At 31.8% G+C, this 61,046-nt stretch overlaps 5 protein-coding genes and 1 non-coding gene across 6 annotated transcripts; 2 read left to right on the top strand and 4 right to left on the bottom strand.

The window, feature by feature from the left end:
- Positions 1-2,646: 2,646 nt before the first annotated feature.
- LOC148176652 (uncharacterized) lies at positions 2,647-15,521 on the bottom strand. Its single transcript, XM_088034233.1, has 5 exons — positions 15,397-15,521; positions 15,232-15,340; positions 3,366-7,993; positions 3,175-3,317; positions 2,647-3,125 (listed from the first exon to the last, which is right to left on the bottom strand). Exons 1-5 carry the CDS (start codon positions 15,489-15,491, stop codon positions 3,025-3,027), a joined length of 5,076 nt encoding a protein of 1,691 aa, XP_087890359.1. The 5' UTR covers positions 15,492-15,521; the 3' UTR covers positions 2,647-3,024.
- Positions 15,522-15,659: 138 nt separating this feature from the next.
- Positions 15,660-18,050, bottom strand: LOC148176651 (uncharacterized). Its single transcript, XM_088034252.1, has 5 exons — positions 17,935-18,050; positions 17,465-17,597; positions 15,995-17,415; positions 15,843-15,949; positions 15,660-15,792 (listed from the first exon to the last, which is right to left on the bottom strand). Exons 1-5 carry the CDS (start codon positions 18,018-18,020, stop codon positions 15,749-15,751), a joined length of 1,791 nt encoding a protein of 596 aa, XP_087890378.1. The 5' UTR covers positions 18,021-18,050; the 3' UTR covers positions 15,660-15,748.
- A 4,345-nt stretch (positions 18,051-22,395) lies between these two features.
- On the top strand, positions 22,396-23,890 carry NimB3 (Nimrod B3). The gene is made up of 5 exons (XM_088034251.1): positions 22,396-22,503; positions 22,849-22,978; positions 23,027-23,277; positions 23,327-23,439; positions 23,495-23,890. The coding sequence occupies exons 1-5, from the start codon at positions 22,418-22,420 to the stop codon at positions 23,512-23,514; spliced, it is 600 nt and encodes a 199-aa protein (XP_087890377.1). The 5' UTR covers positions 22,396-22,417; the 3' UTR covers positions 23,515-23,890.
- A 3,079-nt stretch (positions 23,891-26,969) lies between these two features.
- Positions 26,970-31,404, top strand: LOC148176649 (uncharacterized). Its single transcript, XM_088034243.1, has 4 exons — positions 26,970-27,159; positions 27,385-27,445; positions 30,422-30,771; positions 30,818-31,404. Exons 1-4 carry the CDS (start codon positions 27,014-27,016, stop codon positions 31,320-31,322), a joined length of 1,062 nt encoding a protein of 353 aa, XP_087890369.1. The 5' UTR covers positions 26,970-27,013; the 3' UTR covers positions 31,323-31,404.
- Positions 31,405-32,267: 863 nt separating this feature from the next.
- On the bottom strand, positions 32,268-60,743 carry NimA (Nimrod A). Its single transcript, XM_088034237.1, has 8 exons — positions 60,588-60,743; positions 55,739-55,843; positions 49,105-49,231; positions 45,204-45,366; positions 42,159-42,276; positions 37,864-38,393; positions 32,929-33,051; positions 32,268-32,601 (listed from the first exon to the last, which is right to left on the bottom strand). Exons 2-8 carry the CDS (start codon positions 55,822-55,824, stop codon positions 32,393-32,395), a joined length of 1,356 nt encoding a protein of 451 aa, XP_087890363.1. The 5' UTR covers positions 55,825-55,843; positions 60,588-60,743; the 3' UTR covers positions 32,268-32,392.
- On the bottom strand, positions 33,117-33,188 carry TRNAW-CCA (transfer RNA tryptophan (anticodon CCA)). Its single transcript has one exon. It is a non-coding gene; the product is annotated as a tRNA-Trp (tRNA).
- Positions 60,744-61,046: the final 303 nt, after the last annotated feature.

Raw genomic sequence — 61,046 nt, 5'->3', positions numbered from 1 at the left:
ATGTACTTGATGGCGCGTCTGAAGGGCGAGATCTTAATCTTTTTAGTGACGACACATTACAATGTACAAATTCTTGAGTTGTATGTAAAATTTCAAACGAACATCACTAAGAACAGATTTTTTGGGATACGAGATCACTTTTTTCAAAAGTTTCTTTGAAAGTACGAATTCTAGCAATGCGTTTTATAGGTCGTTGAAGAAGACAAATGTTTATACAGTAGCACTAATGAGTAAAGAAGGGTAAACTGAGTATCGACTATTGCATCTGACGTCGCGTTTTTCTGTACAATCTTGTACTGATCGACTGGAAGGCGGGACTTTGCTAGTCTGAACCGCTTTCTAGCAGTGAGGTGACATATAGAGAGTGTATCAAAAATGGCGGATATGCTCTTCAGTACGTTGCTGAGAATTGTTTAGAGAGCACGGAAAAAATAGTAAAAAAAATCTCTGCCTCATTTTCATAATGTTATAGCATCTCAAAGGTAACCCATTCAAGGGGATGTAGCTTCTAGCATATGCATGCATGACTGTGGTAACTCGTTGTAACAGTATGGAGCGAAAATTGAACCAATAGCACTTTAAACAAAAGAATTTGAAATCTGCAAGACTCGAAAACTTTAATGGAGTTTCTTCACAACATTTTCGGTAAATCAACTGTAGGCTCTTTAACAAGGTCACAAGCATAACTAAAAGGCATTTAAAAATTGTTAAAACTATTGAAAAAATAAATTCGCAAAATATTCAGCACTTTAAACAAAAGGATATGAGAATTTTTTTTCCATTTTTTTTAGACTCTGTCAAGGTATTTTAACAATGTACTGTAGAGCATTTTCGCCATTTTTGATACACCCTGTATAACTAGAGGCAGAAAACTTAGTGGAAGGGGTAAAACTTTTGAGCCATATGTGAAACCTTGAAATGCGGGTTGTCTACCAACACAAAACACGTATACAGGTGTCCCAGAACACATGACCCAGAGAAAACAGGCACATGCAGACAGCCGTACGAAACCAAAAATTTAAAAAAAAATCTTTAGGGCAAAAGATAATCGAGTTAAGACGAAAATACGGGAGCCAATCACGATTGCTGAACAATACCTAAAATAGAGAGTACTGTTGTCTATTTGTCAGGCTGACATTACGGTCCTGTTGCCTGGGAAATTGAAAGTCTTTTATTTTTCCGTCATTCTACCTATGCAAAAGCTTTCGGGATTGGCTGTCAGTTTTTCGTCCTTGTTTGAATACTATTAAGCTTAGACTAATTTAGTTTTTGAATTCGCAGCCTGTATTGATGTCGGCATCTTCCCTTATTCTCTGGGACATGAGTTCTGGGACATTTAGTATACAACTCAATAAACAAAACGGGGGTGTACCACAAAACAGCTCCAAATTTCAAAAATCGACGAAAGTTCCCTTCCACAGTCAAAAACGGTAAATGCATTTTCTAAAAAACTTAATAAAGCAACCTAGCATATACAAGATCCATTCTGGTTTGTCAGAAAAAAAACTGTTTACTTTTTTAAACAATCTCAACTTTACCATCCGACAATTCGTAAAGGTAAACCGGATATTAGTGATTAACCCCGCCGTGCTACATTATCATTTTTACAAAATTCACTGAATGACGAACGTCGCTGAAGTTGGCGTCATTTTACCGGATTCATATTCTTAATGCCGCAGTCATTTGCCTCCAATAACGCACGGTCATGCATGCCGGTCGCACTTTTCACATGCGAATTTCCACCGATCGTCGTCTTTTTTTCACACAATTTTCGACAAAATGACACCGTAATGACCTTCTGCCCCATCTTCAATCAAAATTCTTCTTCTACATGAGAACAAAGTGGTAAAACTCAACCCTTAACCTAACTAGAAAATTATTGTTCATTTCAACCTTCAATAGTAATGTAGATTCATGAATATAACATCGAAAAATTATAAATAAATCACTTAGTAATCCCCCATATCGCTTGTACTCCCACCACCCGTCAGAGGGTGGCAATCTCAACCCCTCAAACACCGCCTCTGACTGTTTGGAAAAATCAGCAATGTAGCCTCTTGAATTTGACATTGAAAAATCACAAATAAATCACTTAGTCATCCCACATATTGCGTATACTCCTACTACTTTTGAGAGGGTGGCAATCATAACCCCCTTTTTACAGTATCCGGCATTTTTCGAAACACCTTAATGTTTAAAATTTTCGAAAAAAACGCTGTTTTATCAGGTTGGTTTTCAAAATTATGATAGCGCAGTGACAACCTACGTTTACACCGAAATTTCACAAGTCACTTCATTCACTGTTATAAAGGTCAATTTTGATTAACACGGGCATGTTGCACTTTATGGACACCAAAAATCGTTAATTAACATCGACAAAGCGACAATTTTACCAAGTTAGACTTTTGTTACAATCTAAAGCGAACCAAAGGATAGATGTCATTTGTGACACAAGACGTTGACAGATGGGTGTAAACGTAGTTCCCAATTTTGACATAATAAAATTGGAAACTAACTTGATAAAAGAGCATTTTTTTCTCAAATTTTGAAGACAATTTGCATTGAATCTAAAATGACAACTGAGATATTTTTAACACATTTATATTGAAAAAACATATAACTAAAAATTACATTTTTAAGGCGCCAAAAAGTCATAAAAAACAAATTTTTGCGTCAGCTTCTAGAGCTTTGTCAACTGCGAGCGTATGCAAATTTTCAAAATTTTATCTTTAAAATTAAAGACGAGTTTGGGGGTGGACACAAGTGTTGCCGAACCCTGTATAGAGAAAAAAATTAAAAAAATTTTTCCACGATCGAAGAGCAAGAAGCAATTTTTCCCGAAGTTTTCTTTTTAGTCGTGTAAATTGTCAAATTTGGATTTCAAAAATTAAAATTTTGGGAATTTTATAATCAGTTTAAGACACTAAAATACAAAACTGTAACCGCACAAGAAGAATAACAAAAGATACAAAGATTACAACATCTGACTCGAAATAAGCAAGAATTTTAATTCATATAACTTTTTTATTCAAAATTACTATTCGATTCGACATTTTTGGTCCCCCGAAGACTACTAATTCCCCCATGGAACTCCGCAATGAAAACCGGATTTCGAATCACATTTTCTAGAACAAACCAACACTTTTCTCTTGAATTTCAAAACTAATTACGTACCATAGAAAGGAAACTCGATCCCGTTTTCCTGCTCCTGACTTCGCTTCCGAAGAACCACCAACACCGTAACACTTGCGGTTACAAGAAGTAACACCGTCGCACCCACAGAAGCAATAATAGTGAGATGCGCATCAAGAATTGCCCTGAAATGTCTTTGATTTAACACACTTGAGAAAATTCGACAGTCTTACCTAAGTACATTTTTTTTGGCTTCACAGTCTTCCACTTTGCAGTTACCTAAACAGTCCGTTTCGTTACAACGAACTGCGCTCAAAATGCAGTTACCGTTTTCGAATTGGTACCCCAAAGGGCATTGGCACGGTACCTCTTTAAATTGGAGACAAATTGGCACACAACTTCCGTTTCCGTTTTCATGGTAACCGTCGTTACACTTGCACGTGTTCGTAGCGTTACAAACGCCATTGTTACAGTTACTTTGACAGATCGGCACACAGGTTCCGGTGGCGTTTTTCCGGAAGTTCTCGTTGCAGGTGCACGTTTCCGGTGCTGTGCATTTGCCGTTGATGCAGGTTTTACTGCACTCCGGAGTGCATAAATATGTGTTTTTGGGGTCCTTCGTGTAACCGGAGTCGCAGGAACATGTTTCCGGAGCGGAACACTCACCGTTGATACATGTGTGACTGCACACCGGAGTGCAATCAAAATTGTTCTTGGAGTCTTTGGTATAACCGGAATTACAAGAACACGTTTCTGGAGCCGTACAAACGCTGTTGACACAGGTTCCGATACAGAGTGGATTACACAGATGTTTGTTCTTCAGGTCGTTCGTGTAACCGGAATTGCAAGAACACGTTTCCGGACCCGAACATTTACCGTTTACACACGCCGTATTACATACGGGATTACAAAGATAATTGTTCTTCGGATCTTTAGTGTAACCGGAATTGCAAGAACACGTGTCCGGAGCGAAACATTTTCCATTAACACACGTTTTATTACAAACTGGATTACAAAGAAATTTATTTTTGAAATCTTTAATGTAGCCGTTATTACAGGAACACGTTTCCGGAGCGGAACAATTACCATTGATACATTTACTACCACATACCGGATTGCACAAATATTTGTTCTTTAAATCCTTTATGTAACCGGAATTGCAAGAACACGTGTCCGGAGCTGAACATTTACTTTTGACACATGTTTTACTACAGATCGGATCACAAAGGAAATTGTTCTTAAGATTTTTGATGTAACCAGAATTACACGAACACGTTTCTGGAGCGGAACATTTACCATTGACACATGTTCTACTACAGACCGGATTACAAACAAAGCTGTTCTTGACATCTTTCGTGTATCCGGAATTACAAGAACACGTTTCCGGAGCAGAACATTTACTATTAACACACGTTTTACTACAAACCGGATTACAAACAAACTTGTTTTTGACATCCTTCATGTAACCGGAATTACAAGAACACGTGTCAGGAGCGGAACATTTACCATTTACACATGTTCCTCTACAAACCGGATTACACATAAACTTGTTTTTGACATCCTTCGTGTAACCGGAATTACAAGAACACGTTTCCGGAGCCGTACATTTACTATTAACACACGCTTTACTACAAACCGGATTACAAACAAACTTGCTCTTGACATCTTTTGTAAAACCGGAATTACAAGAACACGTGTCCGGAGCGGAACATTTACCATTTACACATGTTCTACCACATACCGCATTACAAACAAACTTGTTTTTTAAATCCTTCGTGTAACCGGAATTACAAGAACACATGTCGGGAGCGGAACATTTACCATTGACACATGTTCCACCACAAACCGGGTTACACAGAAAATTGGTTTTTGGATCTTTGGTGTAACCGGAATTACAAGAACACGTGTCAGGAGCGGAACATTTACCATTTACACATGTTCTACTACAAAGTGGATTACAGAGAAACTTGTTTTTCAAATCCTTTGTGTAACCGGAATTACAAGAACACGTGTTCGGGGCAGAACATTTACCATTGATGCATGTTTTACCACACACCGGATTACAAACAAACTTGTTATTAACATCTTTCGTGTAACCAGAATTACAAGAACACGTGTCAGGAGCGAAACATTTAGCATTGACACATGTTTCTCTGCAAACCGGATTACACAGAAACTTGTTTTTTGAATCCTTCGTGTAACCGGAATTACAAGAACACGTGTCCGGGGCAGAACATTTACCATTGACGCATGTTCCACCACAAACTGGATTACAGAGAGACTTGTTTTTTAGATCCTTCGTGTAACCGGAATTACAAGAACACGTGTCAGGAGCGGAACACTTACCATTGACACATGTTCTACTACAGAGTGGATTACAAAGAAATTTGTTTTTCAAATCCTTTGTGTAACCGGAATTACAAACACACGTTTCCGGAGCCGTACATTTACTATTAACACACGTCTTACTACAAACCGGATTGCAAACAAACTTGTTTTTTAAATCTTTTGTGTAACCGGAATTACAAGAACACGTGTCCGGAGCAGAACACTTACCATTGACACATGTTCCACCACAGACTGAGTTACACACAAAATTGTTCTTTGGATCCTTCGTGTAACCGGAATTACAAGAACACGTGTCAGGAGCGGAACACTGACCGTTGACACATGTTCTACTACAAAGTGGATTACAGAGAAACTTGTTCTTCAAATCCTTTGTGTAACCGGAATTACAAGAACACATGTTCGGAGCGGAACATTTACTGTTGACACATGTTCCACCACAAACTGGATTACAGAGAAACTTGTTTTTTATATCCTTCGTGTAACCGGAATTACAAGAACACGTGTCTGGAGCGGAACATTTACTATTAACACACGTTTTACTACAAACCGGATTACAAACAAACTTGTTCTTGACATCCTTCATGTAACCGGAATTACATGAACACGTGTCCGGAGCGGAACATTTACTATTAACACACGTTTTACTACAAACCGGATTACAAACAAATTTGTTCTTGACATCCTTCGTGTAACCGGAATTACAAGAACACGTGTCTGGAGCGGAACATTTACTATTGACACATGTTCTACTACAAAGTGGATTACAGAGAAACTTGTTCTTCAAATCCTTCGTATAACCGGAATTACAAGAACATGTGTCAGGAGCGGAACATTTACTATTGACACATGTTCCTTTACAAACCGGATTACACAGAAACTTGTTTTGTATATCCTTCGTGTAACCGGAATTACAAGAACATGTTTCCGGAGCCGTACATTTACTATTAACACACGTTTTACTACAAACCGGATTGCAAACAAACTTGTTCTTGACATCTATTGTGAAACCGGAATTACAAGAACACGTGTCTGGAGCGGAACATTTACTGTTCACACACGTTTTACTACAAACCGGGTTGCAAACAAACTTGTTCTTGACATCTTTCGTGTAACCGGAATTACAAGAACACGTGTTCGGAGCGGAACATTTACTGTTGACACATGTTCCACCACAAACCGGATTACACAGAAACTTGTTTTTTATATCCTTTGTGTAACCGGAATTACAAGAACACGTGTCCGGAGCGGAACATTTACTATTAACACACGTTTTACTACAAACCGGATTGCAAATAAACTTGTTCTTGACATCTTTTGTAAAACCGGAATTACAAGAACACGTGTCCGGAGCGGAACATTTACTATTTACACACGTTTTACTACAAACCGGATTGCAAACAAACTTGTTCTTGACATCCTTCGTGAAACCAGAATTACAAGAACACGTGTCGGGAGCGGAACATTTACTATTAACACACGTTTTACTACAAACCGGATAACAAACAAACTTGTTCTTGACATCTTTTGTGAAACCGGAATTACAAGAACACGTGTTCGGAGCGGAACATTTACTATTAACACACGTTCCACCACAAACTGGATTACACAGAAACTTGTTTTTTATATCCTTCGTGTAACCGGAATTACAAGAACACGTTTCCGGAGCGGAACATTTACTATTAACACACGTTTTACTACAAACCGGATTGCAAACAAACTTGTTCTTGACATCTTTTGTGAAACCGGAATTACAAGAACACGTGTCCGGAGCGGAACATTTACTATTAACACACGTTTTACTACAAACCGGATTACAAACAAACTTGTTCTTGACATCTTTTGTGAAACCGGAATTACAAGAACACGTGTCCGGAGCGGAACATTTACTATTAACACACGTTTTACTACAAACCGGATTGCAAACAAACTTGTTCTTGACATTTTTTGTGAAACCGGAATTACAAGAACACGTGTCAGGAGCGGAACATTTAGCATTGACACATGTTCCTCTACAAACCGGATTACACAGAAACTTGTTCTTAACATCCTTCGTGTAACCGGAATTACAAGAACACGTGTCCGGAGCAGAACACTTTCCATTGATGCAAGTTTGAGAACACATTTTCCTACACTGATACCGGTCCTTGGGATTAAGAGTAAAGCCTGGATTACACCCACAAACTTCCGGTTTGACGCATTTTCCGTTGACACAAGGTCTGCTACATTTTGGTCTACATTCGTACTTGTTTTTGGGGTCTTTTATGTACTTGAAAGTGCAAGAACACGTTTCCGGTCTGATGCACATACCGTGGACGCAAGGTTGGCTGCATTTGGGAACACATAAGTACTTGTTGAAAGAGTGTTTGGTGTAGCCGGAATTGCAAGTGCAGATGTCAGGGGCGGTGCATTTGCTGTTGGAACACTTTTTGGAACATTTGGGGATGCAGAGAGTGGGAGAGATTCTGGAGTAGCCTGGACAGCAGTCGTTTGTGGTTAGTCTGTCGGTGTAGAACTAGAATTAATTTAATTAGGAACTTATTAAATTGGTAATTAAGATTTTTTTTCTGAAAATTTTGTTTTTTGAATTCCAAAATTTTGGAATTTAACACAGCTGATAATCACGAGAAGAGTAAAACCTACAAGTTTCACTGTTTTAGGATTAAAACTTTCAAAGTTAGAGAAAATAAAAAAAAAATTAAAAAGTTTTCGCTCGTTCTACTCAAAATTTTCTAAAACTTCAATTTTTTTTTAAACAAAATTTTTATAATTTGGCACAATTAATAATCATATTAAAAGTAAAACCTGAAAATTTTACAGTTTTGGGATTAAGACTACAATAATTACAGAGATTTGTAACAATTTTGAACATTTTTAGTTCGTTTTGAAGTAAAGTGATCTAAAAATTCTGTTTTATGTTCTAAAATTTTGAAATTTAGCACAGTTGATACTCGGAGTAAAAAGAATAAGCACTGCAAATTTCACTGTTGTGGGTAAAATCTTGTCATAATTAAAGAAATTCGTAATAAATTTCAAAATGAAATATTAAAAAAAATCTGTTTTTTGCTCTAAAATTTTGAAATTCAACAAAATTGATAAATTAGTTAAATATAGTTTAAGCTGAAAATTTGACAGATTTTCAATTAAAACTGCCAAAGTTACGGATTTTGATAGAAAGCGGTGACAAATTTTAGTTAATTTTTTTTTAAATCAATTTTTATTCGAAAATTTTGAAATTTTGCAATCTTGATAATAAAGACAAAAGTAGTAAAATTTGCAAATTTTAGACTTTCGGGATTAAAACTACAAAAATTACAGAGATTTTAAACAATTTTGAAAATTTTTATTTGTTCAAAATAAAGTGATCTAAAAATTCTGTTTTTTGGTCTACAATTCTGACATTTGGCACATATAATAATCAGGCTAAAACCAGGAAAATCTGTAACTTTCACTTTTTTGGAATTCAAACTGTGGAAATTGTAGAACTTTATAAAAACTTGTTTAAAGTTTTGGTTCATTCCAAAGTAAAATTTTTTAAAAATCTTGTTTTTTTATTCTTAAATTTTGAAATTTAGCACAGTTAACAAAATTAAAAGTAGCAAAACCTGCAAATTTCGCTGTATTGAGTCTAGAATTACGGAAATTTATAAAAAAATGAGGAAATTTTTGCTTCGTTTTAAAGTTAAAAATTTTGCTTTTTGGTATAAAATTTTGACAATTTAGCACAGTTAATAAACAAGTCAAAGATAATAAAACCGCAAAGTTTTACTGTCTTATGATTAAAACTGCCAAAATTACGGCATTTAATAAAAAGAGGTAGTTTTTTGTTCGATTCAAAATTAAAAAATTTCTAAAATTTTGATTTTATATTTCCAAATTTTTGTAATGTAGTACAGTTGATAATTAAGTCTAAAATTCTAAAACCTCAAAATTTTACTGTTTTATGATTAAAACTGTCAAAATTACTGATTTTAATAGAAGTAGTAAAAATTAGTGCAATTTAGCACAGTTGATAATCAAGTCAAATTTAGTAAAGATTCTAAATTTAACTAATTTTCGATTGAAATTGACAAAGTTGCACAATTTAATAGAAAGAGGTGGAAATCTCGGTTCCTCAAAATGAAAATTTCCAAAAACTCAATTTTTTGTTTTAAAATTTTTGACTTGGGCACAGTTGATAATCGGGTCAGGAGGAACAAAACCTACAAATTTCACTGTTTTGGAATTAAAATTACAAAAAATACAGAAATTTAAAACTATTTTGAACAGTTTGGGTGGTTTTGAAGTGAAGTGATCTAAAAATTCTGTTTTTTGGTACAAAATTTTGGAAATTAGCTTAATTGATGAATAAGTCAAATTTAGTCAAACTTGAAAATTTGACTGATTTGGGAGTAAAACTGCTAAGGTTACGGAATTTAATATAAAGTGGTGTCAAACTATAGTTTGCTTTCAAAATAAAAAATTCTAAGAAATCATATTTTTATTCCAAAATTTTGAAAGTTAGCATCGTTGATAATCAACTTCACACTTTTAGGATTAAAATTACAAAAATTACAGAAATTTTAAACAATTTAGAAAATTTTTAGTTTTTTTCAAAGTGAAGTGATCTAAAAATTCTGTTTGTTTTGTCTAAAATTTTGAAAAACAGAGTGATAATCATGTCAAAAGCAGTAAAATTTGCAAATTTCACTGCATTGGGATTAGAACTGTGAAAATTATAGAAATTTATAAAAAATTGTGAAAACCTTTGGTTCGTTTCAAAGTAAAAATTTGTTTTTGGTTCAAAAGTTTTGCAAATTAGCACAGTTGTTAACAAGGTCAAAAGTAGCAAATTTCTTGGCTTGGGATTAAAACTACAAAAATTACAGAGATTTTATACAATTTTGAAAATTTTTTGTTAGCTTCAAAGTGAAAGGTTCTAAAAATTTTGATTTTTAAAATAAAATTTTGGAATTCAGCACAGTTAATAAACAATTCAAAGTTAATAAAACCACAAAGTTTTACTGTTTTATGATTAAAACTGCCAAAATCACCGCATTTAATCTAAAGAGGTGGAAGTTTTTGGTTGGTCTTCAAAATAAAAATATCTAAAATTTTAATTTTTTATTTCCAAATTTTGAAATTTAGTACATTTGATTAATAAGTCTAAAAGTGTAAAAACTCAAAATTTTACTGTTTTATGATTAAAACTGTCAAAATTACTCATTTTAATAGATGCGGTGAAAATTTTTGGTATGACTTCTTATAAACATTTCTAAAAATTCCAATTTTGATGCTAAATTATTGCAATTTACCACAGTTAATAATCAAGTTAAACGTAGTAAAATTTCTAAATTTTATTGATTTTCGATTGAAATTGACAAAATTGCACAATTTAATAGAAAGAGGTGGAAATTTCGGTCCCTGTCTAAAATAATTATTATTAATAATTAATAAAACTTAAATTTCTATTCAAAAATTTTGGAATTTATTACAGTTGATAAATAATATATTAAACTTGAAAATTTGAATAATTTGGGATTAAAAGTGGTGTCAAACTTTAGTTCGTCTTAAAAATAAAAATTTGTAAAAAAGTAGGTTTTTATTCCAAAATTTTGAAATTTTACACTGTTGATAATCAAGTCGAAAGTAGAAAAACCTGCTAATTTCACAGTTTTGGGACTAAAACTTCAAAAATAACAGAGATTTTAAACAATTTTGAAAATTTTGAGTTGGTGTCAAACTGAAGTGATCTAAAAATTTAGTTGTTTGGTCTAAAATTTTGAAATTTAACACAGTTGATAATCAAGTTGAAAGTAGAAAAACCTGCAAAATTTCACAGTTTTGGGACTAAAACTACAAAAATAAGAGAGATTTTAAACAATTTTGAAAATTTTGAGTTGGTGTCAAACTGAAGTGATCTAAAAATTCAGTTGTTTGGTCTAAAATTTTGAAATTTCGCACAGTTGATAATCAAGTTGAAAGTAGAAAAACCTGCAAAATTTCACAGTTTTGGGACTAAAACTTCAAAAATAACAGAGATTTTAAACAATTTTGAAAATTTTGAGTTGGTGTCAAACTGAAGTGATCTAAAAATTTAGTTGTTTGGTCTAAAATTTTGAAATTTCGCACAGTTGATAATCAAGTTGAAAGTAGAAAAACCTGCAAAATTTCACAGTTTTGGGACTAAAACTACAAAAATAAGAGAGATTTTAAACAATTTTGAAAATTTTGAGTTGGTGTCAAACTGAAGTTATCTAAAAATTCAGTTGTTTGGTCTAAAATTTTGAAATTTAACACAGTTGATAATCAAGTTGAAAGTAGAAAAACCTGCAAAATTTCACAGTTTTGGGACTAAAACTTCAAAAATAACAGAGATTTTAAACAATTTTGAAAATTTTGAGTTGGTGTCAAACTGAAGTGATCTAAAAATTTAGTTGTTTGGTCTAAAATTTTGAAATTTCGCACAGTTGATAATCAAGTTGAAAGTAGAAAAACCTGCAAAATTTCACAGTTTTGGGACTAAAACTACAAAAATAAGAGAGATTTTAAACAATTTTGAAAATTTTGAGTTGGTGTCAAACTGAAGTTATCTAAAAATTCAGTTGTTTGGTCTAAAATTTTGAAATTTAACACAGTTGATAATCAAGTTGAAAGTAGAAAAACCTGCAAAATTTCACAGTTTTGGGACTAAAACTTCAAAAATAACAGAGATTTTAAACAATTTTGAAAATTTTGAGTTGGTGTCAAACTGAAGTGATCTAAAAATTTAGTTGTTTGGTCTAAAATTTTGAAATTTCGCACAGTTGATAATCAAGTTGAAAGTAGAAAAACCTGCAAAATTTCACAGTTTTGGGACTAAAACTACAAAAATAACAGAGATTTTCAACAATTTTGAAAATTTTGAGTTGGTGTCAAACTGAAGTTATCTAAAAATTTAGTTGTTTGGTCTAAAATTTTGAAATTTAACACAGTTGATAATCAAGTTGAAAGTAGAAAAACCTGCAAAATTTCACAGTTTTGGGACTAAAACTACAAAAATAAGAGAGATTTTAAACAATTTTGAAAATTTTGAGTTGGTGTCAAACTGAAGTGATCTAAAAATTGAGTTGTTTGGTCTAAAATTTTGAAATTTCGCACAGTTGATAATCAAGTTGAAAGTAGAAAAACCTGCAAAATTTCACAGTTTTGGGACTAAAACTACAAAAATAACAGAGATTTTAAACAATTTTGAAAATTTTGAGTTGGTGCCAAACTGAAGTGATCTAAAAATTCAGTTGTTTGGTCTAAAATTTTGAAATTTTGCACAGTTGATAATCAAGTTGAAAGTAGAAAAACCTGCAAAATTTCACAGTTTTGGGACTAAAACTACAAAAATATGAGAGATTTTAAACAATTTTGAAAATTTTGAGTTGGTGTCAAACTGAAGTGATCTAAAAATTCAGTTGTTTGGTCTAAAATTTTGAAATTTCGCACAGTTGATAATCAAGTTGAAAGTAGAAAAACCTGCAAAATTTCACAGTTTTGAGACTAAAACTACAAAAATATGAGATTTTAAACAATTTTGAAAATTTTGGGTTGGTGTCAAACTGAAGTGATCTAAAAATTCAGTTGTTTGGTCTAAAATTTTGAAATTTCGCACAGTTGATAATCAAGTTGAAAGTAGAAAAACCTGCAAAATTTCACAGTTTTGGGACTAAAACTACAAAAATAAGAGAGATTTTAAACAATTTTGAAAATTTTGAGTTGGTGTCAAACTGAAGTGATCTAAAAATTGAGTTGTTTGGTCTAAAATTTTGAAATTTCGCACAGTTGATAATCAAGTTGAAAGTAGAAAAACCTGCAAAATTTCACAGTTTTGGGACTAAAACTACAAAAATAACAGAGATTTTAAACAATTTTGAAAATTTTGAGTTGGTGCCAAACTGAAGTGATCTAAAAATTCAGTTGTTTGGTCTAAAATTTTGAAATTTTGCACAGTTGATAATCAAGTTGAAAGTAGAAAAACCTGCAAAATTTCACAGTTTTGGGACTAAAACTACAAAAATATGAGAGATTTTAAACAATTTTGAAAATTTTGAGTTGGTGTCAAACTGAAGTGATCTAAAAATTCAGTTGTTTGGTCTAAAATTTTGAAATTTTGCACAGTTGATAATCAAGTTGAAAGTAGAAAAACCTGCAAAATTTCACAGTTTTGGGACTAAAACTACAAAAATATGAGAGATTTTAAACAATTTTGAAAATTTTGAGTTGGTGTCAAACTGAAGTGATCTAAAAATTCAGTTGTTTGGTCTAAAATTTTGAAATTTCGCACAGTTGATAATCAAGTTGAAAGTAGAAAAACCTGCAAAATTTCACAGTTTTGAGACTAAAACTACAAAAATATGAGATTTTAAACAATTTTGAAAATTTTGGGTTGGTGTCAAACTGAAGTGATCTAAAAATTCAGTTGTTTGGTCTAAAATTTTGAAATTTCGCACAGTTGATAATCAAGTTGAAAGTAGAAAAACCTGCAAAATTTCACAGTTTTGGGACTAAAACTACAAAAATAAGAGAGATTTTAAACAATTTTGAAAATTTTGAGTTGGTGTCAAACTGAAGTGATCTAAAAATTGAGTTGTTTGGTCTAAAATTTTGAAATTTCGCACAGTTGATAATCAAGTTGAAAGTAGAAAAACCTGCAAAATTTCACAGTTTTGGGACTAAAACTACAAAAATAACAGAGATTTTAAACAATTTTGAAAATTTTGAGTTGGTGCCAAACTGAAGTGATCTAAAAATTCAGTTGTTTGGTCTAAAATTTTGAAATTTTGCACAGTTGATAATCAAGTTGAAAGTAGAAAAACCTGCAAAATTTCACAGTTTTGGGACTAAAACTACAAAAATATGAGAGATTTTAAACAATTTTGAAAATTTTGAGTTGGTGTCAAACTGAAGTGATCTAAAAATTCAGTTGTTTGGTCTAAAATTTTGAAATTTCGCACAGTTGATAATCAAGTTGAAAGTAGAAAAACCTGCAAAATTTCACAGTTTTGAGACTAAAACTACAAAAATATGAGAGATTTTAAACAATTTTGAAAATTTTGGGTTGGTGTCAAACTGAAGTGATCTAAAAATTCAGTTGTTTGGTCTAAAATTTTGAAATTTCGCACAGTTGATAATCAAGTTGAAAGTAGAAAAACCTGCAAAATTTCACAGTTTTGGGACTAAAACTACAAAAATAACAGAGATTTTAAACAATTTTGAAAATTTTAAGTTGGTGCCAAACTGAAGTGATCTAAAAATTCAGTTGTTTGGTCTAAAATTTTGAAATTTTGCACAGTTGATAATCAAGTTGAAAGTAGAAAAACCTGCAAAATTTCACAGTTTTGGGACTAAAACTACAAAAATATGAGAGATTTTAAACAATTTTGAAAATTGTGAGTTGGTGTCAGACTGAAGTGATCTAAAAATTCAGTTGTTTGGTCTAAAATTTTGAAATTTAACACAGTTGATAATCAAGTCGAAAGTAAAAAAACCTGCAAATTTCACACTTTTGGGATTAAAACTACAAAAATAACAGAGATTTTAAATAATTTTGAAAATTTTTAGTTGGTGTCAAACTGAAGTGATCTAAAAATTCAGTGGTTTGGTCTAAAATTTTGAAATTTCGCACAGTTGATAATCAAGTCAAAAGTAATAGAACCTGCAAATTTCACAGTTTTAAAAATAAAAAATAAGCCAAAAATTAAATTTTTTGCCCAAAATTTTAAAACGTATTCTATTCCTACTTACTTCAGATTTGAACTTAGTGAGACGTTTCAAAGGGCACGAATTTTTAAGCCGATTCCCACAAGGCATTGGAACCATCACAGTATACGGCACCGTTCTCTTTTTTTGCCTCCTAGAAAAATGTTGACCACTCAAAATTAACACCCAAGCACGTAAACGAGTACTTACGTTACGACTTTAGAGCAAATTCCGTTTTTCTGTGCTGAATTCAAACAGGGAAAGACAACGATGGCCAGGAGAAGATACTGAAATGGGACATTCATGTTTGCATAGATAAAGAGGTTGCTGAAAACTGAACTAAATTTGATTGGTTATCAGCGGATGCGTGGAATGTAATAAAGGAAAGTACTTTATCACGCAGAAAAATGCACAAAAATCGAGATTTGGGGGATTTTTTTTCATACAGTTGCGTTGGTAGCACTGCAACAACATAACCTCACATTTCTTTATTTGCTTCACTCATACAAAGTTACAGTTTCTTAGACTAACCGCCATATTGAATTTTGTTATTACTAACAGACTAATCTTCAGATGTTTCGGCAACTAGATGTCCTACAGATAACTCTATAAAGTACCAACATAAAAAAACTATTAAAAAACACTAAAAATCTCACCATAATTATCATTACGAACATAACCTCTTTGTCTGCATTTATAAAAGCTCCAAACTAGAAGGCCTAGACCAATTACGATCACAGCACCACCGATCAAATACAGATTCCTGTAATATCACCTGAGAACCAAAAAACGCAAATTATCAACTCACCTGGGAATCCCAATCCTTGACAACAAACTCATTGTCATGGTAACGTTACAAGAAACGCCCCCCCACCCATCGTCGCATTGACAACCCCCTCCAGAATAGTTCCCATGGGAACACATGACAACACATCCGGTTTCATCCAGTTCATATCCTTCCCAACACTGACACATTTCCGGTTCCGTACAATCTCCGTTGGAACAATTGGAACAATACGGAACACAACTTGTATCAAACACGTAACCATAGTCACACGTACAGTTGCCTGGAGATGCACAATATCCATTTACACACTCGTCTAGGCAAATCGGAGAACACGTGTATCCATCGTGTTCCAGATAATAGTCTTCAGAACACGTGCAGGTGTCTGGAGCCGTACAGTTACCGTTACTGCACTCTTCTGTACATACTGGGGAACATGTGTACGCGTGTTCGAGTTCGTAGCCGTCATCGCAGGAACACGTGTCGGGGGCTACACATGTTCCGTTGGAACACGGTGGAGAACAAACAGGAGTGCAGGTGAAATTGTCAGTGATAGGTAGTTCAAAACCGGGGTCGCAGGAACACATGTTGGGGGCGACACATGTTCCGTTGGAACACGATGGAGAACACACCGGCTTACAAACGTGTTTAATGTTCTCGTCGAGCTCAAATCCGGGGAGACAAGAACACGTGTCTGGGGCGACACATGATCCGTTGGAACACGATGGAGAACACACCGGCTCACACACGTGCTTATAATTCTCACTGAGCTCAAATCCGGGGAGGCAAGAACACGTGTCTGGAGCGACACATGTTCCGTTGGAACACGATGGAGAACACACCGGCTCACAAACGTGTTTGTTCTTCTCATCAAGTTCAAATCCGGAGAGACAAGAACACGTGTCTGGGGCGACACATGTTCCGTTGGAACACGATGGAGAACACACCGGCTCACAAACGTGCTTATAATTCTCACTGAGCTCAAATCCGGGGAGACAAGAACACGTGTCTGGGGCGACACATGTTCCATTGGAACACGATGGAGAACACACCGGCTTACAAGCGTGCTTATAATTCTCACTGAGCTCAAATCCGGGGAGACAAGAACACGTGTCTGGTGCGACACATGTTCCGTTGGAACACGATGGAAAACAAACCGGTTTACACGTGTACCTATCGTTGCCATCTAGCTTGTATCCTCGATTACACGAACACGTTTCGGGAGTTACACATGTTCCGTTGGAACAGGGACTTGAACAAATCGGGTCGCAAGTGTACTGTGTTCGTTTTTTGTAACCTTGATTACAAGAACACGTGTCAGGGGCTGTGCAAGTACCGCGTCGACATTGTTGGGAACATTTTGGTGAACATTTTAGTTCAGGAAATCCCCAAATTCTTTGGAATCCGGCGCAGCAAAACTTTTCCGTTTTGTAATTAGTGAAATGCTAAAATTACAAATTGTTCTTTATCGTGACATTTGTTCTTGACTCTTACTTCATCTTTTGTATTTAACTTGCAACATTCGTTTTTGTAACGTGTGCATGTTTTGGTCCAAAGAAATCCACATCTAGAGGTCACTGGCACTGCATAGGTGGCATAGTAATATTTTGTTCTTACGTTTGTGAACCTGTCAAAAATCAGTGTTACCAACCAAAAATTCAAAAGTTCCGCCTAGTTTGTTATCCGCGTTCAGTAATTTTGCTTGACAAGTTGGTTTTTGTACGATCTGTCAATGATCAGAGGTACCAACCTGAGAATTTTCAAAGCCGCCTAGTAATAATTTGTTCTCACGTTTGTGAACCTGTCAAAAATCAGTGTTACCAACCAAAAATTCAAAAGTTCCGCCTAGTTTGTTATCCGCGTTCAGTAATTTTGCTTGACAAGTTGGTTTTTGTACGATCTGTCAATAATTAGAGGTACCAACCTGAGAATTTTCAAAGCCGCCTATTGACACTTTTACTTACGTAACTTGTCGACTACAAACACCATCACTGGAGGTTGTCGTTATGACATTTATAAGTAGAAAAGTGAGGAAGATTTGACAGATCATGTTGTTCTGATGGAATGAATAATTTACAAATATCAGCTGGTACTAGTCGGAAGGAAATGATGACTCTAACACTGATATTTGTAGATAAATTGTACTAAATTTACTTTGACTGAGTCATTCATTTGTTAATTAATTTTAGACGTATCGTTCAATTATTATGTCCGCCATTTTGGATCCACCATGACGATAATAATATCTTTGTCTTTTGTTTGACAGTTTGAGGTTTAAGTCATGGCTATCTTTTCTTCAATTGTAGTGACAGATATCAGGGGTACCACCATAAAAGTAATGTTCCAAGCCAACCTTTCAAAATTTCATCCTTTAGCTTTAAAACTATAGAAACGATAGGACTTACAAGTAAAAAAGTGTTTTTTTAAACCTGTATTTTTTTGCTTCGTAATTTGGTTTTTTCGTACAATTGAAAACCAACTCAAGATGAGTAATTTCCCCAAATTTTATGTTTCTGGTTTAAAAATTACGAAATTGACAGGCCTAAGAGTAAAAATTTTGAATTTTTTTGCATTGTCTCTTGAATAAAAATTTCTAAAATCTGTATTTTTAGTCGAATAATTGTGCCTTTTTGCACAACTACAGGACAAAAAGCAAGTAGCAGCCTCTCCAAATTTCAATTCGGTGGTTTGAAAATTACAAAACTGAGGGGCCTACGAATACAAATTTTGAAAAATTCTATCTTTTCTATCTTTTCTAAGAATATATATTTTTTAAACCAGTGTTTGTTGTTCCATAATTTTATCTTTAGGCACAATTGAAATACAGCTCAAGAAGAATAATTTCCCCCAATTTTTTGTTTCTGGTTTAAAAATTGCGAAAATGACAGGCTTTAGAATAAAATTTTGAAAATTTCTGCATTTTTTTTTAAATAACAATTTTTGAAACTTGTTTTTTTTGTTTCATAGACTCAAGACGAGTAATTTCCCCAGATTTCATGTCTCTGGTTTAAAATTTGCGAAAATAACAGGTCTTGGATTGAAAATTTTGAAAATTTTTGCATGCTTTCATAAATAAAAATTTCTAAAATCTGAATTTTTTTGTCTCATAATTTTGCTCCTTGGCACAACTTCAGGACACCAATTGAGTAGCAGCTTTTCTAAATTTCAAGTATGTGGTTTTAAAATTACGAAAATGAGGGGCTTTTGAATACAAATTTTGAAAAATTTGGATCTTCCAAAGAATATATTTTATTTAAACTATTGTTTTTGTTCCATAATTTTGTCCTTTGTCACAGTTAAAAAACAGCTTAAGAAGAATAATATTTTCAAGTTTTATGTTTCTGGTTAAAAAACTGCAAAATTGACAGACTTTATAACAAAATTTTGAAATCCTTTCCATTTTTTTTAGAAATAAAAACTTTTGAAACCTGTTTTTGTTGTTTTATAATTTTGTTCTCTGGTGCAATTGAAAAGCAACTCAAGACAAGTAATTTCTCAAATTTCATGTCTCTGGTTTCAAAATGGAAACAATGACTGGCTCAGTTTAAATCTTCTCAAGAATAAAAATATGTAAAACTTGTCTTTTTTGTTCGATAATCTTGTCTTTTGGCACAATTAGGAAGCAACTTAATGGGAGTAATTTCCCCAAATTTCATGTCTCGGATTTGAAAATTACAAAAACCACAATCGTAAACTCAAAATTTTGAAAAATTTTGTGTCTTCCCAAGAATACAAACTTCTAAAACTCTTTCTTTTTGTAATATTATTTGGTCTTTAGGCACAAATGAAAATTAAGTCAAGAGTAGCAAATTTCGCAAATGTTATGTCGGTGCTCAAAAATTACGAAAATGGCAGATCTTAGAACAAAAATTTTGGAAAATGTTACAATTTCTTCAAAATAAAATTTTTATAAAACTTGTTTTTTGTTTACTAATTTTGTCTTTTGGCACAATTGAAAAGCAACTGAAAGCGAGTAATTTCCCTAATTTTCATGTCGCTGGTTTAAAAATTGGAAAAATGACAGGCTTCAGATTTAAAATTTTATAAAATTTAGCATCTTTTGAAAAATAAAAATTTGTAAAACTTTTCTTTTTGGTTCTATAATTTTGTCTTTTCGTACAGTTGAAAGTCAAGTCGAGAGTTGCATTTTCCTTAAATTTTATTTCTTTGATTTAAAAGTTACAAAAATTAGAAGCCTTAGATTCAAAATTTTGAAAAAATTTTTTCCCAAGAATAGAAATTTCTAAAATAGCTCTTTTTATGTATGTTTTCGTTCTTTGGCACAATTGAAAATCAACCTAAAGGTAGCAACCTCTTCAAGTTTGATGTCTGTGCTCCAAAAATTACAATAATGACAGGCCTGATTCAAAATTCTGAAAATATTTTTATTAAATTTTTTTTAAACCTGTTTTTTTTGTTCTAATATTTGGTCCTTTGGCACAATTGCCAAGCAAATCAAGAGGTGGCAACCTCTCCCAATTTCATAACTATCGTTTAAGAATTAAAAATTTTGAAAATTTTTGCATTCTCTCCTGAATAAAAATTTCTAAAACCTGCATTTTTTGTCGCGTAATTTTGCCTTTTAGCACAAAAATTAAGAAGCAGTCTTTCCAAGTTTTAATTGTGTGGTTTAAAAATTATGACAATAAAGGGATTTGAAAAGAAATTTTGAAAAATGTGCCTGAGAATATATATTTTGTAAAGTAGTTTTTTTGTTTTATAATTTCAATCTTTGGCACAATAAAAAACATCTCAAAAAGAATAACTTCCTTAAATTTTGCGTTTATGATTCAAAAATTGCGAAAATAACAGGCTTTAGAATAAAATTTTGAAAATTTTTGCATTTTTTAGGTACAAAAATTTTTCAAACTGGAATTTTTTTTTCATAATTTTGATTTTTGGTACAATTGATGGCAATTTAAGACAAGTAATTTTCCCAAATTTCATGTTTCTGGTTTAAAAATTGCGAAAATGACAGGCCTTATATTCAAAATTTTGAAAATTTTGCATCCATGAGTAAAAATTTCTAAAACCTGTTTTATTAGTCGTATAATTTTGCCTTTGGCACAACACCAAGGCAAAAATTAGGTAACTACCGTCCCAAATTTAATTTCTGTGGTTTAAAAATTACGAAAATTCGAATGGCAAATTTTGAAAATTTTTCATTTTTTTTAAGAATATATTTTTTTTTTAAATAGTATTTTTTGTTCCATAATTTTATCTTTTGGCGTAAATGAAAAACAGCTTAAAACAAATTATCTCTCCCAATAATATGTTTCTGGTTTAAAAATTATGAAAATTATAGGCTTTAGAATAAAATTTTGTTAAATTTTTGCATTTTTTTAATAAAAATTTTTGAAACCTGTTTTTTTGTTTTATAATTTTGTTCATTGGTACAATTGAAAGACAACTCGTGACGAATAATTTCGAAATTTTAAGTAATGTTTAAAAATTGCAAAAATCACAGGTCTTAAATTCAAAATTTTGAAAATTTTTGCTTCTTATCATGACCTGTATTTTTAGTCGGAAAATTGTGCCCTTTGCCACAACCTTAAAACAAAAATTAAGTAGCAACCGTCCCAAATTTTATCTATGTGGTTTAAAAATTAAATAATTGAAGGGCCTTCAAAAACAAATATTGAAAAATTTTGATCTTTTTTAAGAATATATTTTTTTAACTACTGTTTTTTGTTCCATATTTTTTTGGTCCAATTGAAAAACAGCTCAAGAGGGTAATTTCTCCAAATTTCATGTGTCTGGTTAAAAAGTTTCAAAAATAACAGCCTTCAAAGTAAAATTTTGAAAATGTTTGCATTTTTTTAGGAACATTAATTTTTAAAATCTGTATTTTTTGTTTTATAATTTTGTCCATTGCCACAATTGGAAGGCAACTTAAGAGAAGTGATTTCTCCAATGGTTTAAAAATTGCGAAATTGACAGATCGTAAATTAAAAATTTTAAAAGTTTTTGCATCCTTCCAAGAATAAAAATTTCAAAAACTTGTCTTTTTTGTTCTATTATTTTGTCCTTTGGTGCAGGTAAAAAAAATTTTTAAAAATTTTTCAAGCAACTAAGAAAAAAAGTCATAAATCTGTCATTTTTCATTCTATAATTTTGTCCTTTTGCTTCTAAAAATGAAGTAAAGAAGACCAACCTCTTAAAATTTCACACCAATGGCTTTAAATCCACAAAAACAATAACCTTGGTCTAAAAATTTTGAAAATTTCTGCATCTCGAACAATCTTAAAAATTTTGAAAATGAAAACAAAAACAAAAATAATTTAGTTTTTTCTAGTGAACCTAACAACGTGAAGCAAAATTAAACAAAAAACAAATGGCGCCTTAACTAGCTGTCTAGATTATTCAGTTATCGTGTTATCTGCCACAATTTCCTTCCCATTTCTGTTTAAAATAACTTTAATTTATAAAGTATTTGTTTCATGCAACATGATCCTGCAAATTTCACTAAATTTTTTATTTTTTCATTTTGTATCAAGTAGTTATGGTGGTGGTATTTGTTCTCGACAAGTAAAGTAAGTAAAAGTCCTGAAAAACTATTTTGTGGTGGCAACCCTGATTACTAACCGATGACATAACCTCGAACTGTCAAACAAACTCACTAATACAACACGTAGCTTTACAATTGTTTGTCATGTTGGTGCCACTGTGTTTTGATAGTTGACGATACTTAACCTCAATTCTCTTACCAAACAGGTTGACAAAATTATTTTGTGGTGGTAACCCTGATCATAAACCGATGACATAACGTCCAACTGTCAAACTAACTAAAACAACACGTAGCTTTACAATTGCTTCTTATGTTGGAGACACTGCTTTTGACAGTTGACAATACTTAACCTCAATTTCTTACCAAACAGGTTGACCAAAGTGAGAACAATAACGTATTCGTCCACTTATTTGGAGCCAGAAACCTACAGATGCTGGGTTTGGTTGTTTGAATGCGTAAAATACAAAATCGCCTGTTGCAGACAACGTACAAAAAATGAGGTTAGTGTAAGAACAAATGTCAAAATCGAGAACAATTTGTAATTCCAGACCTACTATGATTACAAAACGGATCAATTCTGTTGCGCCGGATATTACAAACAATTGAATGCTTCCGCACTGACATGTGACCCGATTTGTTCAAATCCGTGTTCTAATGGAACATGTGTAGCTCCGGACACGTGTTCTTGTAACCATGGATACGAGCTCGATGAGAACACGTGTAACCCGCAGTGTTCTAACGGAACATGTATTTCTGGAGACGGTGGCTTGATAAGTGCAGCGGTTTTTTTTAATTCCAGGTGCGTATTTAAAAATTTTTAGTACGAAATCCAGTAAATGATATTACAGGAATCTGTATATAATTGGTGGTACTTTGATGATGGTAGTCGTGCTGGCTGTGGTAGTTTGGGTCTTTTTCAAAAAGAGACGAAGAAGTTTTATGGTTCGGAATGACATTTATGGTACGATTTTGTTTATTTTTTGTTTTTTTTTTTTGGTAAATTTTGACTTTTTCAGGTTTGTCGGAAAGGATTTAGGATTAGGTTAAGATATAGATTAGATATTTATAGTCGAGGAACTGTAAGCAGGATTTTACGTCTCTTCAGCGAAAGCCGCCAGGCGGCATTTGCTGGAGAGACGTGAAATCTTTTCAATGCGAGATTTGCATTAAGCTTTCCGGCCAATGTACATCTAGAACTGAATTAAAAATGTTAATCTGACAACTTATTTGACGTCACTCGCAGTTTTCGAATTCTGTGATAGATGGCGCCATCAATAAAATAGCTTTTAATGGAAAAATTTACTTAAATTACTGAATAACTGAAGAAAATAAGTCAAAAGAATGAAAATAATAAAAAATAATAAAAAAAACAAACAAATAAAGAAAAATATTCCAATGAATCAAAAGAAAGAATAAAAAAGGAAAAACGGTAAAAGAAGAAAAAAAAGCCAAAAAAAGCCAAAAAGCAGAGATTCCTAGAAATCCAAAGAAGTAAAAAAACAAAAACAAAGAATTAAAGAAATCAAAAAGATATAACGAATAAAAAAACGGAATAAGAAGAATTAAAAGAATAAAAAGAAACAAAAGAAGAACAAGATGGAAAAAAAAGAAAGAATAGAAAAAATTGAAAATTCAGAAGAATCATAGTAATAAAAAGAATTAAAAAATCAAAACTAGAAACAAAACAAAAAAATAAAACAATGAAAGAATCAAAAGAAACAATATAATAAAAACAGTCAACAGAATCAAAAGAATAAAAAGAATCAAAAGACGAAAAAAAGGTATTAAAAGAAGCAAAAGAAAGAATTAAAAAGGAAAAACGGTAAAAGAAGAAAAAAAAGCCAAAAAGCAGAGATTCCTAGAAATCCAAAGAAGTAAAAAAACAAAAACAAAGAATTAAAGAAATCAAAAAGATATAACGAATAAAAAAACGGAATAAGAAGAATTAAAAGAATAAAAAGAAACAAAAGAAGAACAAGATGGAAAAAAAAGAAAGAATAGAAAAAATTGAAAATTCAGAAGAATCATAGTAATAAAAGAATTAAAAAATTAAAACTAGAAACAAAACAAAAAAATAAAACAATGAAAGAATCAAAAGAAACAATATAATAAAAACAGTCAACAGAATCAAAAGAATAAAAAGAATCAAAAGACGAAAAAAAAGTATTAAAAGAAGCAAAAGAAAGAATTAAAAAGGAAAAACGGTAAAAGAAGAAAAAAAAGCAAAAAAGCAGAGATTCCTAGAAATCCAAAGAAGTAAAAAAATAAAAAAAAAGAATCAACGAAATAAAAAGGATATAACGAATAAAAAAACAGAATAAGAAGAATTAAAAGAATAAAAAGAAACAAAAGAAGAACAAGATGGAAAAAAAGAATAGAAAAAATTGAAAATTTAGAAGAATCAAAGTAATGAAAAGTTTTAAAAAAATCAAAACTAGAAAATAAAATAAAAAAATACAACAATCAAAGAATCAAAAGAAACAATATAATAAAAACAGTCAACAGAATCAAAAAAATTAAAAAATCAAAAGACGAAAAAAAGTATTAAAAGAAGCAAAAGAAAGAATAAAAAAGGAAAAACGGTAAAAGAAGAAAAAAACAAGCAAAAAAGCAGGATTCCTAGAAATCCAAAGAAGTAAAAAAATAAAAAAAAAAGAATCAACGAAATCAAAAGGATATAACGAATAAAAATACGGAATAAGAAGAATTAAAAGAATAAAAAAGAACAAAAAAAAACAAAATGGAAAAAAAAGAAAGGACAGAAAAAATTGAAAGTTCAGAAGAATCAAAGTAATGAAAAGAATTAAAAAAATCAAAACTAGAAACAAATTAAAAAAATAAAACAATCAAAGAATCAAAAGAAACAATATAATAAAAACAGTCAACAGTATCAAAAGAAGAAAAAAGAGCAAACAAAAACAAAAGAATCAAAGGAACTGAAAGAATTAAAGAATCAAAATATTCTAAAGAATCAACATAATGAAAAAAAAAAGTAAGAATAAAAATAATAAAAGGAAACAAAAGAATCAAAAAAATTAAAAAAAAAACAAAAGACGGAATAAAAAAGATCAAAAAAATCGAAAAAAGTAAAATAATCAAAGGAATTAAGAGAGTTCAAAAAATAAAAAATAACAAGAAATTAAGAAAAGTAATAAAAATAATCAAAAGAAGCAACGTAGGTTATAATGAAGCAAATGAATCAATAGAAATAAATCAAACGAATCAAAAAAAAACAAAAAATAAAAACAACAGAATCAAGAGAATTAAAAGAAGGAAAACAAACGAGAGAATCAAAGAATTTTAAGAAACTAATGAATCGAAATATTCAGGAAAATCAAGATAATGAAAAGAATTAAAAGAATTAAAATAATCAAATGAAATAAAATAATCAGCATGATTAAAAGAAATAAAAAATAAACAAAATTAAAAAATCAAATAACGGAATAAAAAGAATCAAAATAATCGAAAGAAGCAAAATAACTAAAAGAGTTAAGACAATTTAAAGAACAAAAAAACAAGAAATTAAAAAGAATTAGAAGAACCAAAAATGCAAAGAATCAAATGAATCAGAAGAAGCAAAATAAGAAAAACAATCAACATAATCAAAAAAATGTAATAAATGAAAATGATCAAAAGACAGAAGATAAAGGATCAAAAGAAACAAAAATGCAAAAAACTGCATAAAAACAAAGAAATTAAAGAAATCAAATCAATCAATAGAAGCAAAATAATTAAAAGAATTAAAACAATTCAAAGAATAAAAAAAACAAGATATTAAAAGAAGGAATTAAATAATCAGTAGAAGCACAAATAAGCAAAAGATCAAATGAATCGAGAAAAGTAAAATAAGAAAAGCAATCAACAAAATCAAAATTAAACAATCAAAAGACGGAATAAGAAGATTTATTAGAGTGAAAACAATTCAGTAAATTATCAAAAAAAACAAAATAATCAAAAGAAAGGGTCAAAAAAATAAAAATAAAAATAAAAAGAACCACAAGAAGCAAGAGAATTAAAAGCGGCAAAAAAGAAAAAAGGAAAAAAAAAACAAAAAAAATGTTAAAAAAAAGAATGAAAAGAAAGATAACCAATAGAAATACATAAATGACAAAAAACATAGGTCAAATAGAAGTTATATTTTACCAAAACTAGTGAAAATTCAATCTCTAAAGAATCTTAAGTTTACCTTGGAAAACCCTAGAATTTTAGAGAATTTGCAGAAAAGCCAAGATGAATTTCACAATTGTCTAAACAATACTTTGTTGTGCTCTAATAAACAAAATGGCGCATCCAATATAGCGATCTTTGCAGAAAAAAAATTACAAAAGAAACAAAAGTAGAGCAAACTAAACAAATCAAACGTTCCAGATAAAAAAATAAAACTGAAAATCTGCGAACTCTCATCCGCTGCAACTGATAATTCCGACTAATTATTCCAGGACAGAGTCCGATAAAGACGCTATCAAACATCCGTCAATGTAAAACTTTCACGAATCCAAGCGAAACTCTTATTAGTCACCAGTTAAAAGTCAACGATGCTACCAAACAGAGCGTTTCTCTCGCTCGCGATTCTCTTCGCTTTCCTTTGTTTGACCGGTGGTCAAACCCACAATAAGGGGCTCTACCCCAACCTGTCAACCCTAAACCTATCCAGGGCCGGAATATGCACCCTTGAAGTACCGTAAGTATAAAGTGATCAAAGAAAAACGGGACGAGTTTTTGGCGTTAGGTTTAACCTCACTTCATTTCCTAGTGTAATAACTAATAATAGACATACGTTAAGAAAAGTGACAATAAGGCGACTCTGATCCGTTTTTCTTCGAATGTGTGATATCGTCATAGTGACATCATTTTGATCTTTTGTTTGACCTTGATGTGTAAACAAACATCTTCAATGTCATTTCAGCACCATTGACCTTATTAGTCCGGAAGATCGGGCGTCGGGCGTCCGGCCGCAAGGAAACGGGGTAAGGATTCTCCAGAATTATTTGCAGAGGCGGATTCAGATCGGGCGCATGATGTTGACTTTTCCAAATTCTGTCTAAATTTTCTCCGGATTCTTATTGGAATTTTAAGATATTTCTTGTTTCGTTTAGTTTTTGTTATGTTGCATAAATTCTTTTTAGATTTTTCTTACATATTCTAAATTTTTTTAGATTTTGTTTAGAAACTTGTTTAGTTTTTCTTTTTCTTTTGATTTTATGATTTCATTCTTTTTATTCTTTTTTTGTTTCTTTCGCTTCTTTTGATCTTTTTTTGTTTCTTTTAATTTATTTGATTATTTTGTTTTTGTCTCTTTTCTTCTTTTGCTTGTTTTAGTTTTTGTGATTCCTTGTGTTCTTTTAATTCTTTTAAATCTGGTAATTGTTTTCTTTTTTTGATTTTTTATCGTTTCGATGTTTGATTGTTTTGTTCATTCCGATTCCTTTGTTCTATTTTCTTCGTTAGATGTTTTTCAATTCTTTGAATACTTTAATTTCATTTGGTTTTTTCTTATGTTTTAGATACTTTTTTTTATTCCTTTGTTTTTTTTGTGTTTTTTGCTTTTTTTGTGCTAATTTTAATTCTTTTGATTTATTTTTCTGCTCTTTTGTTCTTTTGACTTCTTTGTATTCCTTTGTTTTTTTGTCTCTTTTTTTGTAGATTTTGATTTTACTGCTCGTTTTTATTCTAATTGACTTTTTTTATCTTTTTAATCCGTTAGAACTTTGATTTTTAATTTTTTTTAATTTTTTTGATCTTTTGACTATTTAGATTCTTTTGCTTTTTCATTCTTCTTTTGTTTTTGTATTCGTTTAGTTTGTTTTATTTTTTTTGTTTTTTTATTCTTTTTGTTCTTATCGTTTGGTTCTCGTGCTTTTTTACTTCTTTTTTTGTCAATTTTAATTCTATTTTTTTTTCATTTTTGTTCTTTTGTTTCTTTATATTCTTTTGCTTTTTTTGTTTTTTTCTTTTTTCTTAATTTGATTTTATTGCTCGTTTTTATTCCTTCTGACTTTTTTTGCTTTTTTTCTTCAGTTGCTTATTTTTCTTCTTTTAATTCGTTTAATTCTTATAATTCTTTTAACTGTTGTTTTTCTGCTTCTGTTGATTCATTTAATTCTTTTTCTTCTTTTGATCCTATTGGTTTTACGATATTAGTAGGTTGTTTTTTTTTATTTTTTGTTGTTTTTTTTTGTTTTTTTTTTGTTTTTTTACTTTTTCTTCTTTTTTTTGTTCTTTTTAATCTTTGAATTTTTTTGCTTCTTTGTTTTTTCTTGCTTTCTTTAAAGATTGCTTTTATTCTTTGTTTTTGATTTTTTGATTTTTTATATTTTTTAGATTTTTTGGGATTTTTATATTCTTTTAATTCTTTAAATTGTTTTAGTTTTTTTTTGAGTCTTTTGATCCTTTTATTCCTTTTTTTGATTTTTTGGTGTTTTCAATTATTTTAATTCCAATCCTTTTTTTCTTGTTCTTTTGCTTTTGATCTTTTTTACTCTCCTACTCTAATTTGATTTATTGATTCTTTTTTCGCTCTGTTGATTCTTTGTACGCTTTTGCTTTTTTGTTTCTATTCTATGATTTTTCTTAGCTTTTGATTTTATTGCAACTCGTTTTTATTCTTTCTGACTTTTTTGTTTTTTTTGCTTCTTTTTCTTCTTTTGCTCATTTTTATGCTTTTGATTCTATTAATTGTTTTTTTTTGCTTCTTTTCTTGCTTCACCTGATTCATTTAATTCTTTTTCTTTTTTTTTATCCTTTTAGTTTTCTGATATTAGTTCTTTTTCTGCCTACTCTTTAATTTTTTCGTTTGTTCTTTTCAATCTTGGGTCTTTTTTGTTTCTTTTAACTGTTTCGCTTACTTTGATGCCTTTGATTGTTTTTATTCTTTGTATTTTATTTTTTGATCATCTCATTTCTTTAAACAATTTTGATTGTTTTTGACTGTTTTTGATTCTTTTAATACTTTATTTCTTTTTTGGAGTTTTTGATTCTTTGATTTCTTTTAATTGAATTGCTTTCTTTCTTGCACTTTTGCTTATAATCCTTTTTATTCCTTTTTTTGATTTATCGATTCTTTGAATAGTGTTCATTCTATTGATTAATAATAATAATAATAATAATAATAATAATAATAATTTATTGACGCCACTAATAATAATTGTTTGATTGTTTTGATTTTTCGCTTTTTGTTCTATTTTTTCTTTTTTTTATTCTGTTTTCTTCTTTTTTTGTTCTGTTGATTCATTGTATTACTTTTCTTTTTCTTTGTTTCATTGTTTGTTTATTTTGATTGCATTGCTCGTTTTTATTCTTTTGAATTTTTTTGATTATTTTATTTCTTTGATTTATTTTGTTCTTTCTTGATTTTTAGGACTTATTTATTTGATTCTTTTTTAATTTTTAAGACTTTTTAATTTTTTTCATTTCTTTGGTTTCTGTGTTTTTTTTTGCATCTTTTTCTTCTTTGTTTGTTTCAATTCTATTGAACCTTTCAGTTTTTTTCTCTTTTTATTCTTTTGATACTTTTTATTCCTTTCTTTAATTTTTTATTTTTTAGATTGTTTGGATTTATTTTTTTTTTGATTCTTTTAATTCCATTCATTCATTGGATTTCTGATTTATTTAATTCTTTCCACCTTTTTTTGATTCTTCTGATTATTTGTATTCAATTCTTTATGTTTTTTTTGCATATTTAAAATCCTTTGTTTTACTTTTCATTCCTTTTTGAGTTAATTTTGATTCAACTTCTGATTATTTCGATCATTCCAATTCTCCCGATTTTCTTAATTTTGCTGATTCTTCTGTCCCTTTCTCCTGCCTTTAGGTAACTTATTTCAACTTCTTGACTTTCTACTTTTATACTTTTCGTCTCTTTTGAGTCTTTTTTTTCACGATTTAAAATTCTCCGCCTCTGCTTCAAAACTTCCCCCTCACCCCACCCCAATAATCTCTTTCAGTCCAGGGCCGGCTTCAGCAAAATCGAGATCTGTTGCTCCGGCTGGGCCCGCAAGCCCCACTCCCACTTCGAATGCGAGCCTCTCTGCGACAACGGCTGCCCCAACGGTAACTGCACCGCCCCCAACGTCTGCTCCTGCCGCCGCGGCTACGTCAAAGACACCCTCGGCAACTGCATCCCCACCTGCCCCATCGGCTGCCTCAACGGCGTCTGCACCAACAACGGCCTCTGCTCGTGCAACGCCGGCTTCCAGTTGAGCCCCGACGGGAAATTCTGCACCCCCGTGTGCTCCGGGGGCTGCGGCGTCGGCGGCGACTGCATCGGGGCGGAAGCCTGCCGCTGTCGCGCCGGGTGAGCTCCCACCCCCAACCCACCCTCTCCTAACCACTGCTTTCAGATTCACGTTGAACCCCAACACCAACAAGTGCGAGTACCACTGCGAGGGCGGCTGCGGGGGCGGCGCCTGCATCGGCCCCAACAAGTGCTCCTGCAAGCCTGGCTTCAAAATGGTGCAGAACAGCTGCGTGGCGGAGTGCCCCAGAGGGTGCCAAAACGGGATCTGCACCGGCCCCAACATCTGCTCCTGTGAGGCCGGATGGACGCTGGACAAGTCGGGGGCGGTTTGCCAGGCGCACTGCCGGGAACCCTGTCTCAATGGGGACTGCACCGCCCCCAACACCTGCACGTGTAAAAAGGGGTACGTCGTGGACCCCAGGAGTGCCGTCGGGAACCGATGCATCGCCTTCTGTCCCGGGGGATGCGAAAACGGGACGTGTTCCGCCCCCAACTTCTGCATCTGCAATCCCGGATTCGTCAAGGAGGCCAAGGGGAGCAACCGCTGCGTGCGCAGGCTGAAAAGATCCCTGCATTTCGAGCTGATCCCCGAGCAGTACCGGAGATGAACATAACCTCAAATTCTAAACGGGCTTGTTTTTACCGACACCCTGTATTTCAGTTAAAAACAAATAAACTAACTATAGTATATCCGGTGAGAGATTGAGAGATTTTGACAGTCGACATATAGGTTGGCAGCAAATTATGCTACAAAATACACTAAAAACACTAAAATCCCAACTGGGTTGACAGTAATGCTGGGTTTATACAGAAGATTTAGTGTTAGTGTTAGTTTTTGCCTTAATCGCAGAAAAGTTAAACACATACATTTGAATGCTCTCGTTTATAAAGATTTAGTGTTAGCCGTAGTGTTAAGCGCTAACCTTGAAAGTACTTTATATTCAACTTTCTTGCGACTAACGCTAAATTCGTCCAAAATGCGCATGCTCAACAAGAACCGGGCACGAGCACGTGTTGTTGGTCTCTGTGTTGTAAACTTGTGAGTTTAATAAATATGAAAACATGGGCGGGAAATTTAATGACGCCTAATTAATAGAATTGGTAAAAGCAGAAGATACTAATAACGTGGCTAACAAGAGCAAAATGGCTTTTTTACGACGCAATGTTTTCGCTATCGGAAGAGAGCAATCGAAAAGGAAAAACAAAAAACCTAACTTCTGCTTCTGTTTATTATTCTTTTCCTAATGTGACACTTTTCAACTTTAAACGACGCATGTGTGCAATTTTCGTAGCACTAAAATTCCTCGTTGTATAAACCTACGTTTGTCATTGCGACTAAAGCTAAAGCTAACCTTAACGCTAAAGCTAAAACAAGCACTAAAATTTTCTGTATAAACCCAGCATAAGTGGGCTTATTTTGTTATTTTAAATTTCGCGCGTTTATTTAGTGAGTTTTCTGTCATTCAATCAGTCCCTGTACGAACTATACTTCAGTGGAATATGCAACTTGAGTTCTGTTGGCAACTCTGCCTGTCACATTTGACAGATTGAGGTTACGTTTCTCTAATTTTATTAGAAAACAGATAATTATAATAAAATCTAACTCTAAATCCCTAAAAGTCTAAAAGGAACACAATTTCGGAACACTTCAGCGTCCATTTGCAACGACTCGGCTCGCTCAAAACCGCGTCTTTCCGCACGTGTTCATATATAGCGACGATTTGTACGAAGGCGGCTGCGACACCGGAGTTCCCGAGGGAATCTCGTCGTACAGCGGCTCCGGGTGCGTGTTGGTCGCGCTCATCTCGATGTCCGGAGGCTCCGGGACGGAGGCGGCTCTGTAACTTCCGGTGGAGGGCGGGTGATCGTAGAGGAATTCCCGAGGGTCTAAAATTAATTAATTAATGAATTGAATAATTGCGTAATTTAATAACTAATTAATTGATTAAATATATAAATAATTAATTTAATTAATCAACTAAATGATTAATTGTGTAATTAAATAATTGATTCTTAATTTAATTAATTAACTAATCGATCAATTGTGTAATTGATTAATTAATTTTTAATTTAATTAATTAATTAATTGTGCAATTAAATAATTAATTAATTACTTGAATAATTGCGCAATTAATTAATTAATTACTTAATTGCGCAATTAAATAATTAATTAATTGCTTGATTCTTGCGTAATTACATAATTAATTAATTTACCTTTGTTGGGGGCGGGGAAGTTCATGCTGCACACCACGTGCGTCTCGATGCGGCCCTCGCCGCCGCCCCCGGGGTTGGTTTCAACAGGGCTGGCGAATATGGGGTTTTCGAAGGTGGGCGGCTCTGAAAATTAATATAATCAATTGTTTTATTTGTTTGAATGGCAAAAAAAGTAAAAAAAATGTGTTTGACCCCGACGTGATTTGAACACGCAACCTTCTGATCTGGAGTCAGACGCGCTACCGTTGCGCCACGGAGTCTGTTGTCCTCAGCAGATGTTGTATTGGTATAAGTCAAAACATATTGTAGTTTGTGTGTTTAACTGGTTGCATATAGAGTGTGGCTCATTTTGAAATAACCAGTTTTATTGACAATTCTTTATGAAATACGGAAATGCATCAATTTTGATGGTTCGATCTTCATTTTTACAGATATTTAAAATTTAAATTGAAAGTTTGAGAGTCGAAATTTCTGCGTTTGAAAAAAATCAAATGTTTGCTAAAATAATGAAAGAAAGTTTCTTAAATTTAGCCAACTTGTGGATTTTGATCTATTAAATGCACTTATTGGTAAAAGTTTCGTCATTTTCTTTAGGAAAATTGCAGAAAAAAAAATCGAAAAAAGTTTCCATCGCTTTAGATTTGGTCAAATTAAGGCTCTATTGCAATGAAATTACGTCATTTCATAGAAAATTGCACAACGAATTTAGAGCTGTCTTATTTATCTCTCAAAATAACAGGCACTCCAAGATATTGATGCTTAAAATTGAAAAAATATTTGTCATTCGATGGACTATAAAAGTTAGTACTTGAAACGAAAAGTTCTATATTTTTCAAATTATTGGAGAAATGTTGATTAAATTTTACACATTTGTAAACTTTAGATTGTTCTTTTGATTTCTTTCCAAAAAAAACACAGTTATTTTGGTATAAAATATCAAAAAAAATATCTAAAAATGAAGTGTTAAAAAAATCCACTCGGTTTTAATTTGCTTTACATTGTCTAATTAGAGACTTTATTGTGAAAAAGTTAGATCATTTAAAGGAGAATTGTTCAAAGACTCCAGAGCCGTCCTTACTTTGATCGTACAAACTTTACTTACCGAGATATTGAAGACCAAATTTGAAATAGATTAAAATTTTGCTATTGGAATTTCTATGATTAGAAAAAATCTAATATTGTCTAAAACAGTCAAAGAAACTTTATTAAACTTAGCAAACGTACAGATTTTGAGTTGGTGATTTAATTTCACGCCAAGCATTTTCATATTTTTTGAGGAAAAAGATTTTAAAAAATTCTAAACAAAACTAAAAAAAAATCAGTTGGCTCTAGATAGTTTTAGATTTGCGTAACTGATGCTATATTTAAAAAGAAATGACGTCTTTTTGTAAAGAATTGTTCAATAAATACAGAGCCGTCTCTGTTTTAATTGTACAAACTAAACTTAGTAGATTTTTTGCCGACTTCTAAAATTTGAGCTTCGAAATTTTAGTGTTTAGGAAAAGTTTAACACTTTCTAAATTAGCCAAAGAAACGTTTTCAAACTTGCTAGACTTATTGATTTTGATTTATTTTATTGATTCTCGGTCAAAAATTTCCACATTTTTAGAAAAAAGTTTTAAAAAAAGTAAAAAGTCTCAGTTGGCTTTAGATCGTTTTAGATTCTCGAAATTAATGTTGTTTTTGGATAAAAGTGACGTCATTTTAAAGAAAAATGTTCAACGAAAACAGGGCCGTCTCTGCTTCAATCGTACCAACTTTACTTTTTAAGATATTGAAGTTCAAAGTTGAAATTTTGTCGACTTTCATAGTTTAGAAAAAGTCTAATATTTTCTAAAATGGTCAAAAAAACTAGCAAACGCATGAATTTTGATTTATTTTAATATTTCCGAGCCAAAAATTTCAATATTTTCTTAAGAAAAGCTCTAATAAAACTTTACAGTAAAAGTTCAAAAAAAGTCTCAGTTGGCTTTAAATCGTTTTAGATTTGCGAAATTGATTTCAGATTTAGGAAGGAAAGACGCCATTTTGTAGAGAATTGTTCAACAAATACAGGATCGTCTCTGTTTTGGTCGTACAATCCTTATTTTTCCAGATATTGAAGTTCAAAGTTGAGCTTTTGTCGACTTTTAAAATTTGAGCTTCGAAATTTCAGTGTTTAAAAAAAGTCTAATATTTGCGATAATAGTCAAAGAAACTGTATGAAATTTGGCAAAAATAAAGATTTTGACATATTTTATAGATTCCTGGCCGAAAATGTTTTGAGAAAAAAGTTTTAAAAAAATTCTGAACAAAAAGTTAAAAAAAAGTTTCAGTGTGCTTTAAATCGGTTTAAATTTGCGAATTTGATATCGAATTTAAGAATAAATTACACCATTTTGTAGAGAATTGTTCAATAGATACAAAACTCTCTCTGTTTTGATCAAACGAACTTTACTTTTTGAGATATATATTGAGATTCAAAGTTGAATTAATGTCGACTTCTTCAAAATTTGAACTTTGAAATTTTACTGTTTAGGAAGTCTAATATTTTCTAAAATACCCAAAGAAATTTTATCAAACTTGACACATGTACGAATTTTGATCTATTTTATTGATTTCTGGCCAACAATTTCCACATTTTTTAAGAAAAAGTTAAAAAAAAAATCTAAATTAAAAGTAAAAAAATGGTTTCAGTTGGCACTAAATCGTTTTAGATTCGTGAAATTATGTCGTATTTGAGAAAAAGTGACGTCATTTCGTAGAAAATTGTTCAACGAATTCAAGGCCGTCTCTACTTTAATCGTACAAATTTTTATTTTCGAGATATTAAGGTTCGAAGTTGAGATTTCGTCGACTTCTAAAATTTGAACTTCAAAATTTCAGAGTTTAGAAAAAAGTATAATATTTTCTAAAATAGTCAAAGAAACGATATGAAATTTGACAAACGCATGGATGTTGACTTATTTTATTAATTCCTAGCCAAAAATTTAAACATTTCTTGAGGAAAAGTTTTACAAAAAGTCTAAAGAAAAAGAGAAAAAAAAGTCTCAGTTGACTCGAAATCGTTTTAGAATTGCCAAATTGATGTCGGATTTGGGAACAGAAGACGCCATTTTGTAAAAAATTGTTCAACGAGTATATTTCCGTCTCTGTTTTGATCACATGAACTTTACTTTTCGAGATATTGACGTTTCAAAATGGAGCTTTCGTCCACTTCTAAAATTTGAGCTTCGAAATTTCAGTGTTTCGAAAAAGTATAATATTTTCTAAAATAGTCAACGAAACTTTATTAAATTTGACAAATGTATAGAATTTAATATATTTTATTGATTTCGGGCCAAAAATTTCCACATTTTTTAGGAAAAAAATTTAAAAAAAATCTAAATTAAAAGTAAAAAAATGGTTTCAGTTGGCACAAAATCCTTTTAGATTGGTGAAATTAATATCGTATTTGAGAAAAAGTGACGTCATTTTGTTCAACGAATTCAAGGCCGTCATTACTTTGATCGTACAAATTTTATTTTTCAAGATATTAAAGTTCAAAGTTGGGATTTCGTCAACTTCTAAAATTTGAGCTTCAAAATTTCAGAGTTTAGAAAAAAGTCCAATATTTTCTAAAATAGTCAAAGAAACTTTATGAAATTTGACAAACGCATGAATGTTGACTTATTTTATTGATTCCAGGCCAAAAATTTCAACATTTTTTAAGGGAAAAATCTAAAAAAAAGACTAAAGGCTTTAAATCGTTTTAGATTTGCGAAATTGAATTGGATTTGGGAAAGAAAGACGCCATTTTGTAGAAAATTGTTCAACAAATACAGGGCCGTCTTTGTTTTGATCGTACGAACTTTACTTTTCGAGATATTGAGGTTCAAAGTTCCAGTTTTTGTCTACATTAAAATTTTAGATTCAAAATTTCAGTGTTAAGAAAAAGTCTAATATTATCAAAAATAGTCAAAGAAGCTTTAGGAAATTTGACGAATGCATGGTTTTTGATTTATTTTATTGATATCCGGCCAAAAATTTTCAGATTTTTTGAGAAAAAATTAAAACAAAAATTCTAAATAAAAAGTAAAAAAATTGTCTCAGTTGGCTCTAAATCGTTTTAGATTTGCAAAATTGACGTCGTATTTGAGAAAAAGTGACGCCATTTTTGTAGAAAATTGCTCAACGAATACAGAGTCGTCTCTACTTTGATTATACAAATTTTATTTTTCAAGATATTAAGGTTCAAAGTTGAGATTTTCGTCGATTTCTAAAGTTTGAGCTTCGAATTTTAGTGTTTAGAAAAACTAACATTTTTTTAACTATTTTTTTAACTTTTAATAGTCATAGAAACTTCATAAAATTTGGCAAACGTATTGATTTTGATTTATTGTATTTATTTCCGGCCAAAAATTACCACATTTTTTTAAGAAAACAGTTTAAAAAAATTCTTAATAAAAAGTAAAAAAAACGGTCTTCGTAGGCTCCAAATCGTTTTAGATTTGCGAAATTAATGTCGTTTTTGAAAAAAAGTGACGTCATTTTGTAGAAAGTTGTTCGAAGAATTCAGAGCCGTCTCTGTTTTGATCGTACAAACTTTACTTTTCGAGATATTGAAGATAAAATTTGAAATAAACTAAAATTTAACCCTTGAATATTCTGTGTTTAGAAAAAGTTTAATATTTTCTAAAATTGAGAAAGAAATTTTATGAAACTTACCAAACATTTAGAATACAATTGACTCTATTCATTTCCTTTCAAAAGTTCCGATATTTCCTTAAAAGTTTTAAAATAATCGGATGTCTCTAGACACCCCAAAATTCTTTAAATTGAAATCACGTCTCTCTAAAATCAACTCAGTTTGTAGAGAATTCTTCAGAGAATCTAAAACTGTCTTAATTTTTCTTTTACCACCATTGCACTAGAAGATATTGACACTCAAACTCGAAGCCAAATTGTCAATTTTACCTGGCAGCGGCGTGTGGAAAATACTGGTCGTGTACACCGCCACCGTGGACACCCCCTTCTTCTCCCTCTCCTCCTTCTTCCCCCTGTTCTTCTTAAAATGATTCGCCGCCACAATCACCCCCGCAACTATAATAATCCCCGCAGAAATGGCCGTGGCAGCACTGGCACTGCTCACCAAATCGTTTCTATTATTGTCTTCCCTCCTCGCATCGTCGTTCAAAAAATTCTCTTCGTCTCCTCCACTTCTCACTTTCGCTGTTTCATTTCTCGAAATCGCAATGTGATTGTTGGCCGGCATCTGAGTAAATTTATCTTCATCTCCGAAGAGAGGAAACGGCGCTTCCGTTGGATCCAGAAGAGTCGTTTTATCGAGCTCGAATTTTCCGTTGTTGGTGAATTGGATGTTGGTTGGGGGCGCGGGGGTGGAGAGGCACTGGCCGGTGGTGGAGTCGCAGAGGGAGTTGTGGGGGCAGTTGCAGGGGGTGCGGCAGTTGGGGCCGGCGAAGCCCGGGGGGCAGGGAGACTCGCATCTGAAAATGAAGTGAAGATTAGTCAGAATTCAAAATTTTTCATTTTTAATGTACAGAGTGTTCAAATTAATTTTTTTTCGACTTTTTTGACAGGAAATAAATAGAGTGGATTAAAATATACATGTTTGTCAAGTTTTATCAAGTTCGCTTCACTATTTTCAAAAATATGAGAGTTTTTCTAAACTGAAAAAAATAGAAGTTCAAATTTTAGCAGACGGCGGAAACTCAACTTTGGACTTCAATATCTCGAAAATTAAAGAGACGGCCCTGTGTTTGTTAAACGATTTTTTATAAAATGGCGTCATTTCCTCTTATATACAGCATCAATTTTGCGAATCTAAAACGATCTTAAGCCAACTGAAACTTTTTTACTTTTTGCTTAGAATTTTTTTAAATTTTTTTTTTAAATGTGGAAATTTTTGGTACAAAATTAATAAAATAACTCAAAATCCATGCGTTTGGCAAACTTCATAAAGTTTCTTTGACTATTTTAGAAAATATTAGACTTTTTCTAAACTCAGCTCAAATTTTAGAAGTCGACGAAAATTTAATTTTGAAATTCAATATTTCAAAAAGTAAAGTTTGTACGATCAAAACAGAGACGGCTCAGTATTTATTGAACACGTTTCTACAAAATGACGTCACTTGTTCTTAAATACGACATTAATTTTGCGAATCCAAAACGATTCAATTGAAACCACTTTTTTACTTTTTATTTACAATTTTTTTAAAACCTTTTTCCACAAAAAATGTGGAGTTTTTTGGTTAGGAATCTATAAAATAGATCAAAATCCATAAGTTTGCCAAGTTTGATAAAGTTCCTTTGGCTATTTTCGAAAATATTTGACACATTTTAAATAATAATATCTTGGATCTAAAATTTTAGAAATCGGCGAAAAACTCAACTTTGGACTTCAATATCTCAAAAAGTAAAGTTTGTACAATCAAAACAGAGACGGATTTGCATTCGTTAAACAATTCTCTACAAAATGACGTCACTTTTTTCCAAAAATGACATTAATTTCGCCAATTTGAAACGATCTAGCGCCAACTGCGATTTTTTTTGTATACTTTTTATTTAGTATTTTTTTCTTCAAAAAATGTGGGAATTTTTGACCCAGAATAAATAAAATAGATCAAAATCTATGCGTTTGTCAAATTTCATAACGTTTCTTTGACTATTTTAGAAAATATTAGACTTTATCTTAACACTGAATTTTGAATTTAAAATTTTAATGTAGACAAAAACTCGAACTTTGAACCTCAATATCTCGAAAAGTAAAGTTCGTACGATCAAAACAAAGACGGCCCTATATTTGTTGAACAATTTTCTACAAAATGACGTTTTTCTTTCCCAAATCCAACTTCAATTTCGCAAATCTAAAACGATTTAGAGCCAACTGAGCCTTTACTTTCGCTTTAGAATTTTTAGATTTTTTCCTCAAAAAATGTTGAAATTTTTGACTCGAAATCAATAAAATAAGTCAACATCCATGCGTTTGTCAAAGTTCATAAAGTTTCTTTGACTATTTTAGAAAATATTGGACTTTTTTCTAAACTCTGAACTTTTGAAGCTCAAATTTTAGAAGTCGACGAAATCTCAACTTTGAACCTCAATATCTCGAAAATAAAAATTTGTACAATCAAAGTAGAGACGGCCCTGAATTCGTTATTTCGAAGCTCAAATTTTTTAAATCGACAAAAGCTCAACTTTGAACTTTAATATCTCGAAAAATAAGGATTGTACGACCAAAACAGAGACGACCCTGTATTTGTTGAACAATTCTCTACAAAATGGCGTCTTTCTTTCCCAAATCCAACTTCAATTTTGCAAATCTAAAACGATTTAGAGCCAACTGTGACAATTTTTTTACTATTTATTTAGAATTTTTGTTTTAATTTTATCTCAATAAATGTGGAAATTTTTGGCCGGAAATCAATAAAATAAATCAAAAACCATGCGTTCGCCAAATTTCATAAAGCTTTCTTGACTATTTTTGAAAATATTAGACTTTTTCTTAACACTGAAATTTTGAATCTAAAATTTTAATGTAGACAAAAACTCGAACTTTGAACCTCACTCAATATCTCGAAAAGTAAAGTTCGTACAATCAAAACAAAGACGGCCCTGTATTTGTTGAACAATTTTCTACAAAATGGCGTTTTCTTTCCCAAATCCAACTTCAATTTCGCAAATCTAAAACGATTTTGAGCCAACTGAGACTTTATCTTCGTTTTAGACTTTTTTTAGACTTTTCCCTTAAAAAATGATGAAATTTTTTAAAATAAGTAAACGTCCATGCGTTTGTCAAAGTTCATAAAGTTTCTTTGACTATTTTAGAAAATATTGAACTTTTCTCTAAACTCTAAAATTTTGAAGCTCAAATTTTAGAAGTTGACGAAATCTCAACTTGGAACCTCAATATCTCGAAAATAAAAATTTGTACGATCAAAGTAGAGACGGGCTTGTATTCGTTAAACAATTTTCTACAAAATGACGTCACTTTTTCTCAAATACAACATTAATTTCGCAAATCTAAAACGATTTAGTGCCAACTGAAACCATTTTTTTAATTTTAATTTAGATTTTTTGTGAACTTTTTCCTTAAAAAATGTGGAAACTTTTGGCCCGGAAATTAATAAAATAAATCAGAATTTTTACATGTGTCAAGTTTGACAAAATTTCTTTGGGTATTTTAGAAAATATTAGACTTTTTCTAAACAAACTTTCAAACTTGAAATAGAATGTTCTGGAGCCAACTGTAACTTTAATTTTACTTTTTGTTCAGAATTTTTTTTAATTTTCTTCATAAAATGTGAAATTTTTTGAATGTAAATCAATAGAATGAATCAAAATCCATAAGTTCATAAAGTTTCTTTAACTATTTTCGAAAATATTAGACTTTATATTTTTTATTATTTATTTTATATATTTTTTATATATTTTATTATTTTATATTCTAGAGCTGGGCGACATATTTTTGAAACTCCATTTTAAAAATTTTGATTTTAATTTTTTGTACAAAAAGCTGAAGTTTTCTTAACTAAAAATCAAAAAGAACAAATAAGGCTTTACAAATATGTAAAATTTAGTTGAATTTTCTTCATTGTTTTGAAAAATATGGTACTTTTTTGACGTATAATTAATTATTGGCAAAATTCATAATACGTATAATAGTTTAGTTTTGGTCCTCAGTATTTTGAAACACACTGGTCAAAGAAATAAACTAAACACATTTTTAGATTCTTTAATTAACTAATTCTCTATAAAATGAATTCATTTCTACGTAAAAAAAGTTAAATTTCGGGAATCTAGAGCGATCTAAAACAAACGATGCGTTTTCTGAGACCTCATTTTCTTTAATTTAGATTAAAATTATTCTAGCCACGGATTGGTTGCACACCCTGTATAAATATAGAGAAAATCTAAGAACATGCCGCTAAAGATGAAACACTCTGTATAATGACGGAAATTCTAGTAGAACTATTACACAATTTTTAACAGATTTTTGGAACCCTCTGTATATTCTCCTGTAAAGCGAACACTCCGTATACAAGTCGTTGCACATCCTGTCCAAATTCATCATATTTCGACAGACGACGAACTCAAAAAACTGTCACAATTATCAAAAAATCCAAAATTTTGTCCGCCATTTTGAAAACACGAACCGCGCGAAATTTAAACACTCAGTACATCATAAACTTGACAAAAGAAACAACTTTTACCCGCTCCACTTCACTCAATTCCAATCAGAGCCCACTTACTCGTTTCCGGTCCATCCCGCAGCGCACTCACAACTTCCGGTCTCTGGATGGCACCTCCCCCCGTGCTCGCACTGGCACCGCTGCCCACAATTGCGCCCCCAATGCGTTCCATCGCACCCTGAAAAACATACAGGGTGAATATGTTAAAAATATAAGTCGAGCAGGCCATGACGTTTTTACTTGTCACTTTTCAATTGTTTTCAGTGTTGCCAACGTGCGAAATGGACACGACCTTCATAGTGACGTTTGAGGTTATGTGTATTACGTATGAAATGTCAGTGGTCAGACTTGCCAACGTGCGAACTAGACACGATCTTCACAGTGACGTTTGAGGTTATGTGTATGACGTACGAAATGTCATTTGTCAGTATTGACAACGTGCGAAATAGACACGACCTTTAAAGTGACGTTTGAGGTTATGTGTATGACGTACGAAATGTCATTTGTCAGTGTTGCGAAATAGACACGATTTTCAAAGTGACTTGTGGTTATGTGTTGACGTACAAAATGTAATTTTTTCATTGTTTTGCCAACGTGCAAAATAGACACGACCTTCTAAGTGATATTTAAGGTTATGTGTATGACGTACGAAATAGACAAGACCTTCAAAGTGACGTTTGAGGTTATATGTATTACGTACGAAATGTCATTTGCCAGTGTTGCCAACGTGTAAAATAGACACGACCTTATGTGTATTACGTATAAAATGTCATTTGTCAGTGTTGTCAACGTGCGAAATAAACACGACTTTGAAAGTGACGTTTGAGGTTATGTGTATGACGTACGAAATGTCATTTGTCAGTATTGATAACGTGTAAAATAGACACTACCTTCAAAGTGACGTTTGAGGTTATGTGTATTACGTACGAAATGTCATTTGTCAGTGTTGTCAACGTGCGAAATAAACACGACTTTCAAAGTGACGTTTGAGATTATGTGTATGACGTACGAAATGTCATTTGTCAGTATTGACAACGTGCGAAATAGACACGACCTTCAAAGTGACGTTTGAGATTATGTGTATGACGTACGAAATGTCATTTGTCAGTATTGACAACGTGCGAAATAGACACGACCTTCAAAGTGACGTTTGAGATTATATGCATGACGTACGAAATGTCAGTTGTCAGTATTCACAACGTGTAAAATAGACACTACCTTCAAAGTGACGTTTGAGGTTATGTGTATTACGTACGAAATGTCATTTGTCAGTGTTGTCAACGTGCGAAATAAACACGACTTTCAAAGTGACGTTTGAGGTTATGTGTATGACGTACGAAATGTCATTTGTCAGTATTGACAACGTGCGAAATAGACACGACCTTCAAAGTGACGTTTGAGATTATATGCATGACGTACGAAATGTCATTGGTCAGTGTTGCCAACGAGCGAAATAAACACGACTTTCAAAGTGACGTTTGAGGTTATGTGTATGACGTACGAAATGTCATTGATCAGTGTTGCCAAGGTGCGAATTAGACACGACCTTTAAAGTGACGTTTGAAGTTATGTTTATGACGTACGAAATGTCGTTTGCCAACGTGCGAAATAGACACGACCTTTAAAGTGACGTTTGAGGTTATGTGTATTACATACGAAATGTCATTTGTCAGTGTTGTCAACGTGCGAAATAAACACGTTTTTCAAAGTGACGTTTGAGGTTATGTGCATGACGTACGAAATGTCATTTGTCAGTGTTGTCAACGTGCGAAATAAACACGACTTTCAAAGTGACGTTTGAGGTTATGTGTATGACGTACGAAATGTCATTTGTCAGTGTTGCCAACATGCGAAATAGACACGAGCTTAAAAGTGACGTTTGAGGTTACGTGTATGACGTACGAAATGTCAGTGGTCAGTGTTGCCAACGTGTAAAATAGACACTACCTTCAAAGTGACGTTTGAGGTTATGTGTATTTCGTACGAAATGTTATTTGTCAGTGTTGCCAACGTGCGAAATAAACACGACTTTCAAAGTGACGTTTGAGGTTATGTGTATGATGTACGAAATGTCATTGGTCAGAGTTGCTATCGTGCGAAATAGACACGACCTTCAAAGTGACGTTTGAGATTATATGCATGACGTACGAAATGTCATTGGTCAGTGTTGCCAACGAGCGAAATAAACACGACTTTCAAAGTGACGTTTGAGGTTATGTGTATGACGTACGAAATGTCATTGATCAGTGTTGCCAAGGTGCGAAATAGACACGACCTTTAAAGTGACGTTTGAAGTTATGTTTATGACGTACGAAATGTCGTTTGCCAACGTGCGAAATAGACACGACCTTTACAGTGATGTTTGAGGTTATGTGTATTACATACGAAATGTCATTTGTCAGTGTTGTCAACGTGCGAAATAAACACGTTTTTCAAAGTGACGTTTGAGGTTATGTGTATTACGTACGAAATGTCATTTGTCAGTGTTGCCAACATGCGAAATAGACACGAGCTTAAAAGTGACGTTTGAGGTTACGTGTATGACGTACGAACTGTCAGTGGTCAGTGTTGCCAACGTGCGAAATAAACACGACCTTCAAGTGACGTTTGAAGTTATGTTTATGACTTACGAAATGTCATTTGTCAGTGTCGCCAACGAGCGAAATAGACACGAGCTTCAAAGTAACGTTTGAGGTTATGTGTATGACGTACGAAATGTCATTGGTCAGAGTTACCAACGTGCGAAACAGACACGATCTTCAAAGTGACGTTTGGGGTTATGTGTATGACGTTGTTAATGTTGCCAACGAGCGAAATAGACACGACCTTCAAAGTGACGTTTGAGGTTATGTGTATGACGTACGAAATGTCATTTGTCAATATTGCCAACGAGCAAAATAGACACGACCTTCAAAGTGATGTTTAAGGTTATGTGTATGACGTGCAAAATGTCATTTGTCAGTGTTGCCAACGTGCGAAATAGGCACGACCCTTAAAGTGACGTTTGAGGTTATGTGTACGACGAACGAACTGTCATTTTTCGGCGTTGCCAACTCAAGGAGAAGTCATGGCCTGCCGATTTTTCTCGTAACGATCGAAAAGTACCAATTTCGCAACGGTCGCCTTTGTAACCAGGAAAACAGTCGCACTTTCCATCCACACATGTCCCATTGAAGCAATGTGGACAAACTGGTGTGCACCTGCCACTAGATTTATCTTCGACGTACCCGGAACAGCATTTGGCGACGAAATCGGAGACTTCTTTTTCCTGAAATGATCACAATGAAACCACTGATTTTGCGCAATTTTAATTATGGGCGTGGAGTGAAAAGTATCAATTCTTGGTACGAGGAAGATGGAGATTTCCGGTGAGAAGCAAGGATTTTTGCATTTGCATATTTTAACGGGCACTCCTTAATTGTCGATACAATGGAATATTGGTATTTGCTTTCACGGAATAATATCAATTTTTTTCGTTGAAATTAATTTTAATTTTTTGTCGGGGAAGTACCGCGCCCTTCTATGCGAACAATGCGAGGGGAATTTGGCCACGGGCGAATTCTTGTGTGGAGTTTATTAGGTGCTAATTAGAATTGATTAAAGAACGATTTTTTTTGTTGGTTTAAATTAATCGCGCGGTGATCACATTGAAACCACTCGTCTGGAAACATAGAAAGTGAGTTATAGACGTATTGTTGGGCATTTTTGTAACTCACGTGTGAGTTATGGGCCCTAGTTGCCGGATCATAACAGTCAGAAGAAAAAAAGACGAAAAGTCAGTGGTTTAAATAGAAGAAAGACGCAGATGAAATTGGGAGAGACAAATTGAGAAAAAATAATGAAGAAAGAGAATAACTATAATAAAGAAGACATGAAATGAAAAGAACGGAAAAAGAGGACAAAGTTGAGAAGCGAATAGAAAAGGGAAGAGAAGAGAAAAAATAAGGGAAAAATAACTGTAGCATAGAAAAAGAGAGAAAAAAGCAGATGTAAAAAGAAGTAAAGAATAGAAGAAGTAAGATGAGAAGAAGACAAGAATAGAAAAGATAGAGAGAACACCAAAAATATAGAAAATAGAAAAAGATTTGAAGAAGATTAGATAATTATGGAGAATTTATACGGAGAAAACAGATGAGAAACATGGACAGAAAGAACGGAAAAGAAACAGATACATAACAGTGAACAAAAAAGAAGAGAAAAGAATAGTAATTAAGAAATTAGAAGAAACGGAAAAGTAAAGTTGAGAGAGAAGGATAGGAGAGAAAATTAAATTAAAAAATGGAAAAGTTGAAACAAGAGAACAAAGAGTTATAGAAGAAAAAAGATAAATAATAATAATCATAATAATGAAAGGAGAAGGGGGAGGCAAATAAGTAAGAATATAGAAAAAGAAAACAGATAATAAAGCACAAGAGAAAGAACAAAAACTGAATGAAAAGAAGTAGGAAAAGCGCTGAGAAAAGAATAGAGGATAGTAGAGAAGAGAGAAGATAATAAAGTAGAATAGAATAGTGGAAAAAATAGGGAAGAAGTTAGTGAAGAAAATCCAGGAGAAAGCAAAGAATAAAATATAAGACACCAGAGAAGTCAGCAGGTAAAAGGAAGCAAAAAGAGGAGATAATAGAGAATAAAAAGACAAAAAATAAAAGATTTGGCAAGACAAATAAAGGAAGCACGGAAGAAAGAAGAGAACGAAGGAAAAAATGTGAGAACGGAGAAGAATAAAGCAGATAATAGAACACAAGAGAATGGACGAAAACACAGAATAGAAGAAAAAGGAACACAACAGAGCAAAAATAAAGCAACACTAAAAATAAAGAAAAAGGGTAGTCAAGGAATAAAAAATAAGAAAAATAAGGGCTGAGAAGAAGAAGATAGAGGAAAAATGAGAATGTAAAAAAGTAAGGTAATAAGGAGTAAGGGCAAAAGTACAAAAAAATAACAAAAGAGAGGAAAGGTTAAAATAGAAGTTAGTAAAATAATGACGAGAAAAAATGAGAGAATGTAGAGAAAAGTGAACAGAGATGAAAGCGAAAAAGAGAGGAGTATAAAAGTGATAAAGGCGTAAAAAAGAATATTTATCAAGACAAATTGGCGAAATCAGGGAAAAAAATAACTGCACAAAAAACACAAAAGAATAGACGAAAGCGTCAAATATAATAGAAGCGAAAGTGAAATAACAAAACAGAAATGTAAGAAAACGTGGAAAGAAAAGAAAAGGAAAGAATGAAATTAAAGCCTTATAGAAAAAAGGACCGAGAAAGGAGCAAAGAAAAAAATAGTTGCAAAATAAAGAGGACCGAGAAGAGAAGAAACGTCAATAGAAGTGAAGAAAGCAAGGAATAGTAGAGTAAAGGTCACGAAAAAAGAACAGAGAATGAGATACAAGAAAAAAGCAAAGAAAAGAAGACAAAAGAACTGATGAAAGCGAGACGTTGGCGGAAGCTAAGCAACGAATAGGAACAAAATGGGAAAGGCAGAAAGAAGAAAGAAGAGAAAAAAATACAGACAATAGATAAGAATTTAATAGAGCGGAGAAGAGAGAAGAGAAGAAAGCAATGAATAGTGAAGAAGAGAGCAGAAAAGGATAGATGACTTGTTAATGAATGAAAGCACGGGACAGTACAAAGGAAAAGCAAAATTATAAAAAAGAGAAAGATAGAAGAAGTGGATAAAAATAAAGAAAATAGAGAGTAATAGAAAAGAGGTCTGAGAAGAGAGCAATAAGAAGAATAGAACATAGATAAAGAGGACAGAGGGCAGAAAAGACATCAATAGAAGTGAAGAAAGCAAAGAATACTAGAGTAGAAAACACAGAAAAGGGCAAATGTTTAGAAGAAGAAGGCATAAGAAAAGAGAATTGAAGAAAGCCGAAAAGTATAAGAGGATGAACAGATCAGTGAAAATTGTAGTCAATTGTGAAAAAGACAAAGAAAATAACAATAGGGTTGGAGAAGTAGTTGAAAGAAACAAACGTAAACAAATACAAAGCGAAAGAAGTAAAAACAAAAATATAGTAAAGAGAATAGCTAAAAATTCATTAAAAATGTAAAAATGTAATAATTTAAGCTTTAGAAAAATGTAGCGAAAGAAAAAATATAAATAAAAGTAATAAATGAAAACAACAAAAATTGTAACGAAAATAGAAAGTGGAAGAAAAAAAATTTCACCAAAGTAGAAGAAATAACAAATAGGAAAAAACCGTGGAAACCTGAAACAGATTTTGAAGATTAAGAAAAAACAATGAGAATAGAATTACAAATTGTACTGTCAAATTGGAAAAATGGCAAATAACTCAAAAAATACATAACTATAGCGCTGTTTGTAAAAAATTATAAACAAAGAAGAAAAAATGAATATAGAAACGTAATGAAGAAATAGCGAAGAAGCAAAAAATAAGTTAAATATATAAAAAACAATAAAACTATCAAAAAGAGACCAAAAACAATTATTTTTTGTCAGATTTTTTCCTATCGCGCTCTTCTTATTAAGTGGCCTTAGGGATGCTGAGCCATCTTTCTCTCCAAGGTCCCTTTCGTAACACCAATTGCGTGCGTCCAACACAAAATTAACCAATTCTCAATATCCCCTATAAGTTGGACTAAATTGGCCAATAAACTCCAACGATACTGACATGATTTAAAATAATTTAGATAAGTAGTTGTGCCATTACATAACCCGATGTACGACTCCAAACACACACGTATAAACTAATAACGTTTCGGTCTAGTAATCTCATTGGTATAAACTAAAGAGTGAAAGCATGATTATATCCGGCGATAAAACGAATTCGTTTTAAAGATGGTCATTTATCTTCTGGGCCCCTATTACAAGCGACAATTAGTCACTCGCTTAATTCCCCACTTCCGGGATAAAACGCCGATTTTTACCCTTGGAACACAAACGGCGATTGATCGATGGCGCGGAAACAAAGCGCTCTTGCGTGACTTTAAAATTTAAAAGACGAGGCGGTGAAAGTGTGACCTTGTCATTGGGAAAAACTCACCACGACCTGTGATTGGTTGACGAGTTTCGTGCTGTAAAAAGAGCACCGCGGAGGGACGTTTAGGCACCACTTGTAGTGCCGCACTGTCGTGTTTCGAACGACGTATTCAGTGACGTTCACTATAAACCTGAAAGAAGAAGAAACGAAAAGTAAAAAAAGTAACACAAATACGATAAAACAGGAAACACAACACGACCACTTTCCTCGTTACAATTCTAGAAGCATCGACGCGGGAAAGCTACTTTTCACTTTCGTTGGACACACTTAAGTCGTCTTAGGTTAAGTCACAGTTTTAGCGAGTCAAGGATTTCGGACGTCCGTCGGGGATTAGATGCAAATCTTGGAAGACCTTTTGCTCAATGTCGTTTGATTTAGGACAAGAACTGACCACAGTCAACTGTCATGTTTCTGATATTTTATTGATTTGAAGTGAAAGTTTGACAGAATTTTCCAAATTTTATTTTTGGTTATGTCACCGATTTTTGGGTGGAGGTGGAGACTTAGAAAATCAATTATGTAAATTGGGTTTCTAATTATCGGAGGACGCAGTGTTGACATAGAAAAGTCAAAAAACATCGATCGGTTTTATAGAACCCTTTGTACATTGTTGTAATTTTCATTATTACAAGGTCGCTCTTCAATTGTTTCACAAATGACAGTTTTCTGACATAAATATTTAGATTAAGAAAAAGTTTTTTTTTGGGACACTCTGTATATTACTCTATCGTACCGGAATTGAAGTGAAATTATTTATCAAAAAACACTATTTTTGAAACTTTTAGTACACTCTGTAGGTATATAATTTTTTTTCAAACTGAATTTAAGCGAATTTTGATTTTCTGTTCATTAAGTTTATGTAGGTCACTCTGTAAATTCCTTTTAAAATCTCTAAGAACTAAATTTTGAAGAAAAATTTTTACTATTACGGAGTGATTCTTTTAAACTTTGCTCTAAAATTTGCTTTTATTGACTCTTCGAGCTCGAGTTTCTTAATATATGAAACACTCTATATAATATAGTTGTCTTAACAAAGTGTCACATTTTTATAGTTACAGGGTGATTTATAATTTTGGCTCGATATAAGCGTTATACAAAAATAACAATTTTTAACGTTTCTTTTTCTTGTTGATGATTTAATTTGTGGGACACTCTGTATATTCTTATTTTTTTTAATGTAAGTTACATATGCAGGGTAATCTGTTACAACGTTTTTGAGTTTGATTCATTTTGGTAGAAAATTTTGTACTATTTACAGAGTGATTCCTTTAAAAGTTGTTCTAAAATTTACTTTTATTGACTTTTAGAGTAGAATTTTTTTAATATATGAGACTCTGCATGTATAATATTTAGTTTATTTAAATATTTGTCTTAATCATGTGTCACATTTTTATACAGGGTGATTTTTTTAAAACGGCAGGCGTTGTAGAATTTTTATTTATGAACCGACTTCAAAAATTTAAAAAACAAATTAAATGGTTTTTAATTACCTATAAACTGATGATTTTAAAATTTTTCTAAATTTCTTAGTATCCTTTGGGCGATACTCAACTTTCTTATTTTAAATTGGAACCCATATTTTTTTTTCATAATTTGGAAGATATTAATTTAATTTTTATTATTTATATTTTTAATTTATGTAATAGTAGAACATATTACACATTTCTGAATCAAGAAAATTACTATCTTCTAAATTATGAAAAAAAAATATGGATGTCAATTTAAAATAAGAAAGTTGAGCATCGCCCAAAAGATACTAAGACATTTAGAAAAATTTTAAAATCATCAGTTTATAGGAAATTAAAAACCATTTAATTTGTTGTTGTTTTTAAATTTTTGAAATCGGTTCATAAATAAAAATTCTACAACGCCTGCCGTTTTTAAAAAATCAACCTGTATATACAGGGTGATTTATAATTTTCAGTCAACGCTAACTTACAATTGCATTTTAATGTTTTGTTTATGAGTTAATTTACGTGGAACATTCTGTATATTTTTCTTAAAACAAAAAACTTCTAAGATTTATCTTATTTATATATACAGAGTGTTGTGTAACAGTGTTTTAAAGTTTTTATAAATTTTTTTTTTTTTTTATTATTTACAGGGTGATTTCTTTAAACATTGTTTTTGTTGACTCTTTGAGTTTAATTTTTTAATATAAGAGACACTCGGTAAACACTTTGTTTTGTCATTTATCTTAACAAAGAGTTACATTTTCATATAACCATTGTGATTTATTATTTTGAGGCAACGCCAACTTTCTACGAGAATAACAGTTGTTTTGTTTATAATTTAATTTATGTGGATCACTCTGTATAATCTTCTTAGCGTAAAACAGTTGATTTTACTCACAAAATGACGAGTTTTGACATTCATAGTTTATGTCGATTTATTTATCTGAGAACCTCTGTATATTTTAATTTTGTGGCTAATTTCATATAAGTAAAACTTTTTTTATTATTTACAGGGTGATTGTACATTGTTTCAACACTGACACTTGTAGTCCTAGTTTTTTAATATCTTTAAAACACTTTGTATAATCCGAAATTTTCCGATTTAGAAAAACAACTGACTTAGATTTTTTTACATATACAAGGTGATTCTCTCATTTTTTTAACATTGATAGTAATATATTTATCTAATTTCCGATTTCCATAAAACACTCTGTATATTACAAAATATTTAAATTAAGTAGCTAATTTAAAACACTCTGTACATTTCATCATTTTTGGAAATTCGGGTTTTTAAAGTGTGTACATGAAATCTGCCTTTAATGAATTTTAAAACACTTTGTATATTATTTTAAGAAAACCAAAAATATTGACATTTGAATGTACAGAGGTTTATTTTATTACAAATTTTGAAGAGTTTCTAATTATTGTTTATCTTTTTTTTGCAACACTCTGTATTTGATTGCATAATTGCATTTTACAAAAAATAAAAAAAAATGAAAAATATACAGTATAATTAATTTTTGTGTCGACGTTGCTATAAAATAACAGTTACTTGTCACTTTTACTTGAGACACTCGGTATATAGTTTTCAAAACACAGATTTTTTTTATTTACAGGGTGATTCTTGTAAACGTTGCTCTAAAACAGACACTTCTTTTTAACTTTTTTAGCTCTGCTTTCTTATCTATGAGACACTGTATAATTCAGCAATTTGAAATTTTTTAAAAATTAATTTAACTTTTTATGTCTACAGAGTGACCAATTACAGTTTTAGTTTCAATACGTTATTTCATATTTTATTTTTGATTTTTGTTCAAAATTCAACTTTTTAATCACCTTTAATTTATAAATATGTGTGGAACACTCTGTATAATACTGCAGTGTTCGATTCAGAGTAACAATTGGCTCAGATTGTTTTTACATATACAGGGCGATTTACTTTTAGCTAAAGGTAAACGTCTTTTTTCAACTTTAAAAATAAAGAATTCCCAGTTTTATTAAACACCCAGTACAGTATAATTAAAATACATAATTATTATAAAATCGATCAAAATTTTTTAATTTAGAAATTTTTTAATATCTACAGAGTGGTTTATTTTAATATAACTTTAAACAATTATCTAGATTTTTTAAATATAAATAAATCACACTGTATATTACAAGATTTGATAAGTTTTAATTTGTAATTCTATTTGTTTTATTACATTTATATATACAGGGTGGTGAAACAAAATTGAACGAAATTAATATTTCTCTGTTCTAATAATTGTAATTTGCATTTTTTACTAGGGCAATCTGTATATTATTTTTAATTTCATCAAAATAAAATGTTTTTGTAAGTTATACAGGTGCTTCACTTTTTTCAGTAGATAAGATTTTTGTAGTTTTTAATTTTAATTATTAAAATAGTTTTTTGGCCATTGTCTACACATATTTTCGAAATTTATGATTTTAGTATACAGGGTGATTCTACTTCTGTCACCTCTATTTCTAGTTTGTCTTAAAAAGAACACTCTGTATTTATTTAGTTTTTAATGTTGCAAAAAATAGTGACCAAGTTTGCATATTCTGGAGGTTTTGACATCTGAATATATACCGAGTGGTTTATTTTTACTGAAAAAAACAAAACGGTTTGACGTTTGGTGATTTCACAATTGACAATTTTTATTGTTTGTTTTTAAATATGTATCATTTTAAAATAGTCAAAACCATAAAAGACGTAACCTCAAACTGTCAAAATGACGTAACAACAAAAAAGCAGAGCCTGCTTGGCCATCGCTATAATCCGACCACCTGGTGCCCATTTGTGCATCAAAACCGAAAAAACTCCGTTCGCATATACAGCGTGTTCAGTTCCTAGTACGGTTGTAATTCCACACGTGTAAACAAGAAGAGCGTACGCGGAAAACCGGAACACGTGCTTAAACGATCTGATTACAGAATATGTGTCAAACTACCGAAGCAGCATTTGTAACGAAAGTAAAAGTACTATCTGTTTGCTCGTACGTCGTATTTGGTGAAAGACTCGGTTTTGTAATCGACTTGCCTGGGCGATATTCTAATATAAAAATTGTGTTTGACGACTAACACGTTAACCTCGTTTCGATATTGGCGTTTTGCAATGTTGTGATATCGATTTCTGCCTCAAAACGGACGTTTTCTCCGCCGAAAAACGACACAGAACCAGGTCTAGCAGGCGCGGTTCAAAATGTTACACAGCCCACTTGCCACCGTCAGTCGCAAAGTCTACTTGGTAGCACCATTTTCTGGATTTTTCTCGGCATCAAGTAGGCGCGTTTCAAAGTTCTACGGCCTACTTAGCATCTTCAGTTTCAAAGCCTACTTGGTAGTACTTACTGTTTTTGAAGTGTTTTCGGTATCATGTAGGCGAGTTTCAATGTTCCACAGGCCACTTTGTACCATCAGTTTTTGGAGAGTCAAGTAGGCGCGTTTCAAATTATATACATACAAAACCAACTTAGAAGTACCGTTTCTTTTGAGTTTTGTGGCATCAAGTAGGCGTATTTCAAGTTTCACGGTGTACTTACCACCGTCAGTTTCAAAACCTACTTGATAGTACCGTTTTGTGGAGTTTTCTCGGCAGTAAATAGGCGCGTTTTGAAGTTCCACGGCCTACTTAGCACTTTCAGTTTCATAGCTTACTTAGTAGTATCTTTTTTTGGTATTTTTTTGGCATTAAGTACCATAAGATTTAAAGCCTACTTAGAAGTACCGTCTTTTGGAGTTATCTCGGCATCAAGTAGGCGCGTTTTGAAGTTCCACGGCCTACTTAACACTTTCAGTATCTGACTTATTAGTGTCGTTTTTGGGAGTTTTTTTCAGTATTAAGTAAGCGCGATTCAATGTATGTTTCAGTTTTTTGGAGTTTTCTCGACATTTAGTAGGCGGGTTTTAAAGTTACACGGTCTACTTAGTACCATAAGTTTCAAAGCCTACTTAGTAGTATCCTTTTTTTGGATTTTTTTTGGCATCAAGTAGCCTCGTTTTTGAGTATCACGTTCAAGTAGCCGCATTTTTGAGTATCTCGTTTTATTTAGTACTATCAGTTTCAAAGCCTACTTGACAATACTGTTTTTTGGAGTTTTCTCAGTATCCAGTAGGCGCGTTTCAAAGTTCTACGGCCCACTTAGCATCTTCAGTTTCAAAGCCTACTTGGTAGTACTTACTGTTTTTTGAAGTTATCTCGGCATCAAGTAGGCGAGTTTCAATGTTCCACGGGCCATTTAGTACCATCAGTTTTTGGAGAGTCAAGTAGGCGCGTTTCAAACTATATACATACAAAACCTACTTAGAAGTACCGTTTTTTTTAATTTTCTGGCATCAAGTAGGCGCACTTCAAGTTTCACGGTGTACTTACCACCGTCAGTTTCGAAACCTACTTGATAGTACCGTTTTTTGGAATTTTCTCGGCAGTAAATAGGCGCGTTTTGAAATTCCACGGCCTACTTAGCACCTTCAGTTTCTTAGCTTACTTAGTAGTATCGTTTTTTGGTATTTTTTTGGCATTAAGTTCCATAAGATTTAAATCCTACTTAGAAGTACCGTCTTTTGGAGTTATCTCGGCATCAAGTAGGCGCGTTTTGAAGTCTCACGGCTTACTTAACACTTTCAGTATCCTACTTAGTAATGTCGTTTTTGGGAGTTTTTTTCAGTATTAAGTAGGCGCGATTCAATGTATGTTTCAGTTTTTTGGAGTTTTCTCGGCATTAAATAGGCGGGTTTTAAAGTTACACGGCCTACTTAGTACCATAAGTTTCAAAGCCTACTTGGTAGTATCTTTTTTTTTTTATTTTTTTGGCATCAAGTAGCCGCGTTTTTGAGTATCACGTTTAAGTAGCCACGTTTTTGAGTATCACGTTCTATTTAGTACCATCAGTTTCAAAGCCTACTTGACAGTACTGTTTTTTGGAGTTTTCTCAGCATCAAATAGGTGCGTTTCAAAGTTCCACGGTCTACTTAGAACCGTCAGTTTCTGGAGTCAAGTAGGCATGGCAACGCCTACTGAACAGTACCGATTTTGGAGTTTTCTCGGCATCAAGTAGGCGCGTTTTAAAGTTCCACGGCCTACTTAGCACCGTCACTTTCTGTATTCTAGTAGGCACTGCGTTTTTTGAGTGTTTGCAATCACGTGGGCGTGTCTGAAATTTCCAAAGCCAACTTACTTCTGCTCCTCGCGACAGACGTTCTCCCCCGTGAGCCTCCCCAGGGCGGCCCCAGCGAGTACCATCAGTCCGACGAAGACCAACATTTCCGCTCCGCTCGTCGACCTGCGAAATTAATTAACAAAATTAATAGTTTTCCGTGGCCACAGGCGACTGTCACTTATTATCTAAATTACGACTCGAACAAATGAAAATTTCATCACTAGATTTCGTGCATTTCGCCTAGCATTGGCCTACTTGATTTTTGATTAATGCAGGCGTTGCAAAATTCGTGCGAACTGTCAAAATTGAAAGGTCAGAATCGGGGGATTTAGCATCGCAGGGTTAAAGAAAGTTTGACGGTTGGTAGGACTGGTGGAAAAAGAGAATAGGTATTTGAAAGGTTTGATGTCGCAAGTGAATAGCTAATTGTAGTAAAAACGTAACTAGGTCTTTGTGCAATTACCATAATGTGCACGAAAAATACAAGTATCTAGTGTGCTTAATGAGATAATGTAGTGACCTATATTGGGATCTCTGTTCGTTTGTCGGATTTTTATCGGACTAGGCAATAAATAAGTGTGTTTCAAAATATTGTGTTATTATAGCTTCCTAACTTTTATTTTTTTCGATTGGGGTACCTTGACATTTCGTTTATTAATCTGTTTCTTTCCTACATCCTTTTGCTAATTTAGGAATTATTTTCATAAATTCAGATTTAATGATAATTAACTTTCAAATTTTTTTGGTATGATATTATGTCAGGTGAAATAATATACAGAGTGTTTTCAAACAAATATGTGTATAAGATATTACAATTTTATGGTGTCAAATGTTACTAATTATTGTTAATTACTGTTAATTACGGCGAATTACAAATTAATAAATTATGTTAAACGAGATTGGGTCCTTCCAGCTTCTACTTAAATTCTACAATTTTTTTACTTTGACTTTGATTAATTAACATCTAATTATTCTAATTAAATGGTTTAATTTGGCACAATTTACCGAAATTATTGTTTGTTAACGAAATTTATCGCAAAGGCAGTTTAATTCCCTTAGTAATTATTAAATTAATTTAGTAATTTAACAAAAGATACTAATTCCGATAACTAATTAATTAATTCAATTTTGATTGTAACTAAAGTTTTATTTTAAATGTGATTTTTTTTAATTGACTTAAAGTGATAATTGAACAAATTAATCAAGAGTATTAAATTAATAAAATAATACATTTTGTACAGTAATAATTAATTAATTACTAGAATAATTAATAACACTTGCTTACTTTACAAAATTAACTTGACTTTTGCCACTACTGCAACTGTAAATGTATATTATAATTCTTTCTCACCAGAAGTTTAATTACTTGATCTAGTTAATCCAATTACTACATTCAAATAATTAGTACGTAAAATGTGCAATTTGGTGTGTTATTAATTAGTAACTTTACACAAATTAATTAAGTCATTCTAAAATTTAATATCAAATTATTTCATAAATTTTACATATTTTCTTTTGCAGCTTAAGAATTACCTTCACCTAACAACAAATTGTGGCTAATTAATTATCTAAATTAATTAATGCAAACACAGTATCATGTCAAATTATACAAATGGTAAAAATCAAACTGACTGAAATGCCTTGAACTATAATCAGAACTAGTTTTTGGAGGAAACTAAGAAGAGTGTTAATTAATTATGGTCAATTATTATTAATTAATTCAGCAGAGTTTGAATATTTTTTGTCATTGTAGTACTGTTAGAGATTGATGTAATTTGTTGTTAATTATAAAATTCATTTTCAATTTATTATTTTTTTCATAATTTTGATATTTGCTCTATTAACTACTGGTTTTACGGAATTAATTAATTAATTCCTCGATTAACCCTATTTTTTTTTAATTATTTAATTACAACTTAAATATAAATAAGTAAATTAAGAGATTAAATTTCTTTATTACAACTCTGTTTTCAAATAAATTAATTAGTAAGTACATGGAGTATGTAAATAATGTAATTCAGGTTAATTAATTCGTTTGAAACTTTGATACTTAATTACTTTATTTTCCTCATTACATTATTATTTTTAAATTGCGAATTAAGCATAAATAATCAAAATAATATATTTGCATTTCTTAATTAGATTAATTTTATATAAAATTACTGCTAATTCGATAAATTTAGAATCAAAATTGTACTTAAAAGACAATTTTTTTTATTCATTTGACTTTACAATTAACAAATTTTAATTCAGCCAGTTTAATTCCAGTAAAAAATTACTGTATAACTTGAACTCAATTCTTACAATTATGAATTAGTGAATAAATAAAGTATGAATCCGTAACTAGGACTAATTAATTAAATAATTTAATAATTAATGAATTCCATACAAAAGTACTGCCAATTCCAGTAAATAATTACTCCGATGATTAGGTCAATTAATTAATTATTTTTAATAATAGTACAAATTGTACAATAGTACAATAGTACATTTATAGTAATAGTACAAAATATGACTTCAACTTATTTTTTAAATAAGTTAATTATTATGTAATAGGAATTAAGGGTAATTATTTTAATTCATTAATTAATAGTACAGATTACAAAATTGTGTTAGATTGTCAAAATACATATTGGTAAATATATGAACTAATTTGACGGCTAATTAATTTTTGATAGTATATAACTAATAAATATTAAGTAATTAATTATAGAATAGTACAATTTTAAGCCAAAGTATAAGTAGAACTCTATTTTGAAATAAGTTAATTAGGAAATAAGTTAAGTATGTATTGTAATTAAAGATAATTAACTAAATTAGTTAATAGTATGGATTGCAAAACTGTTCAGCTGTCAAAAGTATAACCTCTACTATAAGTTTAATGCAGTGTTGCCAGTTTGAATGTATACGACGACTAATTTTTGATAATTAATTACTAATAATAATTAAACAACCGATTTAATTTCATACTATATTTAATTAATTATACCGAAACATCTAAATACTGAAGTAATTAATTACCAATTTTGTAGAGACGTCTATAACGTTTTGTCATTTTGGTGCTGTTTAAAGATTGGTAATTAATTATGTAATTAGTTAATTAGAATTTTAAGATTTTTATATTATTACAATTTTGTTAATTCCTTTATTTACTTCAAAAGATTTTACATAATTACTTATTTATTTAATTATTCCCATTTTGTTGTTGATTTAAAATTAGGAATTAATTTCAAATACGCAAATTAATAGATCAGAATGTCTTAATTACTTTAATTCCGTTCGAAGTTAAATAAATTAAATAATTTTACCTTACTTTTAATTTGCTAGTTACCAAATTAGTGTCAGTGTAATTCCAGTAGATATGACTCAATTTTAAATTAATTAATTAGTGAATATATAAAGTATGACATTTAATTACAACTAATTAATTTAATTCATTAATGTATGGATTGCAAAATTGTGCTAATTTTTGATAATTTTTAACAATTTAACTTAGTAAACTGTGAGATTTAATTTGTAGTTCAATTTATTGTATGCTATATTTAATTAAATTTACCCAAATTACTTAAAATTGAAGTAATTAATTACCGATAATTACGTAAATTGAACTATTATTTAAATTTGGAATTTTGTTAATCTTGGTGCTTAAATACTCACATATCGATTAATATAAATTAATTAATTAATTCATTAATTAAGAAATCACATACGTAGTATATACTTGGATCAACGTAACACTTTTAGTTCGTTTTGGTTACTTGTGATGAAAAAATGTTGCCTTAAGAGATAAACTATTTTTGAAAGTGATATACATAATTATCTATAATTAAGCTAATTGATTTTACCAAAGTAATATTTAATTATTTAACAATTTAATTAACGAGCTTAGTGTCAGATGTTCATAATTTTTGGTTTTGTTACAAGTAAACTTTAAGTAACTTTACATTAAGCTCTAATTACTAATTTACTGGTTTGATATACATAATTATTGATAATTAATTACTACAGTTTTTGATATTAATCGGGCGAAAACGAAGAATGACTTTGACAGATTAGAAGATTAAAATTTTTAAACTGAAGCTGATCTAGAATTAGAGGTAATTAAAGGCCATGGTCTGCACAAACAGATGATCGATTACAATCAATTACTCTTAATTAATTAATTAAGATGATTTCGCTGTTTTGGAACAGTTTTTGTGACTCTAACTCACGGAACCCAATTACCCAATTTCAGCGCCTGCGGCAATTAATTAACAAATTTCGTTTTACGACGGAAAACTGAAACTGATCGACTAGACGATTGCATATCAAATTTTTTTCTATAAATGTCAGATACCATCAAAATCCACCAAATAAAGGAAGTGTTAAGTAATTAATTTTCCAAATTACCCAACCAGAATTAGTAATTCGAGTAAACCTGTATAAATATCCATGTTTACATGTGATTTTGTCTTCGAATTGCACAACCACTTTAATCGCCTTTTACCAAAATTACGTAAATTACTGGCAATTAAGTAGACCAAAGCCAACTTCTGCATCCGTTAAAACACGAAAAGAGTAGGCGCCTGTGACAAACAAGTTAATTTCTTGTTTCCTCCGACGACAAGTCAACGAACGCCTGTTATCTTAATTAAATATTTTCGAATTCCGTATCACTCCGATCAAACAAACCATCAATGTAATTTCTAATTATCTAATTAATTATTGAACCTTGATCCGTTTTAAGATCGAAATTCGACCGGAATTGGGCAATCGGCGAAAAAGGTACAATCGCGGCGCGAAAGTTCAGGGCCCGATCGATGATTGGTACAGTTGCGGTCACGGAATTTCGGGAACTTTATTGTCACGTTTTTCAAGGCCTACTCACCTATCCCTCTCGAAAACAAAACACTGCTACCACAACAACATCGTTCACTGCCACCACTGTACTGTTAATCTTCGGTTTAACTTTGTTATCATGTGTGTATTCAATTCGTTTAACAGCGGAAGGCTCATATGGTTTTAATATTGCGTGATTTACTCCTCGAGAGGCCAATTGACGACGATTTGTCTGAGCTTGATTCATGTTGGATGTTTTTTTGGGATGAGCTAAGACATGCACATGGATTGCATAAGGTGGATCGGGTTATGGGTGATGTCATTGGGGAAAAGTGGAATTTATGAAAAATGCATGTGCGGGATTTTGTCATGGTTTCAATTATACACGCTATTATTCTGCATAATTAGTTTGTAACATAACCTCATTTTTTTACAGTTGTGTGTAATGATTAAAGTATTCAAATTACGACGTACGTTTTATTTGTTTTATGGTTTCCACAGCATTCTC

Source organism: Gnatocerus cornutus, chromosome 4 (assembly GCF_029298725.1).
Source record: "Gnatocerus cornutus isolate USDA-ARS CGAHR chromosome 4, icGnaCorn1.1, whole genome shotgun sequence".
NCBI classification, from domain to species: domain Eukaryota; kingdom Metazoa; phylum Arthropoda; class Insecta; order Coleoptera; family Tenebrionidae; genus Gnatocerus; species Gnatocerus cornutus.
This window is presented reverse-complemented; position numbering and strand designations above follow the sequence as displayed.

What these genes read in the sequence shown, in the direction of transcription:
- NimB3 (XM_088034251.1), top strand. Translation starts at nt 22,418, where the DNA reads ATGATCCTGCAAATTTCACTAAATTTTTTATTTTTTCATTTTGTATCA. An exon ending in ATTTGTTCTCGACAAGTAAA is followed by an intron (nt 22,504 to 22,848) that starts GTAAGTAAAAGT and finishes CTTACCAAACAG; the next exon opens with GTTGACCAAAGTGAGAACAA. An exon ending in GACAACGTACAAAAAATGAG is followed by an intron (nt 22,979 to 23,026) that starts GTTAGTGTAAGA and finishes TTGTAATTCCAG; the next exon opens with ACCTACTATGATTACAAAAC.
- LOC148176649 (XM_088034243.1), top strand. Translation starts at nt 27,014, where the DNA reads ATGCTACCAAACAGAGCGTTTCTCTCGCTCGCGATTCTCTTCGCTTTC. An exon ending in ATATGCACCCTTGAAGTACC is followed by an intron (nt 27,160 to 27,384) that starts GTAAGTATAAAG and finishes ATGTCATTTCAG; the next exon opens with CACCATTGACCTTATTAGTC. An exon ending in GCCTGCCGCTGTCGCGCCGG is followed by an intron (nt 30,772 to 30,817) that starts GTGAGCTCCCAC and finishes CACTGCTTTCAG; the next exon opens with ATTCACGTTGAACCCCAACA.
- NimA (XM_088034237.1), bottom strand. Translation starts at nt 55,824, where the DNA reads ATGTTGGTCTTCGTCGGACTGATGGTACTCGCTGGGGCCGCCCTGGGG. An exon ending in GCGGGATGGACCGGAAACGA is followed by an intron (nt 38,394 to 42,158) that starts GTAAGTGGGCTC and finishes CTTCATTTTCAG; the next exon opens with ATGCGAGTCTCCCTGCCCCC. An exon ending in CTTCCCCGCCCCCAACAAAG is followed by an intron (nt 32,602 to 32,928) that starts GTAAATTAATTA and finishes AATTAATTTTAG; the next exon opens with ACCCTCGGGAATTCCTCTAC.
- LOC148176651 (XM_088034252.1), bottom strand. Translation starts at nt 18,020, where the DNA reads ATGATCTGTCAAATCTTCCTCACTTTTCTACTTATAAATGTCATAACG. An exon ending in GTTTGTAGTCGACAAGTTAC is followed by an intron (nt 17,598 to 17,934) that starts GTAAGTAAAAGT and finishes GATTTTTGACAG; the next exon opens with GTTCACAAACGTAAGAACAA. An exon ending in AGTTAAATACAAAAGATGAA is followed by an intron (nt 17,416 to 17,464) that starts GTAAGAGTCAAG and finishes TTGTAATTTTAG; the next exon opens with CATTTCACTAATTACAAAAC.
- LOC148176652 (XM_088034233.1), bottom strand. Translation starts at nt 15,491, where the DNA reads ATGAATGTCCCATTTCAGTATCTTCTCCTGGCCATCGTTGTCTTTCCC. An exon ending in GCCAAAAAAAATGTACTTAG is followed by an intron (nt 3,318 to 3,365) that starts GTAAGACTGTCG and finishes AAGACATTTCAG; the next exon opens with GGCAATTCTTGATGCGCATC. An exon ending in GATCGAGTTTCCTTTCTATG is followed by an intron (nt 3,126 to 3,174) that starts GTACGTAATTAG and finishes GGTTTGTTCTAG; the next exon opens with AAAATGTGATTCGAAATCCG.